This window comes from Gossypium arboreum, chromosome 11 (genome assembly GCF_025698485.1).
Source record: "Gossypium arboreum isolate Shixiya-1 chromosome 11, ASM2569848v2, whole genome shotgun sequence".
Lineage (NCBI taxonomy): Eukaryota > Viridiplantae > Streptophyta > Magnoliopsida > Malvales > Malvaceae > Gossypium > Gossypium arboreum.
This window is the reverse complement of record NC_069080.1, coordinates 94305655-94377743: the sequence shown is the minus strand read 5'-3', so window position 1 is coordinate 94377743 and position 72089 is coordinate 94305655. Positions and strand designations below refer to the sequence as shown.

General features: G+C 35.5%; 1 protein-coding gene across 7 annotated transcripts; it reads right to left on the bottom strand.

Moving 5' to 3' along the window:
* Positions 1–35289: 35289 nt before the first annotated feature.
* LOC108470875 (uncharacterized) lies at positions 35290–51240 on the bottom strand. 7 transcript variants are annotated; one of them, XR_008274769.1, is made up of 6 exons: positions 50963–51234; positions 48942–50224; positions 48719–48854; positions 47906–48141; positions 36432–36515; positions 35290–35650 (listed from the first exon to the last, which is right to left on the bottom strand). XR_008274769.1 is itself a non-coding variant. In XM_053022361.1 (5 exons), the coding sequence occupies exons 1-4, from the start codon at positions 50970–50972 to the stop codon at positions 48119–48121; spliced, it is 1452 nt and encodes a 483-aa protein (XP_052878321.1). In that variant the 5' UTR covers positions 50973–51234; the 3' UTR covers positions 43413–43696; positions 48100–48118. The 7 variants fall into 7 exon arrangements, 4 of the variants coding, with proteins under 4 accessions (XP_052878321.1, XP_052878322.1, XP_017627865.1 ...); XR_008274768.1 differs by lacking the exons at positions 35290–35650; positions 36432–36515 and adding an exon at positions 43413–43696; XR_008274770.1 differs by lacking the exons at positions 35290–35650; positions 36432–36515 and adding an exon at positions 43413–43696 and having other exon boundaries at positions 47984–48141.
* Between the last annotated feature and the right edge of the window lie 20849 nt (positions 51241–72089).

The following is a 72089-nucleotide window of genomic DNA, read 5'->3' as shown; positions in this document are numbered from 1 at the left end:
ATCAAATTTAACATCACATATGTACTTACTTATATGGCCGAATATACAAATTCAAATATAATATCACATTTTTCCGTACCTTCATGGCCGAATATTCAAAATCCAATACAACATCACATATGTACATACCTATGTGGCCGAATATACAAGGTCATTTAGCTCAATTTTACTTGCTCAATTCCCACATCAACTTGAAATCTTATAGGCATAGGCTTGAAAATAAATCACCGGTATAAAACCTGCTAGGCATAAGCCTGAATCACACACCAGCACAAGGCCTGCTAGACTCAAGGTCTGATTTTTTTATTCACCGGCAATAAGCCTGCTAGGCATAAAGCCAGAACAAATTCACCAGCACAAGGCTTGCTAGGATCAAAGCCCAAATATCACTATTATAAAGCTGTCTCATACACAATTCATAAAACAAAAACTCCAGATATTCCATATAGATTATACGTACTTTCAAATGATATAACTCAATCGAATTAAACTCAAATACAATATTTCTATGCTTAAACACATTCGGGTAGCTCTTTTATAAATCTATAGATTCCAAAACAGCATATTAAACCAAGTTACATTCAATATAAATGATGTTTAATTGCTTAAAGACTTACCTCGGATATCGACGAACGTTATAAATCGGCTATTCGACTATTTTTGCTTTTCCCTGATCTAAGTCTGATTTCTTTTGTTCTTGATCTATATAATTTCAAATTAACCCCATTTAAACACAATTTCATTCAATTTAATCCAACAACACATAAATGGGCAAATTACTATTTTACCCCTAATATTTCATACTTTTACAAATTAATCCTAATTGCATAAAACACAAAATACACAAAATCTTCATTCAACATGCTTAGGCCGAATGTTCATCTAACACATATAAATATATACATTTCATTTATTTTTCATTTTAGTCCCTCAATTTATTATTTTTTCAATTTAGTCATAATTAATCAAAAACTTCAATACAAAACATGTTAATCTAAAACATATCTTTAATATTTCATCATCAAACATCACAAAACACAAGTATTCATCAATGGCATAACTCAAAATATTCATCAAAATAAAAAATTCAAGTATGGGTCGGATAGTAGTCGAAGCAATGATCTCAAAAACGTAAAAATTATCAAAAACCGTGCAAAGTCCATACCTTAATCAAGCTTCAATGTTGTCGAATACCTAAGCTTTCTATCTTTCTTTTCTTTTTAATGTTTCGGTCACCAAGAAAATAAAATGAACAATTATGTATATTTTATGTTTTATGATAACATGTATATTATTTATTATTTTACATATTTAAACTTTCAAAACTAATAATAAAACATACTTAACATGGACACATTCGGCAACCACATAATTTAAAGGTTTATTTGCAACTTAAATACTTCAATTTACAAAGCCATTAACAAATTGGTTCTTATAAAATAAACTATCTATTTTTCAACTTATGTATTTAAACCCTTTTATTAAATTGAACATCCAAACAGTAAAATTTTCAAACAAGATTTTCACACACATAAATTCACACATAATAAACACAATCAATAATTTTTAAATATTTTTCTGACTCGGATTCGTGGTCCCGAAACCTCTGTTCTGATTAGGGTCTAAATCAGACTATTACATATCAATACCAAGAGACTGGATGATAAATAGAATAAGCGGTGCTAGTACTTCAAAACCTGTAAGTACTATAGATTATATTTCAAAAATGATGCTATAACAAATACAATTGATAATTTAGTTTTACCCTCAAACACTCAAACAGAAGAAGACGAGGATAATATAAGTACAAGTTCAACACCAATAGGAATGAAAACAGTTCAAATACCTATTTTTCCAACTGAACCTAGTAGAAATTCTAGAAACACTAGAATGGAAGAAATTCAAACCTCAACAATTATTCAACAGATGAAAATTGGAAATAGTAATGTTATTACATTTTCAAATTTTCAACCAAGAAAATATTATACATATATTGAAATTATATTTCCATTTAGAGAATATAAAACATATTCTTTACATGCTTTATTAGACACTGGAGCTACCACCCGTAGTTGTAGAAAAAATGTCATTCTTGTAGAAAAATGAGAACCAATGAAAAATCCAATTAGAGTTATAGGAATAGATGGTAATGAAACCATAATAGGATTTAAGGCTAGAAATATACCAATCTATATAAATAATGTTAGATTTTAATACTAGCACCACTTATTCTATTTATCATCCAATCTCTATATATAGTTTTTTGCATTTGTGATACACGCTTATATATAACATGCTCAGTACATAATTCACATAGCCAATTTCACACAGATAAGGGTCCAAGTAGTGCTTACCGACCCTACAGAAAGTTTACAATCGACTTGGGTGACCCGTGCAACCTTAATAGTCATTTTAGTAAAAATGGGCTCACACACCCGCGAAGTTGCAATTATACAATACCAATTGGAACTCCAACGCCCCCTTAATTGCCTCCTAACCACACATTATAAATCCATTAGACAAAGATTCAACAACGAGATGATAACTATACTTACCAAGCTTACTGATAACACCCAAAGATCCCAGAATAACGAGTCCCGACAATAAGAAAAGGTAGGGAAAATCACAACAAAGAAGGCAGTAAAATGAGAAGAGGAAAACGGCAGAACACAAAAAGAAGGGAGAAAGATGGAGAGAAGAAAAGAACGTATGCTTGGAAAAAGAAATTCAAGAAGATGTCGAACTGACAAAGATTTTCGGCAGGAGAGAAAACGTATAACAAGATAACTCCCAAATCCCCTATTTTTTCTCCCACTAATCCTCTGAACCTCAACTACCCACTACCTCTGAACCTCAACTACCCACTACTCATATTTTCAGTACAACTCAAACTCTCAGCCAACAAACTGAGCAAAATATCCCCCCTACCCACGTAGGGATTAGAACACCAGGGCTCTAGTATATTAATACTCAACCTAACCACCAAACCAGCAAGCCGATTCTGATATCAAACTACAAAAAATTAAATATAAGCCTACCCACCAAGGATCAAGCTTAATTCAGAAAAATACCAAAAATTTCCCAAAGCATGGCTTGAACTTGGGACATTTCCCACATACCCAGAACACTTAGTCACTGAAGCAGATACACATTTATGTCAAAATTCACAATGCCAAAATTAAAAATTTTGGGGCATTACAACTCTACCCTCTAAAAGAAAATTTTGACCTCGAAATTTACCTGGTCAGAATAGATGAGGATACTGCTGACGCATCGAATCCTCAGGTTCGCAAGTGGCCTCCTCCGAGTTATGATTTTGCCATAGAACCTTTACCAGTGGAATGGATTTCTTTCGCAAAACCTTAATGTCACGATCCAGAACTTGAACATGTTCCTCCTCGATGGTCGAGTCTGGCCTAACATCAATCTCCTCAATAGGGACAATATGCAAGGGATCAGAGCGATAGCGCCTCAACAAATAGACATGGAACACATTATGAATACGGTCAAGCTCTGGAGGTAGCTCCAACTGATAAGCGATCGGTCCCACTCGTCTCAAAATCTGGTATAGTCCAATGAACCTAGGGCTCAACTTGTCCTTACGATTGAACCTCAGAACCTTTTTCCATGGTGAGGCCTTAAGAAATATTAAGTCCCTTATAGAATACTCAATCTCACGTCTCTTTAGATTCGCATAAGATTTCTACCTGTCCGATGTCGTTTTTAGTCGATCCTGAATCAATCTAACCTTATCCTCAGTCTCAAAAACCAATTCAAGACCCAGAACACGCCGTTCACCCAACTCAATTAAACAAAGGGGAGTGCGACACTTACGACCATACAGAGCCTCGTAAGGTGCCATCTGAATGCTAGACTAGAAATGTAACACCCTGAATTTGGGCCTAGAAGTTTTGGGCCTTGAGCATGGGAGCGGTTGAAGGCAGCTTATAATATTCTGTTGTGCATGCAAATTTCGTTAATGAAGGCTTGTTTTAGTGGTTAAGTGTGTTGAGAAGTGTTGGAGAAGTTCTGGGTTTAAACCTGGACTCTAACAAAAAATTTGGTTTAAGGTGAATCAAACCCTGGGTGTAGTAGGTAGGCCTTAAGAATATTGTTGGAGAAATTATGACACAAAAAACCTTATGGCTTAGTGGCAAGTGGCGTGTGGAGCATTTGAGGGAGGCATGGGTTGAATCCCATAGCAAGCAAAGAGCATTTATTTTGCTAACAGGGGGCGAGAGTTGGTGTTGAATTTAAACTCGATGTTGGAGGATCCCACATCCTAAGCTAACATAAGAGTGGATGGGAAGTCGGCTTTAAATAGAGAGAACCATGAGGAGAGTAAAGGTACCTTTCTTGGTGATCCTTTCGCTTTATGGCGCTTCGTTTGGGTTGGGCGTCGGCTAAGAGTGCTCGGCGTGGATTAACTCCAGTCTCCAATCGGTGTGTATTTATCACTACTCTTGTTGTTGGATGGCTACTGGACGCGATAAGAAAGGGGCCATGTGGGCCCAATGGGCCTAAGAGCCCAATTGGATAAGTTGTTTGATTGTGTAGTAAATATTGGACTAGGCTAGGTGAATCGAATATCTGTGGCTAGGTTTGGGCTAAAAGGGCCACACGAGCGTGTGGGCCCATTTGGGCCGAGAATAGGCTTTAGGCCCATTCGTATTGTTATCCCTGTTTAGAATACTTTAGTTTACCAAATTACTAAAATGTCCTCAATTTGTAAAATTACCAAAGTACCCTCGATTTACAGAATTACCGTTTCACCCTCGATTTACAAAATTACCATTTTACCCTCGATTTATAGAATTACCATTTTACCCTCGATTTACAGAATTACTGTTTTACCCTCGATTTACAAAATTACCATTTTACCCTCAGTTTACAAAATTACCATTTTACCCTCGATTATGAAATTACTGAAATACCCCCAGTTGTAAAATTACCAAAGTACCCCGGTTTATAAAATTACCCAAATATCCTCGATTTGTAAAATTACCGAAATACCCTCAGATTGCAAAATTACTGAAATACCCTCGATCAATAAAATTACTAAAATACCTCTAGTTTGTAAAATTACCAAAATGCCCTTGGTTTATAAAATTATCGAAATACCCCTGTAGGGTAGAATTATCGAAATACCCCTGTAGGGTAGAATTACCCCTGTAGGGTAGAATTATCGCAATACCCCTGTAGGGTAGAATTACCGAAATACCCCTGTAGGGTAGAATTACCGAAATACCCTTGTAGGGTAGAATTATCGAAATACCCCTGTAGGGTAGAATTATAGCAATACCCCTATAAGGTAGAATTACCGAAATACCCCTATAGGGTAGAATTACCGAAACACCCCTGTAGGGTAGAATTATCGCAATACCCCTGTAGGGTAGAATTACTAAAATACCCCTATAAGGTAGAATTACTAAAATACCCCTGTAGGGTGGAATTACCAAGATACCTTGTGGGGTAAAATTACCATTTTGCCCTTAAGGTGTTAAATGACTGTTTTGCCCTTGTGGCCAAGTGACTAACTTGGACTGTGTGGTTGACGAATTTGATTGTGAATATATGTTGGTATATGAATGACTTGACTGTGATTGTTTGATTCAAATATGGGCATGGCATTCTGCATACATGACATGTTGCATGGGTTGGGATTTTGTACGGAGGAAGATCTGATCTGTTAGGATCGCATGGTTGCTTGACGACTATGGATCCACCGAAGGCTTAAGAGCCGTATATTCGTACTGATTTGATAAGGTCGCACGGGTCTCCCAAGATGATTGTGGACCGATCAATGGCTGGTGCCGATCATATTTACCCGAGGCTGGGTGCCGACTATATTACCGTCGCTGATGGCTATGTGCCTAACATGATACAGCTACCGATGGCTTAAAGCCTTCTGATTATGGCTTTGTGCCAACCTACATATGGCTCTGTGCCAACCTACATATGGCTCTGTGCCAACCTGATTATGGCTGTGTGCCAAATGTATTTGCCTAAGGCTATGTGCCAATATATGGTTATTGACGACTCTGTGTCGATCACATTTACCTAGGGCTATGTGCCGTTATGTTGCTCTAGTTGATGGCTATGTGCCTAACATAATGCAGTTATCGATGGCTTTGTGCCACGTATTCTGTTAAGTGGCTTTGCCACATTATTCGCTTCGTGGCTATGCCACAAATATCTGCTCGTGGCTCGCCACAATATTCAGATCTGGTGACTCTGTCACAATATTCGATAACCGAGCAAAGAATGCTGCAACTGTGGAGTGTAGGATGGGTGGGTTGAGCTATTCCCACATGGAGTGTAGGGTCGGTACGGTGGAGTGTAGCGGTTGGTTATAGGTGGGTTGGGATTGCATTCACATTCGGTTCGGTTACGTCACATAATTCGATTCGATTCGATTACATTACTAATCTGATTTCGATTCGATTCACATCGGTTTCGATTCGATTCCGTCACCTAATTTTGATTTTGATTCGATTTCATTACTAATATTGATTCGATTCGATTCACATCGATTCGATTCGATTCTCATTTTGGTTCCAATTCGATAATGTTTCTTATTCGTAATGGGCTAAGGTCCATCTGGTAATTGTCTGTTGTAATGGGCTAAGACCGATTGGTACTAAAATTGTAAGTAAGGCTGGGGCCAAACTTTTAATTCTTTTAGATGACCTGATTGTTCCTTTTTATAGTAGGGGATTTCACACTGAGTTTTCGTAAACTCACCCGCTTATTAACCTTTCGTAATTTCCACCTTAGATGGATCGGGTTGCTAGGGGCTCGGAGGAAGCCACACACCGGTTATGTTACGCTTTTGATTATTACCTTTAAATTATTTTATGTGGGTTGTAGTAAAGCCGTTGTAATTTTTGGATTTCAAATTTGGAATTTTATTTATTGTTCTTATAATTGCCAAGATTAGAACACGATTTTCCAAAGCAACTCATCGTTATTCAAAACATCACGTAACCGCAATTGTTTTTAAAGTAAGTTTCTGCAACTACCAAGATTTTTACAAAGTTGTTAAGAATGTTATTCAGCTGAGGTTTTCTAACAAGGTTTTAAAAAGGGTATAAGTTTTTAATTATTAAGAAGGGTTTTTAATGGAAACATGGTTTTCGAAAAACACTTCAATGTGACACGCCAAGTTCGAGCCAAACTTCCAGGCCGGGTTTGGGGTGTTACAAGAAACTTTTGTTATAAGAAAACTCTGCTAGTGGCAGATAGTCCTCCCAACTGCCTCAGAAATCAGTAACACAGCTCCTTAACATATCCTCCAGTATTTGAATCACCCTCTCAGACTGACCATCGGTCTGAGGATAGAACACAGTACTAAAGTCCAAGCTTGAACTCAGAGCCTTATACAACTTTCTCCAAAACCAAGATGTGAAACAATGATTCCTATCAGATATGATCGAAATCGGTATCCCATGCAATCTCACTATCTCAGAAATATAAAGCTTCGCTAACTTCTGCAGAGAATAATCAGTACGAACCAATATGAAGTGAGTAGACTTGGTCAATCGATCCACGATGACCCATATTGAATCCTTCTTTATGGGTGTTAGGGGCAACCCACTTATGAAGTCCATCGTTACACGCTCCTACTGTAACACCCCGTACCCGAGACCGTTTCCGGAGTCGAACACGAGGTGTTAACGGACTTAATTCATTAATTAAACAGCTCATACAATTCATTTTAAAATTTCCAGACAAGCTGGCTAACTGCATCACAGTTGCTTTAAAAATCATATCTCGAGTTACGACACTTGAAATCCAATTCCGTAAATTTTTCCTGAAACTAGACTCATATATATATCTACTAATTTTTTTCTAGAATTTTTGGTCAGGCCAATTAGTACAGTTTATTAGTTAAAGTCTCCCCTGTTTCAGGGTTCAACTACTCTGACCTCTGTGTATTACGAATCAGATATCTCCCTATACAGACCTTCAATGACTATGCCGTTTGTCTCTAATAAAACTAGACTCAATAAGGAATCTGTACATATAAAGCGTGACTTCTAATTATCTTTGCAAAATTTATGGTGAATTTCCAAATTCAGAACAGGGGATCCAGAAATCGCTCTAGCCCTGTTTCACAAAAATTTAAACATCTCATAAAATATAGCTCATATACCTGTTTTGCTTATTCCATATGAAAATAGACTCATCAAGATTCGATTCCATAACTTATTCATTATTTAATTCCATTTCTACTATTTTTAGTGATTTTTCAAACTCACGTCACTGCTGCTGTCTGAATCTATTTTATGGTAAATTTTACCTATTTCATGGTTTCCATGGATTAGCTAGCAATTTGACATACATAATACCAATATGATCATGATTAGCCATTCCAATGGCTAATCATTACCAAGCATTTCTATTTCCATACCACTCAATAACCATATCATAAGACCATACATATAAAATGATTATAATGCTATACATGCCATACTCAAAATATACAAGCCATTATGCCAAGATGGTATACGGATAGTGTGAGCGTGCCTCCGACCGCTTCCGATTTCCGAGCTGGCTTGTCAACACTACAAGGAATGAAAAGGAGGAGTAAGCATAAATGCTTAGTAAGCTCACATGCAAATAGCAAGTAACATAACCATATAAGCAAACATAAAACATCATTTGCATAATCATCACCAAGACATTCATATCACCTTTTCATTTATCATCTTACCATATTGTTGTTATATCGAGTTTTCAACCCGAGGGTTAAGTACATACCTGTTCAAAGTATCCATTTCACAACACTTACCAATACGTCCCTTTCATCTTGAGTATTCCTCCATTTCAAGAGAACTTTACCCGTTGAACACATCGAATATAATTCGGATACATGGAAAGTTTGCACATAAGTGCCACATATGTAGCCAAGCTACCATGTAACCCGCCCATAAGTGAACTCGGACTCAACTCAACGAGCTCGGGCGTCGCATCCATAAGTGAACTCGGACTCAACTCAACGAGTTCGGATGCCTAGTTACATCTCACGAACTCTGACTCAACTCAACGAGTTCGGACGTCGCATCCATAAGTGAACTCGGACTCAACTCAACGAGTTCGGATGCTCAACCATCCTAGTGACATGTCACTTGTATCCTAATCTATTCCTAAGGTTCAAATGGGCTTTTTCCTCGATCTCACATCTTTGCCGTCTTCCACGGAATATCGAAATCGATACTTGGTGATAGTTCATACTCATCAAGTAATTCACATAATTAAATATTATCAAACAATTATCACAAGTATAATATTTCATAATAATTATCATATCATTTAAAAACATTAAAACATTTAAAATAATAACTATGTTACCAACATTTACATATGAACTTACCTCGTATGCGAAAATGGCTATTTTTACCATTTCGTCCACAACTTGGTATTTTCCCCATTTTAGCCTGAATTTCAGTTTTCCTTGCTCTATCATTTAAAATATAGTCTAATTAGGACTCACATTATTCAAATTGACCCAAAATCATATTTTGGAAAAATTACAATTTTGCCCCTAAACTTTTACATATTTACACTTTTGCCCCAAAGCTCGTAAATTAAAATTCAGCCTATTTTCTTATGTTTTATGACATGCTGATCATTTTTCCCTTCTATGGCAACATCAAATTCTCACTCTAACATGTACTTATGACTATTAGGTATTTTTACCGATTAAGCCCTTTTGCTCGTTTTCACTTAAAACCGAGTAGCACAAGTTGTCTAACATAATTTAAAACCTCACATTCTATCATAAAACACCAAAATACACAAATTTCACCTATGGGTATTTTTCCAAATATAAACCCTAGGTTAAATTATTGCTAGCATAAGCTAAATCGAGCTAAGGGACTCCAAAAACGTAAAAATCATTAAAAACGAGGCTAGAACGGACTTACAATCGAGCTTGGAAGCTTGAAAAACCCTAGCCATGGTTTCTCCTTGCTATATTCGGCCATGGGGTTGAAGATGAGCAAAATTGGCTTTTAATTTTGTATTTTAATTCATTTTACCCCTAAATGACCAAAATGCCCTTACTACTAAACTTTCCAAAAATTCCTTCCATGTCCTAATTTTTGTCCATAGACTTAGAAATTGGTAAAATTACTCTTTAAGGACCTCTAATTAATAATCTAATTCAATTTTATGCAAAATACTTCTAGAACACAAGTTTTGCAATTTATTCAATTTAGTCCCAAATTTCAAATTAAGCACTTTATGCATAAAATTTCTTCACGAAATTTTCACACAATCATGCAATCATATCATAGACCTTAAAATAATCATAAAATAATTATTTCTATCTCGGATTTTGTGGTCACGAAACCACTATTCCGACTAGGCCCAAAATCAGGATATTACACCTACTTCCAAAGAGGAATCTTAACAAGCTGTAGCAAATCTAAAGGTAACTGATGCTCAGCCTTAACTTTCTAGGACGTCACACATTTAGCCACAAAATTGGTAACTTCATGTTTCAGTCCTGACCACCAGTACAACTCATGGAGGTCTTGGTACATCTTAGTCCCACTAGGATGCATAGCATAAGGGCTACTATGCGCCTTTCTCAATATGAACTACCTCAAATCAGTGTCGTTTGGTACACAAATCGTTCCACGAAAACATAACACACCCTCAGAGTTCAACCCAAAATTTGTAGTGCTACCACTTTCAATCTGTCGGAACCGAGTACCCAAAGACTCATCCTGCAATTGTTTACCCTTAATCTGATCTATCCAAGTCAGTTTAACCTAAAGCTCAGCTAACAGACTACCATCATCAAATAAACTGAGGTGAGCAAACATCGCCCTTAAATCGGTCATAACTCTATAGCTCAGTGCATCAACCACAACATTGGCCTTGCCAGGGTGGTACTCAATGGTGCAGTCATAGTCCTTGAATAGCTCAATCCATCTACACTACCTAAGATTCAACTCTTTTTGAGTAAGGAGATACTTGAGGCTCTTGTGATCAGTGTAGATGATACACTTCTAACTATACAAATAATGCCTCCAGATTTTCATTGCGAAAACTACCTCGACTAACTCCAAGTAATACGTCGGATAATCTACCTCATGATTCTTAAGCTAACGAGACGCATGTGCAACCACCTTACCATCCTGCATTAGCACACATCCCAAACCAACGTGTGACACATCATTATAAATGGTAAACTCCTTTCCAAACTCCTGTTGTATTAGAACAAAGGCTTTAGTCAGTACAGTATTGAGCTTCTCAAAGCTCTCTTGCTGCGTATCAATCTAGTTAAACGACACACCCTTACGTAGCAGCTTAGTCAAAGGTGCTGCAATCAATGAGAAGCCTTCTAAAAATCACCAATAATAACCCGCCAATTCCAGAAAACTGTAGATCTTAGACTCGATCCTAGGTTGCTTCCACTCCAACATAGCCTCAATCTTTCTAGGATCTACTCAAATCTCCTCAGTAGAAACCACATGACATAGAAATGTCACCTCACGTAGCCAGAACTCGCACTTGCTAAACTTAGCATAGAGCTATTTTTCCTTATAAGCTTGCAGAACAACCCTAAGGTGATCCTCATGCTCATCTTTAGTTCTTGAGTAAACCAGTATATCATCTATGAACACTACCACAAACTGATCCAGGTAAAGCTAAGATACTAAGTTTATCAAATCCATGAAGTTGTTGGTGCATTAGTCAGTCCAAATGGCATTACTAGGAACTCGTAGTGACCATAATGAGTCTTAAACATTGTCTTATGTACATCAGCCTCCTTGACTCTCAACTGATGATACCCAGATCGAAGGTCAATCTTAGAGAACACCGAAACTCCTCGAAACTGGTCAAGCAAATCGTTTATCCTCAGTAGGGGGTACTTATTCTTAATAGTCAACTTGTTCAGTTGCCGATAGTTGATACACATCCGTATAGGTCCATCCTTCTTCTTCACAAATAGTACCAGTGCTCTCCACGGAGACACACTAAGGTGGATGAACCCACGATTCAATAACTCCTGAATCTAAGTCTTTAGCTCCACAAGCTCCTTCGTTGCCATTCAATAGTGAGCGATGGACACCGAAGTTGTACCAAATAGGAGCTCAATACCAAACTCCACTTCACTATCCGAAGGTAAACCAGGTAGCTCCTCAGGAAAGACGTCCAAAAAATCCTTTACCATTTTAATGTCCTTAACAGAGAAATCCCCAGAATCTGAAACACTTAAGCCAAGAAAGCCTCACATCCCTTACGTACCAACTTTTTTCGCCACCAGTATAGAAATCACATTAGTTAAATAATTTCGGTGCTCTCCAATCATGACTACCTCGTTATCCTCTTCAATCCTCAATATAACCCTTTTAGTCGTGCAGTCTAAGCTAACACAATGCTTGACCAACCAGTCCATCCCCAGAATTAAATCAAACACCCAAAGGGAAGCTTCATCAGATTAGCTAGAAAGATTTCTCCTTGAACCTCTAAAGGAATGTCTCTAAACAGCTTGTTAACCCTTATAGATTTCCCTAGCGGACTCAGTATAGTAACCTTACTCGTAGTGCTCTCAACCAAGATCCCCAAATTTTCAGACACATTACAGGCTATATAGGAGTGAGTGGATCCTATATCTATCAATGCAGTATATGGTATATCAAAAATAAGAAACATACCCGTGATGACGTCCGGAGCATCTCCATCCTTTCAACAGCAGCATAAACTAGAGCCAGCTGCCTTACCTCAGTCTATCCGTCACCTCTGCCCGATGCTTTCTGCCCACGGCCAATACCATTACCACCTCTGGCTTGACAATGCCCCTCAGTGGCTATTGTATTACCCTCAGTAATTGTACAGTACTCGTACCCAGAGCTTGCCTCTTATCAGCCCTTAGCAGACACTCTCTAATGCGATGCTCCAATGACCCACATCTCAAGCATGCCCCAATCCTCTTCCAACAATCGCCCTGGTGGCATCTACCATAATCAGTACATGGCTGCAGTCCAATAGCAGTAATCAGGGGCCCAACTCTCACCGGCCCATCAACTCTAGCCTTTATCCTAGACTTCTACACCGCACCCAAGGGCTCTGAATCCCTCTTATTCTTACCTCTCTCTATCCCATTTTTGGCGCTTAGCGCGCTTAACCTCATCGACGATCTTCGTCATCTCAACCAAGATAGAAAAATCTCTCTCCCTCTGCAGAGCTATTAAAACCCGCAAGTTATCTCTGAGGCCCTTCTCAAAGCAGACACATCACTCATACTCAAACGCCACCATACCTCACGCATAGCGTCTCAGTCTCAGGAACTCGGCCTCATACTCAGCCATTGATCGATCTCCCTGAGTTAAATTCAAAAACTCCCTCCTACGGGCATCCACATAACTGGCTCTCACATAGTTTCCCTGGAAGGCGGTCTTAAAGAACTCCCAGGTCAATCGTTCGGGCTGAGTGCCCTCCTTAATGGTAAACCACCACTAATATGCCTCATCATGTTGCAACGAGACTACACCCTTTAATTTCTGCTCTGGGGTGCAATCTAGATCATCCATGATCCTCTCTATGGCCTCAATCCAATCCGCAACCACATTAGGGGCAACCCAGTGACACCCCTAAATAACTCAACTCCATTGTACCAGAGTCATTCCGTAACTGACCCTCAGTCCCTAGATCCAGTATTGGGCCTAATGACACTCTCCAAAATCCTGAACATAGCCTAGGATAGTGCGTCATCTCCAACCATGCGATCTTGAGACCAAGTCTCAGTCGCAGGTGAAACCGGCGTCTCACTAGTATCTAAGTTAGGCAGGTTGCCAAAAGATGAGGACCCAGTTCAAGCCCCTCTACGGCCTCTACCACAGCCTCTAGTGCCCCATCCGCGGATACCTCGTGTACTCATATCTAATCAAATTATCTGTATTTAGAAATTTTATGAATCAGTTACAGTTCAATATTTATTAACAAATGTTTTATGTAAAACATGATCAGTAATTCAAAGTTTGTTTTTGCATATCGCAGTTTCACTACAATTTTCAGTATACACTAACCAAAGTGTTTTCAGTACAGTATATCACCTATAGTAGTTTCAGAATATACTATCAATAATAATTTTAGTTTAAAGCAATCCACAGTTCAGAATACTTACAGGATCGGCGCTGAAAACTCGATGTACCACATACTCAATAGAAACATTCCAAATCATTTGAAAATCCATCCTTCAAAAACCAAATTTTAAAACCTATAATCCACAGCCGAGTTTTTCAACCTGGCTCTGACACTAAATGTAACACCCAAAACCCGGCCAAGATATTATGGTCGAATCTAGCAATGTCACATGATAGCGTGTTGAAACAAAGTTGTTACGATAAAACCCGTTTACATTTTTTGATTCCAAAATCACTTACTTATTTAATCAATTGTTTAAAACACAATTCGTTGTAGAAGCTTTAAAAATCATTTAATTTATATAAAAAAATCTGAATTAATTAGGTAAATTCGTCCATCTTAGAAAAACCCCTTTTGTTTTAGAGAAAACCACTTGTTTGTTGAGTTTGTGCAGTTATTAATTCCACGAAAACAGTCTAAAATAAGAAATAAAAGCAAACAACCCAAAAATTCCAATTTACATAAAAAATAACCTAGAAAATAATTAAGAAATAAATACCAAAACTGAAATTAAAATAGTTTAATAATACGTGTGGCCACCGTTAAGTCCTCCGCTGCACCGATCCGTCAAGTCTGGAGATTACCTATGCACATTAAACAATGGGGGACGAGTTTACATAAACTCAGTATGTAATCTTATAGAAAACAAACAACAATAAACATTGTACAGAGTCAAATACAATTTTGGGCCTAAGCCCTGTTAGTGCCAGTAACAGTTTGGGCCTTAGCCCACCTCAGTATAGTATCAAATATGCAGTAAGGCCTTAGCCCATCACAGTATCAGTATGCATTAGGGCCTTAGCCCATCACAGTATCAGTATGCATTAGGGCCTTAGCCCATCACAGTATCAGTAACAAGGTCCTACCCAACCAGCCTTTACACACTATCTCCATCCAACCCTACACTTTATGTGGGGATTAAATCAACCCACCCATCCCTACACTACAGGTAGTACAGAATGCAGCACAAACAGTAATTTGCAGCTGAGCTGCCAACATATTAGGCTTAAGAGCCTTTCAGTACATTTCTTCCAAATAATATTATCCCAACCCCATGCAATGCATCATGCAATAGAATGTCATGCTATCACAGATCTATCAGATATGCATATAGTTCAGTATAGACGCTTATATATAACATGCTCAGTGCATAAATCACATAGCCAATTTCACATAAATAAGGGTCTAAGTAGTGCTTACCGACCCTACGGAAGGTTCAAAGTCGACCTGGGCGACCCGTTCAACCTTAGTCATTTCAATAAAATGGGCTCACACACCCATGTGGCCTACCCGTATGGGCCCACACACTTGTGTGGCCCACAAGGCCCAAATCAGTCCAGCTCGTGTGTCACACACGGCCAGCTTGGCCATCACACAGCCGTGTCATGCACATACAGCCTGGTCTCATCGATCACACACCTGTGTCCACCACACGGCCTACCACACGGGCGACCACACACCCTTGTGGCATCGACAGTGAGGTTTTCGACTTTCATCGAAACCTTATTTTCTATGCCATCGAGTACACACCTGTATCATTTTTTATGCCTAAACACTTTCGAGCACTCCATCACCTAAAATCAACAATCCGAAGTCCAATTTTAGTAACTTAACCAAGACTTAAACGAAATTGCAACGAGACGTTCACCCATTAACTATCAAAAACCTTACCTTTGCTCGACACCCGCGAAGTTGCAATTCTACAATACCAATTAGAATTCCAACGCCCCTTTAATGGCCTTCTAACCACACATTAGAAATCCATTAGACAAATATTCAACAACTAGATGATAACTATACTTACAAAGCTTACCGATAACGCCTAAAGATCCTGGAATAACGAGTCACGACAATAAGAAAAGATAGGGGTAATCACAATGATTATAGTAGCAAAAGTAGAAGAGGAAAACGATAGAACACAAAAGGAAGGGAGAAATATGGAGAGAAGAAAAGAACGTGCGCTTGGAAAAAGAAATTAAAAAAATGTCAAATTGACAGAGATTTTTGGCAGGAGAGAAAACGAATAATGGAATAACTCCCAAATCCCCTATTTTTACTCTTACTAATCCCCTGAACCTAAACTACCCACTACTATGATTTTTAGTACAACTCAAACTCCCAGCCCTCAAACTGAGCAAAAATATTCCCCATTGCCCACGCAGGGATTCAGACACCAGACCTCTAGCATACTAATACTCCACCTAACCACCAAACCAGTAGGCCCATTCTAATATCATACTACAAACAATTAAATATAAGCCTACCCACCAAGGATCAGGCTTACTTTAGAAAAATACCAAAAATTTTCCAAAGCATGGCTTGAACTTGGGACCTCTCCCACATACCCAGAACATTTAGTCACTAAAGCAGATACACATTTATGTCAAAATTCACAAATGCTGAAATTAAAAAATTTAGGGTGTTACAGATTTCATCATCTTCTCGAAACATGGGTTTTCTCGAATTTGAATCAAAAGTTTTATTTTGTCTATATAAGGTAATGTTTCAAATTCTTATGAGTTTTTCATGATATTTAGTCCTTAAAATTGATGTTTTAGCAATTAAATCACAATTTTTTAATAAAACCCAAAAATTGGGACATTAATGGTGGATTTCAATATTTTGAGTAAAAATATAGTTTTGAAGTGTTTTTCAACTTATTTTGTCATGATTAGAAGGTTTCTAAACTTACCTTAAAGTTTCGTTAATGATTTCTTATGTTTTAATGAATTTTTTGAAAATTACCAAAAGATGTCGAAATATTTCTATACCATGAATTGGGTAGTTTTTAGTGGTTTAAGGGTTGAGAATTAGCTGTAAATGACTAATTAGGTGAACGGAATTCATTTTAGGCAAAAAGGTTAAGCGTAAACTGAGTTATAAGCATTCTAAGTTTTTTATGTTAAATTTTGATTATATGATAACTTAGAATCGATTGATGTTTTAGTTGTTTTAAGTGAGTCCTTGGTTACTATCTGATTGCAAATTTTGTAGGGTTATTATGTGTAAAGCCTCGAATTCATTGGAGGCTTCTACAAGTTTTGAGCTTTCGGCTTCTCGACGAAAGCATAGGGGTAAGTGTTTGGAATTACTACTCGTAGACATGAGTCATGTGTTATTTGGGAATTTAATTGTAGCCTAAACCCCTACTCTAAATTTTGAGTGTAAGATTTCTTGTATCTATATTTTCTTTTTGGTTTTGTGCTTATATGATTATGAAATTGTGTATGTGATGAGAAGCTCAAATGTGTGATACGTGGATACAGTAACTGTTGTGAAAGGTGCAAATGTATACATGATATATACGTTATATGACATTGATAGTGTTTTGCGAAAGATGCTAACCTGCAGTGATAGTGCACGGATAATCGGTAAGTGTTATGTGTTTGATTACGAATATTTTGGCCTTGTGATTTTGAAACCATTAGATATAGTTGGCATGCCATAAGATTATGAGCACTCACCTATATGTATAGTGATTTTGGGCATTAAAGCCCTAGGATATGTTGAAGGGATAAGGGAATGTGAGCTAATCTCCATTCAATGGGACATGTGAAGGGAAATAAGGAGAGTGTTAACTTTATGCTTCATTTTTGGGACATGTTTGACTCTATGAGTCTATGTTTAATGTGTTGGAGATCCGTGTATCTGATAAGTGATGATAGAGCTCACCATATGTTTCGTAACTCAAGTGTCAATCTATCATATTATGTGTAACTATGTGGAACATGTTTTATGCTTAATGGAGTATGTGTTATATTTCCAATTTATCGTTATATGTAACTTGTGTGACCTGTGACATATGCTTGATTAAATATGTGTTTTTCATTACATATGTTTGCATGAGCATATAAATGTTGTGTAGATGAACCAATAGATAATGCATGGATAGGTACTCTACAATACTAGACATGGGACTACTTAATTGTACTTATAAATGGTTGCCTTGAGGATGCATGATGACATGTTTGTGAACTGAGCTTGTTAAACTCACTCACTCCCTACTTTACCCATTGTAGATTAGTTAGGTGTCGGTGTGAGTGGTATAGTTTCCAAGAGGTGACCTAAGCCAATTTTGTGTTATTCTGAAGGTGTTTTTTATTTATTTATGTTTTTAGGAAAAGGCAATGTGGTAGACTTGTTATGGACATGTTATTTTCTGGACATTTTGCTGGTTATATCTTTTTTTTATAAGGTTTAAGAGTTACAGTTATGCTTAGGTTATAAAAATTGATGTTGGCATGGTGTTTCTAGCTCGAACATGTTTTTGACATTTTGAACTGTCGAATTTTAGCAGTTGGATAATTACTTGTCTAAGTATATGATGCATGGTATTTAGAAACTAAATAGGAATGGTTTATTTGTTTATGTATGTTGCATTTTTTAGTTCTGAAGCAAGGGTATAGATATTCGTGTTGTAAAATTGATACCTCTTTGCTTTGAAACATACAAGAAGTCGAGTTAGAGATTTGGTATCGATACCTTTTCTCGAGTATCGATACTCGAGGTCAAAATATCGATATTTCATGATAGGTACTGATAATTTTTGAGACTTTGAGATTTTGGTCGAGAAACAAAATGCAAGTTTGGCATCATTTTTCCAAGTGGTATCGATACCACCTAGGGAAAATATCGATACCCAAGTGTCAATATCGATACCTACGGGGAGGTTTTGGAAATCTTGTTAAATGGACCTTACGCATGTTTAAGTATTATTCTACGACTATTTGGTGTATAGTTAGCATGTAACATTGATAACTAACAAATATAATTGACTTAAAACCTATATAAATGATAATATGAAAGATGTTTCTTTCAGAATGGACTTTCACTCGTTGTATATGACATGAGACAGTGGTGTGGCATCCCGTATTCGGGCTTGGCAACCAAGCCTGGTAAAAGGTGTTACAATTAAATAATGTTAAAATTAATTTTTTGAGCTTCCTAGTTTAGTACTAATATTTATATACATGGTTGATCTGTTGGATGCTATTATATGCATATATATCAATGAAACTCATATTTACTTAAGTACATTTAAAGAATATATATTCATTTGATTTAGTCATATTAATTATATAAATTAGTTTTTAATTGATCCTAATCGCTACGACAACGAATGTAACACACTATAGCTTAGACCCGATGATCAAGTCAGGTATAGCATGTTACATGTCTATCAAGCCTAGTTGGAGAAATGCTTCGTCTTAGGCATCGAAACGGATGACTCTCAAAAGATAGAAACATAGATGTGACTGGGTGGACTAGCAATACATCAAACTGGACACAAGAAGAATAGATCTTGAATCCGTTTATGAATTTATTCACTTATGACATTTATAGTGTGGCATACCTAAATCTTGATTGGATGACAGACTATGTATACGCGACTTGTACACTTTGATGTAAGTAAAAGTCTGAGTTTGAATAAATAATGAACCGAAAGTTGATGTATTGGGTGTACGACTTTCACAATATGTAATGTTATTCATAACAGTGGAATTCATAGTCCGAGACAGAGGTAAATGATATCCTCTCATTAGCATTTAATGGTTGATGAAAAGTAAATGTGACCATAAGTCGTTCATCTTTATGATGAATGACTTGATTATTATTTGATAGTAATTGACTTTTCATTAAGGAAGATGTAATAGTTACCATGAAATAAAATAGGATTATATTAGGAGAACAAATATTAACCTAAAGAGATTAAGGATACCCTATGAGGGTAACAAACTTATGACAAGGTCATTGGACGAACACTAATCGAGTTGCTTTCATAATGGTGTGTCATTGAGGAGAGCTCAGTTATGAAACTATAATGGAATGACTTTGTAACTAAATGAGTTTATAATTAATAGGCAAAAAATTATAATTTAATTCTAAATCATTTAAGTCTTAATCACATATGTTCAATCGATCCTTCTACTAGCTCGTTGAAACCAAATATGAATTGCATATCGAATCAAATGAACATAACTGAATAAAAATGGTGAAAGTGGAGAAATGTGATACATTTGAAAAGGATTATGGTATTCTCCAAAATGAAAATGAAAATAGAATCATTTGAAAATGAATGTAGTTTTCTATAAAATGAAAATGAATGACCTAAAAATGAATTTATACTTTTCGAATTAAAGTTCTAAAATAGAAATAAATCATTTGGTCGTAGTGAACCATTGAATGTAGAAAATTTAAATATATTTTTTCATAGATTCTTTTACAATAAAGTCTCTTATTTTAACGAAATTAGAATTGGGCTGAAATGATTATTTAATTGAAAAATATTAAGATGTTTATTTTGAAAAATAGAAAAACAAATATTAGGCTGGATCAAATTATAAATTATTGGATTAAAAGCCCTGAAAGTACTTGTAATTAGACTCGATATGGGAGAGACTCAAAAGCCCCTTATATTAAAGAGGTAGATGGCAAACCCTAGTAATATTAACTAAGGTTGCCGCCGCCTAGACTTCTAGATAAACTAAGAGTTTTTTTTTTTTAGTTGAAATAAAAATCTACAATTCAATAAGCGTTTTACCCCCTTTTTCTTATAAATAGATAGAACCTGTAAGATTATTTACACAACTTTAAGATATTTTTAATCTGCCCAAAAATAAAGAGAATATATTCTCAACTATTAAATCTATTTTCTAAAATAATAATTTTATCAACTTCTATTGAGAAACGATTTTTCATTTTCACACTTAAATAAAGAGAACTATTTGTAACACCCCACACCCGTGCCCCAGGCAGGGTCGGAATATGAGGCATTACCTAACTTAAACTTATGCATATAGACATTTTCATAACACCAAAACATGGTCAAATTAGAAAATTTTCAATTTTATTTATAAACTCCTTAATAAGAGCCTACTAAGCCCAAAACATCCATTAGAACCCATTCAGAAACAATTTGAGTCCTTTAAAGAACTCTAAAAATAACTCTTAACACAGGAGCACACGCCCGTGTGGGAGGGGCAACATGCCCGTGTGACATTTCAACATGGTTCTACTATTGGCCCGTGTGGCTCACACGGCCTAAGCAATACAAGGACACGCCCGTGTCCCATACCTGTGTGAAATTAATTCTAAATGCACACCTACAGGGGTTTTCACACAGCTTAGAACATACCCGTATCTTTGGCCCGTGTCCTTCACAGGCCATGACACGCCCGTGTCTTAGCCCATGTGTAAAAACTTAGACATTCTGTTTCTGACGTCAGTAATTCTTAAGGGCGACACGGCCAAGGCACATGCCCGTGTGTTAGGCCGTGCCCTTCACATCGCTGAGACACACAGTCGTGTCTCTGCCAGTGTATTTACTATCATGCATACTAACTTACAATTCTTACATGTAGAGGACACACGGTCATATCACACGCCCATGTGGGGAACCGTGTGTCACACATGGCCTGGACACAAGCCCGTGTGCCTATCCGTGTGGGTAAAATAAGGCTATTTACCAAGCCTTCTTGTCACCCTTACTTATGTAACTTGCACAAAAATCACTCTATACTAACATAAGGGCACATCACATGGCCAAAATAACCACAATGGACAACATTCCATTTATGGAATCTACTTATCCATGAAAATATTATCTTCTATTCATAAATCAAAATGAGTATTAACCATCATCCATGACCTTATATAAAATGAGTATCATATTCATCATATGAGCCAACATATTATGGCTAACTAACAAAACACTAAACAAAGACTAGAATCCCTATAGCCAAAAAACAAAACAATGAAACTAGTTATACCAAGGTCTTGAGTGATAGTGTGATAGAAGCTTTTGATGTCACTGAATCCCCAATGCTAGCCTGGCGGCACTACAAGGAAAGAAAAGAAAGACAGGTAAGCGTTGGAGCTTAGTAAATACATATATGCAAATAAAGTGTAATTATAAGAAAATTATATTCACCCAACGATAGCTTATCATGCTTAAAAGGTATAAATCACTTAGTCTGTATCTTACTCTTCTTTTCATTCATGTATACTTAATACACCTAGTTCATTACTCAAGTCCTAACCATGAGTTCGGTATACATACCTCATCAAAGTATTTACCAACTAAATCTTCGGGTTACCCATTGAACTCTCGAAATACATATGGAAACACGAGGAATTTGCATCTAAATGCCATATAAGAAATCAGGGCTACCTCATGCTATGAAACGCTCACATTTGAGCTACTCACATGTCTTTTTATCAAGTAGGACCCGGACCCCATAGCTATCATGTAACGTATGCTCATTTAGCCACTCACGGGTCTATGCCCAAAGTCAGTACCCGGACCCACGTTACTTATAGCATTTATCTCATGAAATCAGACTCAACTCATGAGTTCAGACTACATAATTTTCATAACATGCCCCTTTGCATATATGGTATGTCTAAGGTTCAACGGGGCTTCATATCTAATCGAATAGCATCGCCTTTTTCTCACATTGTAATTTACTCGCATAACATGTCATTTAAGCATTAATGGCAACAATTAGAATTTAGATGCATAACAACAATAAGCTAATTACATGTAATGAACCGAAAGTTACGGTATCGAAAATTGAGTCTTGAGTACTGTTTCTGTGAAATTAATTCATGAATATTGATTAGAAATATTTATGAATTATAGTTGAATGGTTATTTAGTGTTTAATTAAGTGAAGTAGCTTGAATTTAGTTTAAAGGACTAAATTGCAGACGGTATAAAAGTTTAATTATAGATTAAAGATTAGTAAAGGGACTAATCTAGCAATTAGACCCTAAGTGCCATGTGTGTGAATGTATGATATAACATGTGTAATAGTTGGTAAAGATATTAAATGTGTTAAAGTAGTTTTTCTTATAGATTAAGTTATTTTATTAGAATAATATGATATTATTAATATTATTATATTGAATATAGATTTCTAAGTAAGTTAAAAAAAGAAAGAAAGAAAGAAAGATAGAAAGAGTTACAGAGAGTAAACGTAAGAAAGAAAGAAAGAAATAGAAAAAGGGAAATTTGAGGATTAAGGCCCTAAAGCTTGATTGGTAAGATGTTTTAGCTTATTTTCTTATAATTTTTATGTTTATGGATGCCTAATTCAAAGTTCTACATGTATGAGGTTAAAATGAAGAAAATAGAAAATTTTAGATATTGATTTAGTTGAATAAATTGAGGTTTTATGGGTTAAATTGATAGAAATTGAAGTTAGAAGTGAAAATTGAGTGATTTATTAAAAGAATTCTAAGTTAGGTTTAAATAGGGATTAAGTTGAATAGAGCTCAAAATTTATGTTTTATAATGAATTTTATGAGTTAGAAATTGTTAATGAGTTGATTAAAAGAGAATATGAAGCCTAAGTTAAAGAAAAAGATTAGTAACGAAAAAAGGACGAAATTGGAATTTTGTAAAAATTTGATAGAAAGTGAAAATGTGTTTTATGAATTAGTATATTGATGATTTTAATTGTATGATTGTTAGTAGCAAACGTAAGTATCGGATACGTCATCAAAGAAGGAAAAGAGAAAGTGAACGAAGATATCGATTAAATTCGATAAATAGTGATTTGTATTTCTATAAACCGAGCTTAATCGTTATTGCTATATTTGATATTTCTATTGTATGAAAATGTGAATGAGGTAAGTATTTTTACCATATTGAAATGAATGTGATTTTGAATACCCTATTAACAGTGTCGGGCTAGTCGGATATAGTTGATATGTCATAGGAATTGGAAGTATTGGGATATTCCGACATTGAGTCGATGAGACACTATGTGTCGACTCTTCGTTAAAGTTCGGATTTGTTCCGATGAAGTACTTTGTGTACTATAATGTTAAAGTTCCGAATTTGTTCCGATGAAGCACTATGTGCTTATCCCGGAGTGTGGGCTGGATCCGTGTATCCGTTAGTGTCCGAGTTATGTTAATAAGGGTAAATAAAGTAAAGATTATTAAAGTACTGATTGATATTGAATAATAGCAATAATGTGTTTGAATTACCATGTTTTAAAGTTGATTAAGCTATTGTTTATAGAAATACCACTAAGAGTATTCTCAGCGCACGGTTTGTTTCGTGCATGCAGTTAGCTAAATCTGAAAGTATAAGGACTCAAATATAAGCCGATCCCGAACTCAAATTGGTGAAGTTTCTATTTTTTGGAAAATGGCATTGTACCTAGGATGTCTTTTGGTCATTTTGAAAGTATCTAAGTTGTTAAGTGATATTTTGGTATGTTTTGTACATGTTACTAAAACCTTAAGTATGGTATGTTTTGATATGTTAGTGAAAAGTAATAAGAGGAAGTGTTGGTAAATATTGTAGAGAGAAGAAATGAAGATGTTATAAACTTAGTTATCAACATTTTATACTAAAATGATTTGGACAAGAAGAAGAGTCCAACTTTGAAAATATACCAAAAATAGTATAAAGTGAATTAGATGATGAATAAAATATGTTTGAAGCTTAATGAATCTATTTTTATATGGAAGAAACAAAATAGGTAAAAGAGTTGTATTTTATGAGATATTTACGTTTTGGTGAAACAGGGTTAGAGCAATTTCTGGATTCCCTGTTTTGACTTTAGAAATTCACCATAAATTGTGTATTAAGAATTAGGACTCAAAATTTATATGTATAGATTCCTTATTGAATCTATTTTTAATTGAAACAAATGGTATAGTCATTGGATTTCTGTACTGGAAGAAATTTGATTTGTAGTGCACAAGGGTCAGAGTAGCCGAACCCTGAAACAAGGGAGACTTTTTCTAATAAACTGTACTAATTGGCCTGACCAAAAATTCTAGAAACAAATTGTAAGTAGATATATGAGTCTAGTTTCAGGGAAAATTTACGGAATTGGATTTCGAGTTTCGTAACTCGAGATATGATTTTTTTAGTGACCGTGACGCAGATGGATAGTTTACTACGAAAACTGTTTAAGTGCTAAGATAAGTTTTGTAATGTCTCCTGCTTGACTTCGGCAACGGTCTCGGGTAGGGGGACGTTACATTACATTTGTATATTATTAAAATATACCAAAGTAAGCTTCAATAACACATTATTTACATATTTACTTACCTCGATACAAAATGATAAAGATGTGTTTAATCCTCATAAACTTTGTTCTTACCCCGATTAAGACATGAATCACATTTCTCTTGATCTAAATTAATAAAATTCACTTATCTCATCAGCATATCAATTTAGACACCCGAAAGTTCATAATTGGACAAAATGACTATTTTACCTCTAGACTTTCACAAAATGACCATTTTACCCCTATGCTCGAAAATCATTTTTTATCGAATTTCTTCATATTATAAGCCTTGCTGATTACTTTTTATACTAGAAGCAAATCCAAAATTTCCATTACTTCTCACATTTATCAAAAAAATTTTAACTTATGCAAAATAGTCCCTATTAGGGTTTTCATGAAAAATCCCTTCATAAAAGTTGTTTATTACACATCTAATACTCATATTCTTCCATAAAATTTCAGAAAATTACACATATGCTTTTATGGAAAAACCCTAATCTCTCAACCATTTTACAAAATAATTCCCTTCATAAAAAGCTTATGTTACAAGGAATCCAAAAATACAAAAATCATTAAGAATAACCTTATAAATGATTTACTTGTAAGAGATGTTAATGGCTGATATTTTGAGTTCTCAAAAACCCCCTTTTAAAGATAAAAATCGGTTGAAAAAGAAGAAATAAAAAGATGAAGCCTTTTTTTTGTTTTATTTTATTTAAAACTAGTCAAAATTAATGACCAAAACACCACCTAATTTTGACTTTCTCATCAATTTGTCCCCCCAATGGCCGGCCACCCTATTCTCTAAGGGTCTAATTGCTCTTTAAGGCCCCCAATTTAGGTTCTTTAGCAAATTGACACTCTTATCTAACAAAATAGAACTTTTGTACTTTAAGCGATTTAGTCTTTTTTCACAATTAGGCAAAAAATCGCTAAAATTAATTCACCAAATTTTTCATATACTTATCTAATCATGTACAATACATAAAATGATATTTAAAATAATTTCCTCCACCTCAATTTAGTGATTCCTAAATCATTATTCTGACTAGCCACAAAATTGGGCTATTACACTATTCCTGAATCTATATTTGATATGAATCGTTCGAGCCCACAGTCGAACCAGTTCATGGTACAAGAATAATAGATAAAGCCGTTCGATTGAAAGCTAGAAATGACAAGGATCTGTCTAATCGAAAACACAAGTGTGAATTCAATAATTGGTTTATTGCTATAAACATCACAAACCCGCGCGATTTTTAAAATTTTATTTTTTCGATGTGTAGGAAAACTATTTTCAAACTGAATTTTTTTTCCAACATTTTGATGTTAAATTACTGAGGCCTTCATTTAAGGTCATGAATTATAATTCTTCTATGCAAATACTGTGGAATGATTCTTATACAGAAGATTTCAAGCCTTCGAAGGGTATTAGGCTAAGAGATCTTTTGTCCCCATTTCTTTTTGTGTTGGGATAAAGAGGCCTGAGCAAAGTATTAAGGATTCTGTTCTATGGGGTGCATAAAAACCTATCCAATTATCTCATAATGGCCCTTACATCTTACATTTGTTTTTTAATGATTACTTAGTGCTTTTTTGCAAGGTGTTTGAAGCAAGTAATGATTATTAACAATATCCTCTAACAATTTTGCACTTTTTTGGTTTACAAGGTTTGTGCCCAAAAACCTGAAATTTTCTTTTCAAAGAATGTGTCCATTTTGACAACAAATTTGATATGTAACCTTTTGAGTTTTCAAAAAGTTATGGTTTTGGGAAGTTATTCAGGGGTGCCTCTCTTCATCCAAAAGGTTACAAATACCACATTCTAGTCATTATTAACATGATGTGGTCAATTCTAAGTAGTTATAATCAATGTTTTTTCTTTTAAATTGGATAGGTGATCAGACTAGTCAAGCCATCGATTTGCTAATCCAATTGGTTCAACCAGTTCCTTTACAATTATTAAAAAATTAAAAATAATAATAAATTTGGTTCAACTGCGTCAATCGCCCAATTCAACTAGTTTTTTGCATGTCTACTAGTTTAAAGCCCGTCTCTAGATTGGTACCCAACCAGTTTTCAATCCAATTGGTTTGATCTACTGGATTGATTCAAACAACATTAGTTATATGCTAAATTACTATGGATGGTGAGTCGAGTTACTTTTGCCAACTCTATTTTGTTAGCTATTCCAAATTATTCCATGCAAATTGTTAAGTTTTAATTTGATAAATGTTCTGATAAAACAAATATAATGTTTTTGAGTAAAGCTTAATAAATTTCAAAGTAATGTGTCAAGATATTTCTAAGAGAGAAACTTTTAAATCTACTCTTCAAACACTTTGAAAATATTTTGAACAAGTTCAAAATGATTAACAAAATTTTCAAACAATTTGAACAAGTGAAAATTGCTCCTTAACCCCAAGGGCGAAGCCAGAATAATTTTTTAATGGGCTGAATGAAATTTTAATATTTTATAGTCTATATATTTATAAGTTTTAAAGTAGTAAATTGAATTTTTATAATTTTATGAGGGCCAAATTACAATTTTACCTTTACTAATTTAAAATTTAAAAAAAAAATTAAAGAGCCTAAATGGTAATTTTTCATTTTAGGGGGGCCAGAGCCCATGCTAGCCCCCTTGGAATCGCCTCTGCCTAACCCAAATTATTGATACTCATACCTAATATCGAAACAACTTTGGGCTTCAAAGTTCAAAAATATTTAGCAAAAAACAAAAGTATCGATACATTTAACAAAGTATCGGTATTTTCCCTAATTTATCGATACTTTTAACAAAGTATAGATACCTTCCCTATTTTATTAATACCCTTGCCTGGCATAGATACTAATTTAAGCTTTGATGTTCAAGAAAATGAAGAAGAAATAAAAAGTATTGATACCCTAAAGAAAATATGGATACCTTTCAAATTTTATCGATACCCTGTCTCGTATCAATACCATTTGGAGGTTCAATATTTTGTAATTTTAAGAAAAATTGCCCGAGTATCAATACTCTCCCTAAGGTATCGATACCTCATAACAAGTATTGATACTCCCTATTGTATTGATACTATAGAATTGAACGATCACTAAATTGAGACATTAAATGCCCAAAGTATCGATACCTTTTTGTTGCAAAAGACATTAATGCTCTAGTTTTTAAACACATCCTCCAAAACTTCTACAAGAAAGATTACAAAAGATCAAGAGCTATCAAGAAAGATAAACAACTCTTTTATCAACATTTTATGTTTCAATTATTCATTTTTTTCTTGCAAAAACATGAAAGCATTCATTTTATTCTATTAGCTGAAGTGTTTTTATTGTGTGTGTGTTTAATTGACAAACATTCTGATCTTGTAAAGATTTGTTTCTTTGTTTGCTCATTTTTTCACTTTTTTAAGAAGATTTAAGTCTTTAAGCTTTCAATAGATATCTTTAAGGAATTGTAAGGTTAAATCTTATCCTTAAAGGTTGATCAAATTAATAAATTTGGAAAAATCTTAATAGTGGAGTACTAAGATAGTGCAGTAAGCAACAAGGGCTAAACCTGTAACAACCCACGCCCGACTTGATCGTCGAATCCGAGTATGGAGAGTCACAGGTCAACCCGTTCACAAGTCAACCTGTTGGAGACATAAACTATCTCCTATTAAAACAAATATCCATTTTGGCGAGTAATCTTTTTTTTTTCCTTTTTTCCATCGAAGTATTTTGTTAGTTTAATACTACATTCACTTGTAAGCAAATTTAAAATACAAGAAATAACCTCTAGCGACTTCTTTAACACCATTTATAAATCACAATTAATATTAAGCCCTCTAGGTTATTGATCAACATTCGAAACATTCAAAATAATGGTTCAAGTACAAATTAATAATTTTAAAATGATGGTATCTAACAGTTGTCCTAGTACCCCAGCAATTACATGTTACGAAAATAAAAAGGCTCACAAATGGCCACAAATCTGACTGTATCCCTTCAATCACCACACTCAACCTAAGAACCTAAAAGTAAAAAGAATTTGGATATGTTCATGAGAACTTAGTGAATTCTTGGGAAGATAAACCCACCAAATTTCCTATAAGACAATAAATAATGGAACCTAAGCTGATAGATAAGTTCTCCATACTTGGCATATGTTGGAATTCCTTAAATTAAGCAGATTTTCTACATTAGTGCTAGGAATTTCCTTATACTATTAGCCATAATCAAATTACTAATTTTTAGGGATAGGCTAATTTCTATAGATTATTTCCTTTTTTATTTTTCCTGCTATTCTTTAAAAGGTTGTATTCAGATTAGAAGTAATAAGAGAGAATCATTCTTCTTCCTAAAACTTGTTCATGGTATCAAGAGCATCAGGAATCCATTTGATCCTGCTCTTTCTTCTCTTCTCTTATTCTGTTTTTCTCTATTAGAAACCCTACTCCCACGGGTGACACCGAAAATTTCTCTGAGACTGAGATCTCACAAATAACTCAAAATCACAGTTAAGGAATCCCACAAGGTGACCTTAACTCTTCTCTTATAATCACAAATCATCGATTAGATGGAAAAAAATTTCTGCAATGATCATAATCTGTCCTTATGGTTCTTCGAGGCTAAGGAAAAATTGGGTACATTAATAGACAAATTCCTCGACCAGCATCAACAGACTCTGGTTATGCAACTTGGAAGCTTAACAACTCAATGGTTATGGTGTAACACCCCTTACCCGTTACCGTCGCCGGAACAGGATACAAGGTATTACCAGAATATAACACATACCATTAAACATAACCGAGATATAAATATGTCATCCAATTTGATAGTGCATCGTATAACATATGTCTTGAACAATATTAGCCAACTTTAATGGCTTGTACAAAGTAGCTGGTCGAGTACTGTAACTAATATTTTAAACCTAGACAAATATGACACGTAACAAAATAATTAAGCCTACTATACATGCCATAATTCAAAACGTTTAGTTCAAATACCCTAAAGTATGATAGTGCGGGTAGATCTTCACGATCCTTAACTCCTGAGCAAGTCGAAGGACACTATAAGACAAAAGAGAGAAACAAAGTAAGCTTATAGCTTAGTAAGTAAGTATGTAAATACTAATTAAAGAATCTAACATGTTTACACAACAATTCAAGTATATCTACTTTAACTTCACTATTCATTCCACTTTGATTAAGCTGTCTCTGCTGCGTCATATTCACTAAATAAATCATAACTCGAGTTAAAAAACTCAAAATTTAAATCCGTAAAATTTCCCTGAATCTAAACTCATAAAGCTTTTTGATAATTTTTTTCTATAATTTTTGGTTCAGCCGATTAGTACAGTTTATTAGTTAAAGTTTCCCCTGTTACACAGCTCGACTGATCTGACCTCTGTTCACTACGAATTGAATTTCTCTTAGTACACAATTCAAACAAACCTGAAGTCTATTTCATTTAAAACTACTCTCAATAAAGAATTTAGGCATGTAAACTATATTTCTTAATTTGCTTTGTACAATTTTTAATGATTTTTCAAAGTTAGAACAGGGGATCACGTATTCATCCTGAGCAAGTCACATACAATTGTAAATATCTCAAAATATAGAATTCCTTTGCTTGCTCTGTTTCTTTTATATGAAAGTAGACTCATTAAACTTTAATTTCACATCTCATTCAACCTCTAATTATATTCCTCCTATTTTTGGTGATTTTTCAAAATCACGTCACTGCTACCATCTAAAAACAGTTTTAATGCTAATTTCACTCTTTCACACATTCTTTATGCTAACCTCATTTTATCTTATATATGTATATACCACAAATCATTTTCACCACATTTCATTCACCATAAGTGTAGGTCCAAACCATAATATCACCACAAAACCATCCCGTTGAACAATTCGGATCAATCCTCGATATTTAATGGTTTCAAAGACACAAATTTCACCATCATACTTCGTTTAGTTCAGCTCTCTTGTACACATGGTGAACACTTAGTACCACTCATGCGACCTAACCGATTTGTCTCGTAGCTCTCTTGTCTACATGGTGTCCTTCACTTGGAATCACGCATGCGACCTAGCTACATTTATCTTTCACGCAGCTCTCTTGTCTACATGGTGTCCTTCACTTGGAATCACGCATGCACCTAGCTACATTTATCTTTCACGTAGCTCTCTTGTCTACATGGGATACATCTCGTATCACACATGTGACCTAGCTACTACAGGGTGTCTCGTAGCTTTCTTGTACACATGATGTGCACTCAGCATCATACATGTGACCTAGCTACGCCCTCTATTTCATTTGATCTCTCCAATGTTCAACCGGATCTCTCTCTATATTTATTTCCATTCTTCCAATAGTCGATTTATATTTTAACATCAGCTAGTATATTTATATAATAGGCTGAAATATAAGAATGTACATGAAATTATTGTAATATTTACATACAAACTTACCTTGGTACAAAATGTGGAAATTTTGCAATTTAGTCCAAAACTTTTCCTTCCCTGCTCAAGATCAATTCGCGTCTTTCTTGATTATGGAGCTTGAAAATTGAAGAAACCCTAGCTATGGAGAGAGGGAGAATTCGGCAGCAACTAAGGAGGATGATGATCAATTTTGTGTTATTTTTCCCATTTTATTTCATTTAATATCCAAATGACCAAAATGCCCTCCTTCTTGAACTTTCAAAAATTCCTTCCATGTCCTAATTTTGTCCATGAACTTAAAATTGGTCAAATTGCTATTTAAGACCTCCTAATTAATATTCCAAAACAATTTCATACTAAAAACTTCCGGGATGCAAATTTTGCAACTTATTCGATTTAGTCCCTACTTTCAATTTAAGCACTTTAGGCATAGAATTTCATCACGAAATTTTCACACAATCATGCAATCATATCATAAACCCCAAAATAATTATAAAACAATTATTTCTATCTCGGATTTGTGGTCACGAAACCACTATTCTGATTAGGCCCTAATTCGGGTTGTCACTATGGCTTGGCTTATAAATTCGATGGAAGGTCATGTAAGCCGAACATATCTTTTTTTCAAAACTGCCAAAGAAATGTGAGATGCAATCAAGGAGAATTACTCAGATCTTGGAAATACTTCCCCAAGTATTCGAGATCAAATTAAAGTTGAAAGATATTCAACAAGGAACACTTGAAGTTACTCAATATTACAACTTAAAGATCTTATGGCAGGAGTTAGACATGTATTATGAAGTTGATTGGGGCGAGGGCTTGGAACACACCAAGTTCATGGATCATCTTAAAAAAGAACGTCTCTATGAGTTCCTAGCAGGACTAAATCGTGATCTTGATGAGGTCCGAGGATCGAATACTAGGCGTAACCACACCGCCAACCATAGGAGAAGCATTTGTCAAGTAAGGAGGAAAGAGAAGCGGTGTCTTATTATGTTGGGAGACGCAAGAGAATTAAAACCATTGACCGTAGTGGTTATCATCCTTCCGAGAACTCGCTCTTATTTCAAGAGGCCCTCAATCGCAAAGGTTCAAAGATGGAATTGATTCGGTTCAAAAGGGCCATGGTGTAGCCATCAGAATCGGGTTGGGCATACCAAGGAGAAATGCTTCAAACTCCATGGCTATCCTCAAGAAAAAAAAAGAAAGAAAACAAGGCAACAATGATATCTACTACTGAAGAAGATGCTCAAAATGTTAGGCTAACCAAAACTCAACTTGAGGCTCTTCATAAACTACTCAAGACTCCTACAGCCAGTGGGTCACTAGCTATTCAAGGTACTACTTTAAATACTACACACGAACCTATCACAACTTCCTGGATACTAGACTCAGGTGCATCCGACCACATGACAGATAATCTAAGTTTGTTTCACCTATTTACCTTGTCATGATCACTCTCAAATTCGCATAGCTGATGGATCTTACTCACCGGTGGCTGGAATGGGGACAGTGAGACTTACTGAAAATTTTTCCTTTGATAAAGTTTTACATGTTCCAAATCTTTCTTGTAATTTACTCTCAATTAGCAAGCTTACCAAGGATGAAAAAGTACTTGCTGAATTTTCTACTTTTGGTTGTGTGGTTCAGGAACAAGAATCGAAGAAGATGATTGGCACTGCTATAGTTAATGATGGCTTATATGTTTGGAAAAAAAACAGTTCACAAGAAGGGATGGCCTTATCTACATCAAAAGACGATTCTATCATGCTATGGCATCATAGACTAGGACACCCGAATTTCATGTACTTGAAGAAATTGTTTCCTCTACTATTTCTAAATAAGAAAATTAGTTCATTGAACTGTGAAGTTTGCCAACTGTCTAAACACACTCGTGTCCCTTATCCTTTGAAACCTTATGTTCAATCTCAACCTTTCTTTTTAATCCACAGCGATCTATGGGGAGCCACTCGAGTAAAAATCATCACAGGGGCTAGGTGGTTCATAACTTTCATTGATGACCACACTAGAGTTTGTTGGGTCTATCTCCTTAAAGAAAAATCCGAAGTCTCTAAAGTCTTCAAAAATTTTCATTCAATGATTCGAACTCAGTTCAATTCAAATATTCACACCTTTAGAACTGATAATGGGAGACAGTACTTTAATTCTATCTTAAGTCCTTATCTTTCTGAGCAAGAAATCATACATCAAAGTTCTTGTCCTAACACCCTTCAACAAAACGAGGTTTTCGAAAGGAAAAACAGACACCTTGTAGCCGTGGCTCATGCCCTTATGTTTACTATAGGTGTACCAAAGTATTTATAGGGAGAAGCTGTCCTCACTGCTTGTTATCTTATAAACCGACTCCCATCAAAGGTATTAAACTTTCAAACACCTTTACATACTTTTAAAAAAAAATTCCCTTGTTTCGTGTTCCTAATCTCCCAACCAAAACATTTGGTTGCAAAGCATTTATCCACGACCATCAACCTAACCAATCTAAACTTGATCCTAGAGCTCACACTTGTGTCTTTATTGGTTACTCACCTGCACAAAAAGGGTACAAGTGCTACTCTCCAACCTCACACCAGATGTTTGTGTCCCTTGATGTTACTTTTATCGAAAACGAGCCATATTTTTCAGCCTCTCATATTCAGGGGGAGATACTTAGTGAAGATGAGACCTTGAGCAATCTTCTCATTATACCTCAAGACTCTATCAGCCCTACCACCACTACAAAACCTGCTAAAAATCCTACAGCCACTGTTATTCCTATTTTGGAACCTGTTTTTCCTATCTCCACTATTCAGCAACAAGAAACAAGGGTGATTAATTATACTAATGAAGAAAAACAACCCACTCATTCTGAAAAACAAGAAGTAAAAACTCAAGGACTTCGTGTATACTCTCGGAAACATCACCGCTCGAGACCAAAACAAAGAAGGTTTATGCCATCTTTACCCAAGGACTGTCCTGAGGAAGAAGTTTCACCTCCTTCATCTTCCATCCATCTTCCATCTAACACCCCCAACCCGAGACCATCGCCGGTGTCGGACACGAGGGGTTAACAAGCCAAATCCACATATTGCACCCACCAATTTGACATTTCCAGACAGGTTGGAAATCTGCGTCACTGTCGCCTTAAAAATCATATCTCGAGTTTCAAAACTCGAAAACTGATTCCGTAAATTTTTCCTGAATTTAGACTCATATATCCATCCATGGATTTATTTTTAGAATTTTTGGTCGGGCCAATTGGTACAATTTATTAGTAAAAGTCACCCATGTTACAGGGATCGACTGCTCTGACCTTCGCGCGTTACAACTTGAATATCTCCCTGTACAGGGCTTTAATACTGGTGCCGTTTGTTTCTAATAAAACTAGACTCAAAATGGAATCTGCACATATAAGGCATGACTTCTAATTCTTTCTGGATAATTTATAGTAAATTTTTAAAGTCGCGACAGGGGACCCAGAAACCGTTCTGGCCCTGTCTCACAATAGCTTTAATATCTCTTAACATGTAACTCCTATGACCGTTTCGTTTCTTCCATATGAAAGTAGACTCATCAAGGTTCATTTACATAACTTATTCACTATTTAATACCATTTCTACAAATTTTGGTGATTTTTTTCAAAACCACACCACTGCTGCTGCCAGCATCTGTTTTCAAGGTAACCATTACCTATTTCATGATTTCCACGATTCAATTGGCCCTTTTTGCATACATAGCACAAAGTGTGATCACGATTAACCATTCCAATGGCTAATCTTTTCAAACAATTCCATACCCCATAATGATCATCATACAAACGATTATAGAATCATACTAAAAACGTATATAAGCCATTTTCGCATGGCTATCCAAGCTTACACAAAACCGAAAGGTACATGACCTTCAACAATAGGGTAGTCCTATACATGCCATTTCAAAGTTCAACCAAAATTATACCAAAATGGAGGCTTTGATAGTGTAGATGACTTCGACTTTAATGATCTCGAATCCGATCGCTAACGAGCAAAATCTATAAAACAGAGAGCCAAAGCAACGGGGTAAGCATTTTTTTATGCTTAGTAAGTCTCAAGCAATAAAATCAGCTTTAACTAAAGCATTACATTCACATAACCAAATGAATCATTTCATTAATACACACATTCACATAATCATACTTACTTCACACTTCATCATTATACACTTTCACAAGATATCAACCAATTCAATAGCTGAAAACTCGTTAGTCGATTGAGCGAATGTTACTCAAACATATCGACTTTTCCAATGCACATATAAACATACCTTATTCTTTAGGCTTTTCGAGCGTACTAATTAAATTTATTACAGCAACCAACGCTCACCTCCAGCCCAAGCTTCTTCGGAATACAACCGGATATAACCACATGCACGAATGCCTTTGGGTCTTAACCCGGATAGAACGACTTGCACAAATGCCTTCGAGTATTAGCCCGGATTTAACAACTTGCACGAATGCCTTCAGGTCTTAGCCCGGATGTAGTCGCTAGCACAATTGCCTTCAGGTCTTAACCCGGATATAATTACTAGCATAAATGTCTTGGGACTTAGCCGGATATCATTCAATTGCTCATGCACACATATACATCAATAATCATTACACATCCATATTTCATTTTCGTTACTAAGGCTCAAACACAAACATATCACTAGCATAATCGCCTTCGGACTTAGCCCGTATCATTCAAATACTCATACACACATAAATCAATAATCATTACACATCCATATTTCATTTCACATAATTCGAGTAGGGTCATTTCTTGAGGACTTACCTCGGATGTCGTCGGACGGCTTCAACGGCTATTCGACCACTTTTTCCTTCCCTTTATCGGATTTAGCTCCCCTTTGCTCTTGAGCTTAACGAATACAAGTAGAAGTATTCAATATTTTTATCAATAATGTTTACTTGTCAATCACATTCGGCATCTCATATCATCTCGCTTTATTATAATTTATCATTCAACCTCTAAACCAAAACGCCATTATATGACCACATATACATACATCCATATATTTAAGCTCAAGAATTTTAATATAACATCAAGTGCTCAAATTACTCATGTGGCTGATTATACATGGTCATAATACACAAAATCAAAAATAAATTCCAAGACTTTCACATCATATATGTACTAAGCGAATCGTTGGCCAAGTTCACATACATTCTTCAACAATTCCTTCTTTAAACAAACACATCTAAGCCTTCCTTTCATATTATCAACTCCAACCATATACATTATTCAAGTATAACATTTTCATATTCGCAATAGTATTACACATAATAGCCGATTCTTCTTACTTTGTATTTATGCATCTACTTGATCATTCGTTTAGTTCAAGCACCCATACACCAAGATTCATCAAGTTTAGCATGAAACATAACCTTAATCCTCAATAACCATTATGGCCGAAAGTTCTAGTCACCCCAAAATCACAATTTCTAACATGGGTCACCTAAAAAAAATACTTGGTAACTAGCTCAATTTCATCTAAAATTTCAAGGATTCATATGAATTTCTCACCTTATTTATGGCTTAGAAACCAAATGGTTGCTCTCTTTTCTCCCTTAGAATCGGCCAAGAAGAATCAAGAACAAAGACTTGTTTCTTTCACCCATTTCTAATTATTCCTTAAATCATAAAGGCAACAACCATTTCCCTAAACATCTTCCATGGTGAACACTTGTATTACTACCACCTTCAAAATTTTTGACATGAGCAAGTAAAGGACTTAGTAACTAGCTTCATATATGCAAAGATTTCAAAGACTAACATGGATTCCATACCTTAGTTCAAGCTCAAGTGACCGAATGCTAACTCTTCCCTTTTCTTCTTGAAGGATCGACTAAGCTAGGAGGAAGATGAACCAAACTTTTTTTTCTTTGCTCAATACACGGCAATGGGGAGGGGCAACCACACATACCCATTTTTTTTCTTTTCTTCCTACTAACACCAATATAATAACCATTCTAACATCAACCATTAGCAAAACATGTTGGAAACATGTTCCTTTGCCCATAATTTGTCATGGCCGCCACTAACCTTAGGAAATGGGATAATTGACATGCTACTCCATTTATTTCACTTCATGCATTATTAGGCCACTTAAAAATTCACCTATCACATTTTCAAGTCCTAACACATGGGTCCTTTCTTATAAATTAGCACCTAATTAATAAAAATCAAGACACGAAATATTTACGCATACAAATTCCACATACAATAAGCACAGAATATAACACCTAATTATTCTTGTGACTCGATTTTGTGGTCTCGAAACCACTCTCCGACTAGGGTCACATTAGGGGTGTCACAACTCTCCCCCACTTAAGAGATTTTTGTCCCCGAAAATCTTACCGGTAAAGAGGTTTGGGTATCGTTCTTTCATAGAGTTCTCGGGTTCCCAAGTAGCTTCTTCTATCCCGTGTTTGAGCCATAACACTTTTACTAACGGAACCCTTTTGTTTCGCAACTCCTTCACTTCACGAGCTAGGATACGAATCGGTTCTTCTTCATAACTCATATCGGCTTGAATTTCAACCTCGATGGACTAATCACGCGATGGATCGATCTATAGCGTCAAGCATCGAAACATGAAAGACATCGTGAATCTTTTCGAGTTCGGGGCAAAATCGACGATATGCCACCGGACCGACTCGTTCGGATATCTCATATGGCCCAATGAACCTCGGGCTCAACTTGCCCTTACTACCGAATCGAGTATCTTTTCCAAGGTGAAACCTTGAGAAACACTTTATCTCCCACCGATGCTCGATGTCTTTACGCTTCAGATCCGCTGCACGACTTCGACGATCGGAAGCTATCTTCGACTTTCACGGATTACTTTCACTTCTCATTCAAGATCTCTAATCAAATCCACCGAAAATTTTTCTTTCACCGAGCTCGGTCCAAAACAATGGTGTACGGCATTTACTTAATCGTACAAAGCCTCGTAGGTGCCATCTTAATACTTGATTGAAAGTTGTTGTTGTAAGCGAATTCAATCAACGGCAAATACCGTTCCCATGAACCATCGAACTCGAGGATGCAACATCTCAACATATCCTCAAGTATCTAAATTATCCGCTCGGATTGACCATCGGTTTGGGGTGAAAGGCGGTGCTGAAATGCAACTTGGTACCCAAAGCTTCTTGCAACATTTTCCAAAATCGCGAGGTAAATCTCGGATCTCTATCCGACACGATGGAAATAGGCACCCCGTGCAATCTCACAATCGAGAACGTCATTCGGCTAGTTTGTCCATTGAAAAGTCCGTACGACGGGACAAAGTGAGCCGACTTAGTCAATCTATCTACAACGACCCAAATCGCATCCTTCTTACTCACCGACAATGGCAGTCCGGATACGAAGTCCATTGTGACTCGATCCCATTTCCACTCGGGTATCGTGATCGGTTGAAGTAATCCTGAAGGCACTTGATGTTCCGCTTTCACTTGTTGACATATTAAACACCTCGAAACAAAGTCAGAGATGTCTCGTTTCATACCATGCCACCAAAACTGACGTTTCAAATCGTTGTACATCTTCGTACTCCTCGGGTGGATCGCCATTCGGCTACAATGGGCTTCGTTCAGTATTATCGAAATAAGTTCCGAATTCTTTGGAACACACAGACGACTCCTGAACCTCAAACAATCGTCATCATCGATCTAAAACTCCGATTCCTTGTTCGGAACACACTTGGCCCGTTTTGCAACCAACTCATCGTCGACCTTCTGAGCTTCACAAATTTGATGCATCAATAATGGTTTGGCTTTCAATTCAGCTACTAACACGTTGTCGGATCGAACGGACATGTGCACATTCATCGCTCATAAAGCGAATAATGATTTACGACTCAAGGCATCCGCAACCACATTCGCCTTTCCCGGGTGATAGTCAATGACCAGCTCATAATCCTTTAACAACTCGAGCCAACGTCTTTGTCGCAGATTCAAGTCTCTTTGGGTCATCAAATATTTGAGACTTTTGTGATCCGAATACACATGGCACTTCTCACCAAATAAGTAATGTCGCCATATCTTTAAGGCGAATACAATGGAAGCCAATTCGAGATCATGGGTTAGATAATTTTTCTCATGTGGCTTTAATTGTCTCGACGCATAGGCCACAACTCGCCCTTCTTGCATCAATACGCAACCCAACCCAAGTAAGGATGCGTCACTATAAATGACAAACTCTTTGCCCGATTCGGGTTGCACTAGAATTGGGGCTTCAGTCAAATAAGTTTTCAGTTGATCGAAACCTTTTTGACATTTCTCCGTCCATTCGAACTTAACATCCTTTTGGAGTAGCTTCGTCATTGGCGTGGCTATCGTTGAGAAACCTTTTACAAATCGTCGGTAATAACCGACAAGCCCCAAAAAGCTTCGAACCTCAGTAATATTTCTCGGAGGCTTCCAATTAAGTATGGCTGAAATTTTGTTCGGGTTGACTCGAATACCCGATGCAGATACCACATGCCCCAAGAAGCTAACCTCTCTTATCCGAACTCACACTTTGAACTTAGCATATAACCGCTTATCCGTAAAATTTGCAAGACTAACCTCAAGTGTTCAAGATGTTCGGTCTCATTTCTTGAATAGACCAAGATGTCATCAATGAATACGACTACGAACCGATCCAAATATGGTGCAAGATCCGATTCATCAAATCCATAAATACCGCAGGGCATTAGTAAGCCCAAACGGCATCACTAGGAACTCGTAGTGACCATAACTCGTTCTGAAGGCAGTCTTGGGTACGTCCGAATCTCGAATTCGCAATTGATAATAGCCCGATCTCAAATCTATTTTCGAGAACACTGAGGCTCCCTTCAGTTGATCGAACAAATCGTCGATACGCGGTAACGGATATTTGTTCTTTATCGTCGCTTTATTAAGTTGACAATAGTCGATGCAACCTCATGGTTCCATCCTTCTTTTCACAAACAACACCGGCGCACCCAAGGCGAAAAACTCGGGCGAGCAAAACCTCATCCACCAATTCTTGCAATCGAGCTTTCAACTCCTTTAATTCGTTGGTGCCATACGATACGGAGCTATCGAAATTGAGTGGTATCGGTACCAATTCGATGCCAAACTCTATTTCCGAACAGTGGTAAACCCGACTTCTTCGTGGAAAACATCCGGGTATTCACAAACCACTAGCATCGATTCGGGTTTCTTTTCGACTCCTTGTCATCGAGCACATACGCAAGGTACGCTTTGCACCCTTTTCTTACATATTTCCGCCAACATTGCGATATTACGGTGGCAACCCTTTAAGTCCGTAAACTCAACCCGAATTATCTCGTTATTCGCGCACCTCAAATCGATAGTCTTGCTTTTGCAATTTACAACCGCATCGTGCATGGTCAACCAATCCAAACCAAGAATAACGTCGAATTCATCGAACGGCAAAAGCATCAAGTCCGGAAAACAAGAACCTCGAAATACTAGGGGACTTTTATTGCACACTTTGTTGACAAGCACGTAATGACCCAAGGGTTTGACACCGAATTACAAACTCGAGAGACTCAATAGGCAAAGTCTTACTGGATGCTAAGGTTTCACATATATAAGAATGAGTAGAACCAGGGTCAATCAAAGCAATCACATTAGTATCGAAAAGAGTGAAAGTACCGATAATAACATTTGGTGAGGCAGCATCCTCGCATGCGCGTATGGCATAAGTCCTAGCAGGAGCACGAGCCTCAGATCTGATGATAGCATCTCTAGATCCTCTCTGACCGCCACTAACATTCCCCATATTTCTAGGTGGCCTACTTCGAGCAGTGGTAGCACCCGGGTTTCCACTTTGACTTACATTTTGTTCGAGCAACCTCGGGCAATCCTTGATAAAGTGGTCGGCCGATCCACACTTATAGCAGGAGCGATCACGGAACCTACAACTCCCCGAATGCCATTTGCCACAATGCAGACACTCCGCTCTCTCTCGGCGATCATTTCCACCATGGCGATCAAGTGACTCGTGTGGTCATAGGGGTCGATCGCGATCTCGTCTAGAAAAGCCCGAAGCGCCTCTAGACCGGCTCACATCATCTCGAAATCTCTTCGATGCCTGTTGAAGAGACTTTCCCGAGGACCTTTTTCGAAATTCTCCAGTTCCCACATCAACTTTTTGTTTCTCCTTTCTAAGCTCTTGACTTTACAAGCTCGCTCAACAAGTACTACTGAACTCGATTTCGAGAATGCCAACGAACATCCTTATATTATCATTCACCCCATCCTCAAGCGTTTACATAATAGCCGGACGAAATGCATTCTCGCTGCATCGACTAAGCTTCACAAATTTTCGTCAGTAGTCGATGAATCGACATAGAGCCTTGCTTAAGATCAAGAAATTCCTTCGCTTTTGGTCGATGAATCTCGATCGATATACTTTTTTCGGAACTCGGTTTGAAAAAATTCCCAAGTCACTTGCTCTCTAGGCACCACAGAAGTCAGAGTACTCCACCAATAGTAGGCGGAATCGCGTAGCAAGGAGATGGTACACTTTAAGCACTCATCGGGTGTACAAGATAGCTCATCAAGCACCCGGATAGTGTTGTCCAACCAAAATTCAGCTTGCTCGGCATCGTCGCTATCCGTAGCCTTGGCCCCATGTTTACGAATTCTGTCGACTGGGGGCTTACTTGACCTTATTTGGTCAGTTACCGGAGGTATTGTAGGTGCGGGGGTTACATTAGTTGGGAATGGAGGTTGTGGAACAGCCGTGTTAGTTCGAATGTATTGGTTGAACCAATCATTTATTACACTATAAAAGGCTTGCCTAGCCTCATCATTCAGATTCTTGGCCATAGGTTGAGAGTCCGTATTGTCCCTTGCGCGGAGCAGCGCCACACTCTCCACATCATCAACTATTGCTCGGTTGGGATCGGGATCCATTGCTATAAACAAACACAAATTGATTGTCGAAATCACCACACTATCAATTTATCACTATATGGCATGTATAGCTAGACCCCAAACATATCACGGTAGTCCTAGAATCGACTAAACCGTACCTCGATACCAATAAAATTGTAACACCCGAACTCGAGACCATCGCCGGTGCCGGACACGAGGGGTTAACAAGCCAAATCCACATATTGCACCCACCAATTTGACATTTCCAGACAGTGAAAATCTGCGCCATCGTCGCTTTAAAATCATATCTCGAGTTTCAAAACTCGAAACTAATTCCATAAATTTTCCCTGAATTTAGACTCATATATCCATCCATGGATTTATTTTAGAATTTTGGTCGGGCCAATTGGTACAGTTTATTAGTAAAAGTCACCCATGTTACAGGATCGATCTGCTCGACCTTCGCGTTACAACTTGAATATCTCCCTCACAGGGCTTTAATATGGTGCCGTTTGTTTCTAATGAAACTAGACTCAAAATGGAATCTGCACATAGAAGGCATGACTTCTAATTCTTTCTGGATAATTTATAGTAAATTTTAAAGTCGCGACAGGGGACCTAGAAACCGTTCTGGCCCTGTCTCACAATAGCTTTAATATCTCTTAACATGTAACTCCTATGACCGTTTCGTTTCTTCCATATGAAAGTAGACTCATCAAGGTTCATTTACATAACTTATTCACTATTTAATACCATTCCTACAAATTTTGGTGATTTTCAAAACCACACCACTGCTGCCAAAGATCTGCTTTTCAAGGTAACCATTACCTATTTCATGATTTCCACGATTCAATTGGCCCTTTTGCATACATAGTACAAAGTGTGATCACGATTAACCATTCCAATGGCTAATCTTTTCAAACAATTCCATACCCCATAATGATCATCATACAAACGATTATAGAATCATACTAAAAACGTATATAAGCCATTTTCGCATGACTATCCAAGCTTACACAAAACCAAAAGGTACATGACCTTCAACAATAGGGTAGTCCTATACATGCCATTTCAAAGTTCAACCAAAATTATACCAAAATGGAGGCTTTGATAGTGTAGATGACTTCGACTTTAATGATCCCGAATCCGATCGCTAACGAGCAAAATCTATAAAACAGATAGCCAAAGCAACGGGTAAGCATTTTTTATGCTTAGTAAGTCTCAAGCAATAAAATCACTTTAACTAAAGCATTACATTCACATAGCCAAATGAATCATTTCATTAATACACATTCACATAATCATACTTACTTCACACTTCATCATTATACACTTTCACAAGATATCAACCAATTCAATAGTGAAAACTCGTTAGTCGATTAAGCGAATGTTACTCAAACATATCGACTTTTCCAATGCACATATAAACATACCTTATTCTTTGGGCTTTTCGAGCGTACTAATTAAATTTATTACAAGAACCAACGCCACCTCCAGCCCAAGCTTCTTGAATACAACCGGATATAACCACATGCACGAATGCCTTGAGTCTTAGCCCGGATAGAACGACTTGCACAAAACCTTCGGTATTAGCCCGGATTTAACAACTTGCACGAATGCCTTCGGTCTTAGCAGGATGTAGTCGCTAGCACAATTGCCTTGGTCTTAACCCGGATATAATTACTAGCATAAATGTCTTTGGGACTTAGCCGAATATCATTCAATTGCTCATGCACACATATACATCAATAATCATTACACATCCATATTTCATTTTCGTTACTAAGGCTCAAACACAAACATATCACTAGCATAATCGCCTTCGGGACTTAGCCCGGGTATCATTCAAATACTCATACACACATAAATCAATAATCATTACACATCCATATTTCATTTCACATAATTCGAGTAAGGTCATTTCTTGAGGACTTACCTCGGATGTCGTCGGACGGCTTCAACGGCTATTCGACCACTTTTTCCTTCCCTTTATCGGATTTAGCTCCCTTTGCTCTTGAGCTTAACGAATACAAGTAGAAGTATTCAATATTTTATCAATAATGTTTACTTGTCAATCACATCCCAGCATCTCATATCATCTCGCTTTATTATAATTTATCATTCAACCTTTAAACCAAAACGCCATTATATGACCACATATACATACATCCATATATTTAAGCTCAAGAATTTTAATATAACATCAAGTGCTCAAATTACTCATGTGGCCGATTATACATGGTCATAATACACAAAAATCAAAAATAAATTCCAAGACTTCCACATCATATATGTACTAAGTCGAATACGTTGGCCAAGTTCACATACATTCTTCAACAATTCCTTCTTTAAACAAACACATCTAAGCCTTCCTTTCATATTATCAACTCCAACCATATACATTATTCAAGTATAACATTTTCATATTCGCAATAGTATTACACATAATAGCCGATTCTTCTTACTTTGTATTTATGCATCTACTTGATCATTCGTTTAGTTCAAGCACCCATACACCAAGATTCATCAAGTTTAGCATGAAACATAACCTTAATCCTCAATAACCATTATGGCCGAAAGTTCTAGTCACCCCAAAATCACAATTTCTAACATGGGTCACCTAAAAAATACTTGGTAACTAGCTCAATTTCATCTAAAATTTCAAGGATTCATATGAATTTCTCACCTTATTTATGGCTTAGAAACCAAATGGTTGCTCTCTTTTCTCCCTTAGAATCGGCCAAGAAGAATCAAGAACAAAGACTTGTTTCTTTCACCCATTTCTAATTATTCCTTAAATCATAAAGGCAACAACCATTTCCCTAAACATCTTCCATGGTGAACACTTGTATTACTACCACATTCAAAATTTTTGACATGGGCAAGTAAAGGACTTAGTAACTAGCTTCATATATGCAAAGATTTCAAAGACTAACATGGATTCCATACCTTAGTTCAAGCTCAAGTGACCGAATGCTAACTCTTCCCTTTTCTTCTTGAAGGATCGGCTAAGCTAGGAGGAAGATGAACCAAACTTTTTTTTTCTTTGCTCAATACACGGCAATGGGGAGGGGGCAACCACACATACCCATTTTTTTTTCTTTTCTTCCTACTAACACCAATATAATAACCATTCTAACATCAACCATTAGCAAAACATGTTGGAAACATGTTCCTTTGCCCATAATTTGTCATGGCGGCCACTAACCTTAAGAAATGGGATAATTGACATGCAACTCCATTTATTTCACTTCATGCATTATTAGGCCACTTAAAATTCACCTATCACATTTTCAAGTCCTAACACATGGGTCCTTTCTTATAAATTAACACCTAATTAATAAAAATCAAGACACGAAATATTTACGCATACAAATTCCACATACAATAAGCACAGAATATAACACCTAATTATTCTTGTGACTCGGTTTTGTGGTCCCGAAACCACTCTCCGACTAGGGTCACATTAGGCGTGTCACATTCCAATTGCAGTAAGAAAAGGCACTAGGAGCTACACTCAACATCCCATTTCTCGGTTTGTATCCTATGAAAACTTGTTTAAATCCTACAATGCCTTTGTTTCTAATGTTGACTCTGTAGAAACTCCAAAGAACATAGACAAGACTCTTATGGAACCCAACCTTAAATTAAGAACTAATAAGGATGTAGAAGTAGACAGGAAGAGATATCAACAGAAGAAATATTTGGAAGCTGCCTACAGGATATTGAGATACTTAAAAGGGACTCCTGGTAAAGGGTTGTATTTCAAGAAAAATGTTCGAAGAAATTATGGGCAAGCTGGGTTTGATTCACATCTACACTCCAGCTTGAAGGGGAGTGTTGGAATTCCTTAAATTAAGCAAATTTTCTACATTAGTGCTAGGAATTTCCTTGTACTATTAGCCATAATCAAATTACTAATTTTTAGGGATAAGCTAATTTCTAGAGATTATTTCCTTTTTTATTTTTCCTGCTATTCTTTAAAAGGCTATATTCAGCTTAGAAGTAATAAGAGAGAATCATTATTCTTCCTAAAACTTGTTCAGCATATACATCCCTTTGATCCGTAAATCAACTAGCAAATACTACCAATATCAAACTCAGCCTATTGACGGACAACGTTGATTTCTAAACTCATGATTGATGGTCACAAGCATAACTACTCCGCAAATACACCACTTTCGTGGAGTACCATTTAATTACTGACAAGCTTACTCTTTACTCTTTCATGCAATATGTACTACCACATGCACCCTTTTTCTCACATACTCTCTTCCTTGTGCCAACTTTTAATCCCGATTCCAAGAACCATTTTTTACTGTACCTTTATATCCGCTCATCAGAGCTATTTACAAAAATCTCCTCTGAATCCTCCTAACTCCCCTCCTTATTTAAACACATAGGTGTTCCCCTACAAGGTCGAGTTTTCACCAATCATGATTTGTAATAATGTCATACCAGAGACAACATTTTATCTCTCCTTTACAATTATACATAACATCCCTTCATAGCCTCCTTACACCCGTCTGGATACAGAGTTTATGCACCAAAGGAGTGCTCATACCACATATATACCAAGTTTTCTGGGTCTATTTGATTATATATAACCTTGCATGCACTAATTCTTTGAATATGCTTCTTTATACATGAACACCAGAGACAAATGACAGAGCCACCCACTTAGTTTTACAATGATTAAGAGTAAACGAATTAACGCAGATACCAGACACATGGTACAGAGAAACTCACTAGAATACTTTAAACAGAACGTGCCTGCTCTACTGGTTCCTTCACTTTAATATTGCGATCTTCTCCCGTTACTTTAGTAAAACAGTAAAACAACTTCTTTAAACATAAAAAATGACCAAAACTTTACGATTTAACAAGAATATGTAGACAGCCACTATCACTATCACTCTATCCTATTTATAGATAACTCATGTCCAAATCTCAATCATGTTTATTTCTAATAATGACTCATTCTTGCACAGTTCCACTAATTAATCACATCCTATGAGGCTCTTCAAAAGTGTCCTAACTACTAACACGTTACCTCCACTAAGATGCTAGGTGTCTTAAACATGTCTCACAAGCTATTATACTTATTTTAATGACGACACTAAAAACACATGTGGCAATCCTATTAGTGGGAATCTGCAGATTATAAAGACCCAAAGAGAGAGAAAATCAGACTTCATGTAGAGACAAAATAAAGATTTTGGGATTTTAAATCTTTGTATAAGGTTTTGGGTTCAAATGCAAGGAGGAAGAAGAGAACAAAGGAGAACATGCACGAAAATAGTGGTGGACGATAGTTGCCACAGTGGCCGGTATCTAATTAATCTAGAATTCATGGCTGCTTTGCCTTGTAATTACCACAAACATTGCAGCGTCTGTACTGTACCAAATAACGTTCACAAAATCAGGTTGTTCAAACATGTAAACAGCATGTACCAATGTCAAATTCAGTCCACCAAAAACAGCATATTCAAATTTCAAATTCGGTTCAGCTAGTTTGAACATAAATGGCGGCATGACAGGCTGCATAAAGATCGTAAAAAAGGCTCAACTCATTGGTGGATCTAACTGTTAACCATTCTCTGTCTTTTTTCCTGTGTTACAAAAAAAAAAAAAGAAGGAAAAACCATTGGTTTAAAGTGTATTACGCATGGAAATAAATCAAGATAATTGAAATTTGTTCCCACCAACAGTTGTTTGGTTGTTATAATTCACACTGGTCTGGTTCCACTCAAAATAACCATGGTTGTAAAAACAGAGCTAGACTGATCGGTTCAACCAATTAAACCAGAAACATACAAGCTAATTTGGAGAATTAGAGAACCAAGCAATATCAGTTTAAAATACAAAACGGTTAAAAACAGACAGTTTTTTTGTTAACACAATAATTGGGCATTTTTCTTTTTGGTTCATGTTGATCCTAGGTTTTTTAGTAAATATACTTATTTCCTAATTTTTATGATTGTTTTATTAGCAATGTATTTTTTCTTAACTATTATTAGTTTATATTTTTTATTTTTCTAAATGATTGAACTGAAAACAGAATAGTTCAATTTTTACAACCACGGAAATAACCAATTGATTAAGTTCTCCTGCCTATATGGTTGCAATTAATATACACAACAAAAATGAAGGAATAAAGTTGGAGAGGAGAAGTGTTGGAAATCATACTTGCATTCAATCCCGAAGCGCTTTGAGGCCGAGCTTTTTTCACTTTTACCATCCTTTCAGAAGAAGATTGATCATCATTTGTAGATGTGGTTGCAGGAGCAGTTGATGTAGAAGCCTTCCTTTTATTTGAAACATTCTAAACAAAAAAATACGTTAAAGGCTATTTCAGTTTCAACATAAATAACACGAGAAAAGTGTGAATATAGACAAATAGAAATTATACCTTCAAGTTTACGTAATTTGATGATTGTGCATCTGGCATCATGGGGCATTTGGTTCTGATGTGGCCTTCTTTGTGGCAAATGCTACACTTCATTATTCTTCCAACCCTGGACATTTTCACCTTCTTTGTCCCCTCTAAGCCTTTTCTCCCCCACCCCTTTTGTGGCATCACATTGGATGTCACTCGTTTCTTGTGAGTGGTAGGCAAGCAGGAATGTTGAGAGAAATATGTCTTAACCCTAAATGAATTGTCGTTGCCATGCTGAGAGGCTAATATCTCCCACTGACAACCATTTGTGGCACATTTTGCTCTCACCCGAACTTTTTCAGTCTTTTTGTAGCAATATGAAAACTGATTTTTCAAAGAATGGTCATTAAGAGCCATCTTAAACTGTGCAGCATCTCTGAATATCTGGCCAAGAAAAAACCCTTGATCGCCAACACCAGGATTGTAAGACAATCCCCCCGAAGGTACCCTTTGGGCATCTTCAGCATCCAATCCATCAGATGTGGTTACATAACTACCTGGATCATCCAAATCAATGTAATCACTCTTGGGTCCATCATCACCAGAACTGTGTACAACATCTTGGCCATCACCACCAACTCTGGATTGTACTGCATAATTATCAGTCATACAATGTGTTCCAGATGACCTTGCACCACAATGGTCCACACCATGTGGTTCAGATGGGCCTGCACCCACATCCTTAGTACCCCCTTTTCCAATTAGGCCTAAACTACCTACGTCCTCTGTGCCGAACCTATTCAAATCTTTTAGTTGAGTTAGAGTTAACTCATCGTCCCCCTCATCACTAGACCAATTTATACCATCTATATTGAGATCATCTTCTACATTCTCATTAATACCCTTCTTACCATCTTCATCAAACGACTTGTCAACCGGCTTAAAGAAAGCTATAGGTAAAGGAATGTCACTAGATTTCTCATTTCCATCACCGATGTGGTCAACATAAATAGAAATTTCACCAAATTTATTTAAATGATTTGACAACTCAAGCACACTATTGTCGTCAAACAACAACTTCAAACCATCCTCTACAGTTTTTCCTGGCTCTAAGAAATACAACCGTTTAACCTCATTGAAGGCATAGTCGAGTTGATGCACCATCGACAACAAACTCCAATAACATATCTCTTCGACATCATAATGCTCCATAAGTTCTACTTTCCCATTCAGATATGATGATTTTGGGTTCCCCTCAAAAGTTCCACCGTGATAGAATCTTATTTTAACATTTTTCTGAGACGATCCGGCTCCACCTAAAACATTTCAAAAAGACATATTTTAGAAAATATATATCATATTGTTTATATAACAACACGATACCATCCATAAAAGTTTCCATAAAGTCCAGGTAAACACAACTTTCATTACAGTTTACATAAAACTATATAGCAACCTAGATCAAAAGTCTGAATTAACACTTTATAACCCTTTAAGACGAAACTGTTTGAATAGCACTTCATAACCCTAAACCAAAACTCCAATCTCAAATAGTTTATAACAACTTAGCAAATAACAGTTCAAAGACCATAACACAAATTTCAGCCTATATTTTAAGAAACGCAATGCACCAAACATATAGCAAAACAACATGTGGGGTTTCTGGGACATGGGATTTATAAGCGAACATAACAAATGCATGTTGCACGTGTTCATTTTTTTGTCTTTTCTTTACAACAAAATAACAAGATCAATGCTTCAAAAAGAAAAAATAAGAAGAAGAAGATCAAGCAGCCCTGCCCAAGTTGCCAGAAAATTTTAACAATTTTCTATTTCGAAAGAAGTACGAACACGTAAAAGATAGGCTGAACTAAAATGTACGAACGTGTGCAACATGTACTGAGCAGTTCCTAAACCTTGAAAAGTAACGCCGCTGGCCTCAAAATGAAACAAGTACAACGGCAAATACCTCAGATAAAGAAATCCTACGTTAACTCTAGTCAAGACTGTTGGGGAGAAAAATGCAGAATCAAGGGGAAAAAAACCAAAAATACCGGTGGCCATTCTTCGAAGCCCTGCAAAATAGTCGACTGATGATTTTGGTTTGATTTGGTGAATTCCGATTTCAGTGGGTTTTAGGTGTTTCCCTTTTGTTTTTTTGGTTCAAGTTTTTAGGTCAAAAACGATTCTTGGGAGGGAAGAATAATCAAACGGTTCGGGGTTTGGGGTCTGAAGATCAATAGTTACGGGTCGGTTCAACTATTATTATGGAAATGATCTGTCCAGTTATTATGCGTTTAAGAAGTCGTGTTTGTTACAGATAAATGTAAATGTAAAACCTCTCATTCGTTATGCAAGTTATTTAATGTATTGATGAGTTTTATTTATTGTATTGTATTAAATTTTAATTTATTTATAACTAGAACTCTTTCGTAAATAAAAAAGAGATACGAGAAAATTATCTGTTTACTTTAAGTATTATTTTATTTGATTATTTTATAACAAGTTATCAACACGAGCTTTTACAAGTTCATAGTAAAGTTTACGTCATTTCGACTTTATATAATTTGCCAGTATAACTCTCGTTAAACTATATACGGTATACATATTTTCATAATTCTTTTATTTTATTTTCTAAATAAAATATTTGCTTTGGATAATATTTTTATATTTATTTTTACAACTAAAATCTAATAATGGTAATTATATGTACATGTTTTTTTTATTAAAAGAAATTTCAGTTAATGTAATTTATGTTAAGTTATTATTATGACTATTCCTCTTTATACCAATATTTGACATACATATTATTATTTAGCAAATTTAATATATATAATTGAATTATTTTACAATTGAGAATGCTTATTAATTTACTAATTTTTTATTTTGATTCAAGTGATTATAATGTCAAATCTTACCGAACTTGAATTCACGGCCTTAGACATCTCAAGCAAGAATTATTTGTCATGGGTGTTAGATGCTGAAATTCACCTAGATGCTAAAGGTTTAGGAAATAATATATTAGCAGATAAAAAAGCATCTAATCAAGATAAGGCAAAAGCAATTATTTTCATCCGCCATCATCTACATGAAAGATTAAAAGTGGAATATCTCACTGTGAAAGACCCTCTTGAGTTGTGGAAAAATTTGAAAGAATGATTTGACCATCAGAAAGCAGTGATACTCCCTAAAGCTCGTTATGATGGGATGCACTTATGTTTGCAAGATTTTAAGACTGTAAGTGAATACAATTCAAAACTTTTCAAAATTAGTTCTCAACTAAATTTATGTGGAGAAAACATAACTGATGAGGAATTGTTAGAGAAAACATTTTCAACCTTTCATGCTACTAATGTGCTCTTGTAGCAGCAATACAGTGAAAAAGGTTTAAAAGGTATTTTGAATTGATTTCATGCTTTTTGGTGGCTGAACAAAATAATGAGCTATTGATGAAAAATCATGGAATTCGTTCCACTAGTTCTTCACCATTCCTTGAAGTGAATGTAGCAGTACACAATAATTATGAAAATAGAAAATATAAAGGTCGCGGTTGTGGTCGTGGACGTATTGGGGGACGTGGTCGAGGACGTATTAGTAATCGTTATCATGGTGGTCGTAACACTGATACTTCTAACTACTAGAAAAAGAATAACAATGAAAGACAAGAAAGAAGTGGTCAAAATAATCCTTCAAAGATTGTTGAGAATATATGCTACCGATGTGGTATGAAAGGGCATGAATCACATACTTATTGTACGTCTGAGCATTTAGTGAAACTTTATCAAGCATCCATTAAAAAAGAAGGGAAAGCATATGTGTGACAACCCGAATTAGGGCCTAATCGGAATAGTGGTTTCGTGACCACAAATCCGAGATAGAAATAATCGTTTTATAATTATTTTGGGGTTTATGATATGATTTCATGATTTCATGAAAATTTTGTGATGAAATTCTGTGCATTTCGCGCTTAAGTTGAGATTAGGGACTAAATCGAATAAATTGTAAAACTCGTGTTTTAGAAGTTTTTAGTATGAAATTGCTTTGGGATATTAACTAGGAGGTCTTAAATAGCAATTCGACCCATTCTTAAGTTATGGACAAAAGTTGGACATGGAGGGAATTTTTTTGAAAGTTTAGTAGTAAGGGCATTTTGGTCATTTGTATATTAAATGAAATAAAATGGGAAAAATAACACAAAATTGGTTATCATCTTCATTAGTTGCTGCCGAAAATTGCTCTCCTCCATAGCTAGGGTTTCTTCAACTTTCAAGCTTCGTAGTAAGTGAATTCAAGCCCGCTTTTAATGTTCTTCACATTTTGAAATCCTCGTAGTTCGGTTTACTTATTTCTACCATTAGTTCGAGTTAGGGTTTATGTTTAAAATTTACCCATGAATGATAGGCATGTATTTTGTTGTTTGATGGTAGAATATGAATGTTTGAAGTTAAGGAACGATCTTTTCTAAGCGATTTTAACGAAAACGAGCAAAACAAGCATAATCGATAAAAATACCTATTGTTCATAACTATGTGTTAGAGTGAGAATTTTATGTTGCCATAGAAGAGAAAAATGATCAGTAGGTCATTAAACATAAGAATAAGGGCTGAAATTAAATTTCCGAGCCTTGGGGAAAAATCATAATTTTATAAAAGTTAGGGGGCAAAAATGTAATTTTTGTATAATGTGATTTTTGGATTAAAATAAATAGTTTGAGTGTTAAATGAGCTAAATATGTTGTTATAGATCAAGAAAGGCGTGAAATCAATCTCGAACGGGGAAAGGAGAAAGTTTTGGACTAAATTGCAAAATTCTCATATTTTGCACCAAGAAAGGCGTGAAATCAATCTCGAACGGGGAAAGGAGAAAGTTTTGGACTAAATTGCAAAATTCTCATATTTTGCACCGAGGTATGTTTGTATGTAAATAATACATTAATTTCATTTACATTTTTATATTTCAGCCTACTATATATATATTAGCTGATGTTGAAGCATAAATCGACTATTGAAAGAATGGAAATAAGTAATAGAGAGAGAGATTCCGGTTGAACATTCGAAAAATCGAATAAAATAGAGGAAGCGTAGCTAGGTCACATGTATGGTGCCGAGTGCACATCATGTGTACAAGAAGGCTACGAGATACTATATAGCAGCTAGGTCACATGTGTGATACGGGATGTATCCCATGTAGACAAGAGAGCTACGTGAGAGATAAATATAGCTAGGTCGCATGCGTGATTCCAAGTGAAGGACACCATGTAGACAAGAGAGCTACGAGACAAATCGGCTAGGTCGCATGAGTGGTACTAAGTGTTCACCATGTGTACAAGAGAGCCGAATAAATGAAATATGATGGTGGGGTTGTGGTGCTGAAACCATCAAGTATCGAGGATTAATCCGAATTGTTCAACGGGATGGTTTTGTGGTGACATTGTAGTCATGGACCTACACTTGTGATGTATGAAATGTGGTAAAAATGATTTGTGGTATATATATATGTAAGTTAAAATGAGGTTAGTATAAAGAATGTGTGAAAGAATGAAATTAGCATTAAAACTGTTTTGGATAGTAGCAGTGACATGATTTTGAAAATTCACCAAAAATAGAAGGAATTTAATTAGAGGTTGAATGAGATATTAAATTAAAGCTTAATGAGTATATTTTCATATAAAAGAAACAGAGCAAGCAAAGGAATTCTATATTTTGAGATATTTACAATTGTGTGAGACTTGCTCAGGATGACTATGTAATCCCCTATTTCAATTTTGAAAAATCATTAAAAATTGTACAAAACGAATTAAGAAATATAGTTTATATGCCTAAATTCCTTATTGAGTCTAGTTTTAAATGAAACAGGTTTCATGGTTATTTGAATTTTTTACTGGGAGAAATTCAATTCGTAATGAACAGAGGTCAGATCAGTTGAGCTGTGTAACAGGGGAAACTTTAACTAACAAACTGTATTAATTGGCTTAACCAAAAATTCTAGAAAAAAATTAGTAAGACGTTTTATGAGTCTAGATTCAGGGAAATTTTACGGATTTGAATTTCGAGTTTCGTAACTCGAGTTATGATTTATTTAGTGATCATGACGCAGGAGGGACAGCTTGATCAAATTGGAGTAAACAATAAAATTAAAAATATGATATAATTGAGTTATGTTGTAAACATATTAGACTTCTTATTTGTTATTTATATACTTACTTACTAAGCTATAAGCTTACTTTCTTTTCTCTCCTTTGTCTTATAGTGTCATCCATTAGCACGGAGTCGAGATCGTAGAAGATCCGCCCGCACTATCAATACTCTTGGTATCTGAACTCAACATTTTGAAATATGGCATGTATAGCAGACTTAGTTATTTTGTTACGTGTTATAATTGTCTAGGTTCAAATTACTACTTATAGTATCAAACTAACCATTTTGTACGAAGCCTTTGAAGTTGGTTTGTATTGTTAATGGCATATGTTATAATGATCAAATTGCACGCCATATTTTTGTTGGGTTTTGTTTAATAGTATATACTATAATTTGTTAATACCTCGTACTCTGTTCTGGCAACGGATACGGGTAAGGGGTGTTACAATATGGAGACAAATTTTATATTCCAAAATGATGAAATGGAGGCAAAAGATGAATATATTCACTATAATACTAAAACTGACCATGCCTACGAGGGTGATAAATTTAATGACCTTAATAATATAACTCACCTAGATGTAGCATATTTCTTTGAGAATCATTAGAAAATTTGATGTTATTTTGACATTTTTATATTGTTTTAAGTATGTTTTATTTTCTTGTATAAAGAATAATTTATGTATTTAATAAATATTTGCAATGTTTCTCATATTATATTTTGTTTGTTTTTATGAAGAATATGAATATTTAACAAAATCTCGATGGACCCAAAATCAATGGAGACATGTGTCTTGCAGATAGTGCTACAACACATACGATACTCAAAGATAAAAAATATTTTTCTCATTTGACAATGAGTAATGCCCATGTTAATACAATATCGGGTAGTTCAAAACTTACTGAAGGCTTTGGAAGAACTATTATATTATTATCTAAAGGTACAAAATTTGTCATTGATGATACTTTATATCCCACTAAGTCTCAAAGAAATTTATTAAGTTTTAAAGATATTCGTCTTAATAGATATCATATTGAGACTATGAATGAGAAAAATATTGAATATCTATATATTACAAATGTTGAATGCGGAAAGAAATATGTTTTGGAAAGGCTACTTGCTTTTTCATCAGGTTTATATTATACACATAATAGTGCAATTGAGTCACATGTTACTACAAACCAGAAGTTTGTAGAACTTCATACTTTTACTATTTGGCATGATTGATTAGGCCATCCCGGATCTATTATGATACGAAGAATCATTGAGAATTAAATTAGACACCCATTAAAGAACCAAAAGATTCTTAAATTTAAGGATTTATCTTGTGTCGCTTGTTCTCAAGGAAAATTGATTATTAGACCATTACCAACTAAAGTTGGGATTGAATCTCCTGCATTTCTAGAACGTATTCAAGGTGATATATGTGGGCCCATTCATCCACCATGTAGACCATTCAGATATTTTATGGTATTAATAGATGCATTTAGTAGGTGGTCATATGTGTCTTTATTATCGACTCGCAACCTGGCATTTGCGAGACTACTTGCTCAAATAATTTGATTAAGAGCACAATTTCCAGATTATGCAATCAAAACTATTTGTCTTGATAATGCCGGTGAGCTTACATCCCAAGCTTTTAATGATTATTGTATGTCAATTGCGATAAAAGTTGAACATCTTGTAGCTCATGTTCACACACAAAATAGTTTAGCTTAATCATTTATCAAACGCCTCCAACTAATAGCTCGACCATTGCTTATGAGAACAAAACTCCCTGTTACAGCTTGTGGATATGCTATTTTGCATGCAGCAGCCCTCGTGCACTTAAGGCCAACAAGTTATAATAAGTACTCCCCATTACAATTGGCTTTTGGTCAAAAGCCAAATATTTTCCATCTTAGAATTTTTGGATGTGCAGTATATGTTCCAATTGTTCCACCACAACGCATAAAGATGGGTCCTCAAAGGAGGTTGAGAATATATGTTGGTTATGAATCTCCTTCTATAATTAAATATGTTGAACCATTAACTGGAGATTTATTTATTGCACAATTTATTGATTGTCATTTTGATGAAACAACATTCCTAACATTAGGGGGAGAGAAAATACAACTAGTAAAAGAAATTACATGGAATGAATCATCATTATCTCAATTAGATCCTTGCACAAGTTAATGTGAACAAGAAGTTCAAAGGATCATACATTTGCAAAACATCGCCAATCAACTACCAGATTCATTTACTGACCTAAAAAGAATTAAAAATCTCACATACTAGCAGAAAATGCTCCAATACGAACCGATATTCCAATAGGGTAAATTGTTAGTGCAAAAGAAAGTAATCCACACCTGAAGCGTGGAAGGCCAATCGGTTCCAAAGATAAAAATCCTCGTAAAAGGAAAGGAGCAATTATTCAAGATGATAATATTGTGGAGGCAAGTACCCAAGAAAAGACCAAAGATATAACTAATCAAAAAACCCAAGAAGAGGTTCAGGTGCCTGAAAATGGTGATAACGAATAAATCTCAATAAGTTATGTTACTTTAGGAAAAAGATGGAACCGAAAAAATATAGTTGTCGACAATAATTTTGCTTATAATATTGCTATTGAAATATCAAAAGAAAATGAGGATCCTGAGCCTAAATCTATTGAGGAAAGTAGAAATAGAAAAGATCGGCCAAAATGGAAAGATGCAATTCAAGCAGAATTAAATTCACTCTCTAAACATGAGGTTTTTGGACCTATAGTCCAAACATCTAAATATGTAAAGCCGGTAGGATATAAATGGATATTTGTGCAAAAATGAAATGAGAAAAATGAAGTCATAACATATAAAGCACGACTTGTAGCACAAGGATTTTCGCAAAGGCCCGGCATTGATTATGAAGAGACATATTCTCCTATGGTGGATGCAATCACGTTTATGTACCTTATTAGTCTAGTAGGACGTGAAAAACTTGACATGCGTCTAATGGATGTTGTTACAGCCTATTTGTATGGTACACTTGATAATGAAATTTATATGAAAATTCCAGAAGGATTTAAAATCCTTGAAGGATATAGATTTTCCTGGGAAAACTGCTCAATCAGATTAAAGAAAAGTTTATATGGATTAAAACAATCTGGACGTATGTGGTACAATCGCCTTAGTGAATATTTGTTAAAGGAAGGTTATAAAAATGATCCAATCTGCCCATGTGTTTTTATAAAAAGGTCTGAATCAAACTTTATGATAATTGCTATTTATGTTGATGATCTAAATATTATTGGAACTCTTGAAGAGCTTCAAAATGTAATAAATTATTTAAAGAAAGAATTTGAGATGAAAGATCTTGGAAAAACAAAGTTTTGTCTTGGCCTGCAGATCGAGCATTTAAAAGATGGAATTCATGTCCATCAAATCAACTTATACGAAAAAGATCTTAAAGAAATTTTATATGAATAAAGCACATCCATTGAGCACGCCGATGGTTATACGATTGTTAGATGTGAATAAAGATCAATTTCATCTTAATGAGAATGATGAAGAGTTTCTTAGTCTTGAATTACCATATTTAAGTGACATGGAGCATTGATGTATCTTGCAAATAACACAAGACTTAATATAACTTTTGTTGTAAACTTGTTAGCAAGATTTAGTTCTTCTCCAACATGTAGATATTAGAATATAATTAAACATGTATTTAGATTTCTTAGAGGGACCATTAATATGGGGTTATTTTATTCAAGTAATTCAAAATCCCTATTAGTTGGTTATGCTGATACTGGATATTTATCGGATCCACATAAAGGTCGATCTTAAACGGGATATTTATTTACATGTGGAGGTATTGCCATATCATGGCATTTGACAAAGCAGACATTAACTACTGCATCTTCAAATCGCGCTGAAATAATTGCAATGCATGAGGCAAGCTGAGAGTGTGTTTGGCTAAGGTTATCCAGAAGATATGTAATTTGCCTTTACAAGAAAATATGCCAACTACCTTATACAAAGATAATGCAATATGTATAGCTCAATTAAAGGGTGGTTATATCAAAGGTGACAGAACGAAACATTTTTCACCAAAATTATTATTTACTCATGATCTTGAGAAGAAAGGTGACATAGAAGTTCAACAAATTCGTTCTAGTGATAATTTAGCATATCTTTTTACCAAGGCATTGCCAACTTCAACATTTGAAATACTACGAAACAAGATTGGAATGCATCGACTCAAAGATATAATGTGATGTTGCCATTAGGGGGAGTCTAAAACACGTTATACTCTTTTCCTTTAACCAAGGTTTTGTCCCACTAGGTTTTCTTGGTAAAGGTTTTTAACGAGGCAACTTGTAATAGGAGATTGTGTACTCTTTTTCCTTCATTAGGTTTTTATCCCACAGAGTTTTTCTTAATAAAGGTTTTGATGAGGCACAGTTTTCTCTAATGGGCATCCAAGGGGGAGTGTTACAAATAAATATGAATGTCCATATTCTAACCCCATCATTTATAAGGTAAAACCTTTCATTCATTATGCAAGTTGTTTAATGTGTTAATGAATCACTTAAATAAGCTTCATTTATTGTATTGCATTGAATTTCAATTTACTTATAAATAGAACTCTTTCAGAATGAAAAGAGATACTAGAAAAGTATCATTTACTTTAAGTATTCTTTTATTTGATTATTTTATAATAGTGTTTAGATTTTTTTATAGATAACGATTCGTTTTAGGCATGTTGATTTATTTTGTCATCTATAAAAATATTTAATTATTATTCAATTTTTGTTTTTAGTTCATAAATTTACTTTTTTGTCAAACAATTCCAAAATAAATAAAAGTTAACAATTTTTTACTTTATGAGATTGTCAATTTGATGAGATGTAAGTATTTAATTAATTTTTAAAATTTTAAATTTTAAAATATATAAGAATTATTTTAAAAATTTTAAATTGATTAAAAATATAAAAATATTGTTAATATTTTTAAAAATTTTAAAATTAGTTAAATGTCGACATGTCATCCACGTGTATACCGCATTAATAAAGTTAAAAAGTTAACTTTTTCATCTATTTTGAGATTATTTGACAAAAAATGTAAATTCAAAAATTAAAAAGCCAAAAATAAATTGAGGGCTAAAATGACATTTTTTGATAAAATTAGAAGGCCAAATAAATCATTGTGCTTTCATTTTACTGTATATAATTTTTTTTCGGATTTCTCTTAATAATATCATCTTCAAGTCTAAAGTTCAAATTCGAGTTCTCTCTTTAAAAATACAATGTGTCTTTTCATTACCCAAGCACTCGTCTTGTAATTTTAAGGAATTCTAATTCGTAAGTGTATTTGTTTAATAGAGTATAATTATATTCTAATTCTCTAAATCATATTTGGTAATAGAAATTATAATTACATAATTGCATAATTTTAAATTGATAAATTATAAAAGTTATCAATAATACTTAAAAGAAAAAAATCTATTCAATTATCAATAATACTCTAAATAAGTATCAAAATTTAAAGTCAAATCATCGTATATAATATGTTAATAAAAAATATGCAACAATACAATTACCAATAAAATTGATAAGAAAAATAAACATTTTATGTAATTTTATTTAATTATTCTAGTATTTTATAGTTATTGGGTTTCTCTATCTAGCATTAAACATATACTCCTTGCTACTATAGATTAATTCTTGACTAAGTATCAATAATTAATAAAAGTAATTTGTAATTTAATTAAATTTAGTATAACTTATTTATAATAAATACTATAAAATTTAATCAATTATTTAATAGGTCAAAATGTATAGTAAATTAATTTTCATTGACAAAATTTTTAGATTAGGTAAACAAAATTACTGAATATTTAATATATAATTCAATAATTAATTGAACTTTCAATTAAAAATATCATTTAATTGAGCTTTTATCAAATTTAAGCAATCAATTAAGTCTTTGAATCCAATTTTCCTTTTATGTCATTAACTTCGTCATGTGAACGTTAAGATTGTGCCACGTGATGAAATTCGATAATTTATGGTATATTTGTTTAAAAATCATAAAATTCAAAAAATAAAATTTTAAAATTTTAAAAATTAAAATGATTAAAAATAATATAATTAATAGAAAATAATTTAAAAATAGAAAAAATATACTTTCTAAAAATATATAAAAATTTTAGAATTTTCAAAAATTAAAAAATGGAAAACAAATATTAAAATTTATTAAATATAATATAAAAATTATAAAAATTATTAAAATTTCAAAAAAGAGAATTCAAATAATTTTTAGGCACACTAGTACTCAAATATATTGTATCAAATAATTGCGATTTTATCGAGGATGTTTTTACTTGTTCTGTTTTGATGATTAGTATTTTGATCTTCGTTTAGGTGGATGAAAGAGCTGTGCTGAAACATTTCGAGTGGCCGGAACAAAAGGCCGATGCATTGCGCGTGGTTGCGTTTTAAGAAATAACGGTATTTATATGTTTAATTACAAAATTTATATTGTATTTAAGTAATTAAAGAGTATATACTTTTAAATCAAATTTAATAAATTTTATAATTTTTTCCATTTATGAAAATTCTGAATATTTTTTAAATGATTTTTTATTTTTATAATTTTTAGAAAAATACTAGAATTCTAAATTCTTTTAAACATTTTAGAATCTTTTATGATTTTTAAACAAATATAGTAGAAATTATCATGCCAAAATTAGCTGTCAAAGAAAAGTTAAGATTCAAAGATTAATTGATTGCTTAAATTCATCCATTTTTGAATGAGGGTTCAATGATGGAGTTTATATATATATATATATATATATATATATATATGCAATGAGCCTTTCCCAACAAAAAGAAATTAGTTTCCACTCTTTCGACTTACTTCTCGTGGCTATTGTTAGTGTCGTCGTCCTCGATTGAGAAAGCTATCGGTTGGCTTGTCATTCTCTCCTTTTTTTCAAATCTCTAGCTTGGGTCTTTCAGTGAACCTCGAAACCAAAATAGAATCTTTTCTTATCTAGTTCTGCTGTGGTTGTTAGTTTTTAGTATGTTTCTCCCCTTTTCTTCTCACTATTTAGATCTCTGAATGGTGAACCAAAGACCTCACTTTGAAACAAAGATAATTCTTTTGGTATGTGTATGCTATGGTTTGTTTGCAATTAATGGATTCTGGTTAGGGCTTACTTAGTTTAGGTAGGGTTGTTGGTTCTGAGATGACTGAGTTTAGGAGTGGTTATTTGAAGATGATATTGGTGTTTGGTGAGGGAGACAGTGGCACTGGGTAGCCATCGTGTTTGGTGGCTCATTGGGCAATGAAGAACTTGGAATAATGGATTGAAGACGGGGTAATGGCTCGAAAAGGGCCCTTAAAAGATATGTTCAAGAGTTCTTTGTCTACAGGGAAAGGGAAAACAATGGGGTAAGCATATTGAATGCTTAGTAAGTTCATAGGCATTAAATCATAACTTACCTCAATTAAAATTTAATATGAAAGCTACTAGCTTGTCAAGTTTGCCTAAACATGACTACCACAAATCAACAAGGTGTAACACCCCTTACCCGTGTCTGACGCCGGGACAAGATACGGGGCATTACCGGACTTAAACATACACATATATGTAAAACCGGGCCATAAAATTTCCTTTAAATAAAAAACTATACATACACATGCAACTCATCCCTTATACGGGCCTACGAGGCCCAAAACATATATAAGGGGTGGTTCGAGACTAAACTGAGAACTTCTAAAAATTTTACAACACTTAGAGAAATTTTCCATGTTTAGAGAGTCACACGCCTGTGTGGGTTAGGCCGTGTGGTCACACACGCCTCTGTGGCTTGGGACACACCCGTGTCTTCAGCTTGTGTAACTCTCTGTTTATGACGTCAAGTACGAAATAGGGTCATACGGCTAAGTCACACGCCCGTGTGGTCAACACTTAGGCTATTTTCCAAGCCTTGGTCAACCATAAACCCTCATACATTTATACAACATCAAGGACATATAACATGGCATCCATTTAATGATTAAACATCTTCAATTAGGCCACAAACATAGCATTTGCATGTCATGATACATTTGTTTTACATACTCATTTTATACTAAGACACACCAATTCACACTCATTTGGCCTTGTCTATTATGTTGTCACTTATACTTTTATACCATGGTTACCATCATACCAAAAGATTTCAACTTAGTCATCAAACATTAATATTCAAGGCTAACTCATGACTTTATAAAATACCAACATATTGTACATGCGTAGAATAACATGCTTGTCTAAGACATTGCACACCATATCAAGTTACATACTCACATCACATGAAACTTTTAAGCTTGTGCATGCACATATAATAGGGTTACAACCTAATAATCAATATAAGCCACATCTCATGACTATATACAAGTGAATCACTATAAGCCAATACATTTGGCCAAATCATAAAACACATATCACAAGAATTAAGTCTCTATACATGCCACTCACTTGAAAACACTTAAGGTTTATTAATACCCCAAATTGATAATTTGATAGTGTGATGCTGCCTCCGACGATCTCCAGCCCGAGCTAACCTGAAAACACTAAAGAAATGGAAAGGAGGGAGTAAGCTTTATAGCTTAGTAAGTCCATATGAAAATAATAAGCAATTTATTAACGTGCTTTTGCCAAATTCTTACAACATGTTCTCATGGTAACACAATCAAAATTGCACAAAATTCCACTATTTGCTCATATTCCAGTCAAGCTGTCTACTCGAGTCATAGTCACTGAATTATTTATAAATTGAGCTACAGGATTCTAAATTTAGATCTGTTAAAAGAATTTGAAACTATACTTATATATCTTTCTACTATGAAATTTTTAGAATTTATGGATTGGCCAATAAGTACAGTTTATTCTTCAAAGTTACCCTTGTTTTGCTATTTGATAGCTTCGACCTTTCTTCACTAAAATTTATTTATCTCTCAGTACGGGATCCAAATGATGTTCCCGTATATTTATCTTGAAAATAGACTCATTAAGAACTTAGTCATATCAGTTCTAACCTATAATTATTCTTGTACAATTTTTAGTGATTTTCCAAAGTTAAGATAGGAGAGCCCGAAGTCACTCTTACCCTGTCTCACAAAAATTCAAATATATAATAATATGAAATTCTTTTGCTTACATCATTTCCTATATGTGAAACTAGACTCAATAAGCTTTAATTTCATATCTTATTCAGTCTCTAATTCGATTTACACAATTTTTGGTGGATTTTCGAAATCGAACTACTACTGTTGTCCAAAACTGTTTTAGTGCAATATGATGATAACTATTATAAGTTCATTTTCAACTAATCATGAACACAACATTTCATGGATTCCATGTTCAATTACACAATGTAAGTTAGCATGATATTGCAACAAAATTCATAATCATAATTCATACATCTGAGCTCACCGAGGTCTCGACATTTCAAAGTCTCAATAACCATAAGCTTAGTGTACATACCTGTACCCTTTCAACACATTTCACATATTACTCCACTTCTTAACCATAACCTTGAATGACCCATTGGACCACCCGGAATGCTGAAGGAAATTCAGGATTATCATACACCAAATAGAGTGCCAAAGCCATGTCCTAGACATGGTCTTACATAGGTCCGCATATCGATGCCATATCCCAGATATGGTCTTATATGAAGTCTCATAACGGTGCCGATGTCATATCCTAGACATGGTCTTAAACGGGACCTCATATCGATGCCATGTCCCAGAAATGGTCTTATACGAAATCACTTAATGATGCCGAAGCCATATCCCTGATATGGTCTTATACGGGATCACATATTGGTGCTGATGCCATGTCCCAGACATAGTCTTACATTGGCTCTCATCTTGGATGCCGATGCCATTTCCCAGACATGGTCTTACATGAGATCTCATTAACCATGGTGTCATGATATCCGAATCCTAAGAATTCCTCAGGATCCCCTAGGATTTCCGAGATACAAGGCTATCATCAAGATTCCATTGAATCATCACAAACTAATTTCATTAGGGCATACATACATATATCATATGATATCAAATGTTAAACACATAATAATGGAATTGTTGAATTACTTACACACAAACTTACAATTCATGTAATATCAAGCATTAACATTCAAGTATAAGATTGCATTATTATTATCACACGAACTTACCTCGATACCAAAAATGGTGAAAAAGGACTTAACCGTCAATTTCTCGTTTTTCCGCCGTTCTAGGTCTGAACCTCGTTTTCTTTGATCTATAATATCACATTTAGTCTATTTATTAGTCACATTAGTCAATGTGATCCAAAAATCATACTATGACAAAATTACATTTTTTCCCTTAAACTTTGTCATATTTACACTTTTGCCCATTAGCTCGTAAAATGATTTTCATTCAATTTCTTTGTACTTTAAGCCTAGCCGAATCATTTTCATAACTATAGAAGCTCACAACTTCCACTAAATCACACTTTTATGACACTTTTATATTTTTTTACAAAATGGTCCTTTTAGACATTTTCACTGAAAATTACTTAGTAAAAGTCGTTTATTTAACACCCAACATTCATTTTCTACCATTAGACATCAAAAAACATGCATATCACTCATGGGTAAATTTTTAAACATGAACCCTAACTCAAAATAATGGTAGAAATAGGTAAATCGAGTTACGAGGACTTCAAAAATGTAAAGAACATTAAAAACGGGGCTAGGATACACTTACTATGGAGCTTAGAAGCTTGAACCAAACCCTATCCATGGATTCCATGGTAGATTCGGCTGGAACAAGAAGAAGATGAACAATTTGGCTTATTTTGGCTTTTTAATTCTTTTAATTATTAGATTACCAAAGTGCCCCTAACTTAAAAATATTCTATTTCACCTATTTCATGCCCATTTTTGTCCAAAAAATTAACCAATGGTCTAATTACCATATAAGGACCTCCTATTTAAAATTTCATAACAATTGGACACCTCTAGCATGTAGAACTCAACTTTTGCACTTTTTACAATTTAGTCCTTTTGACTAAATTGAGTGCCCAAATGTCAAAATTTTCGAACGAAATTTTCACGAAATCATTCCGTGAAATTGTAGACCATAAAAATATAATAATAAATTGAATTTTCTTACATCAAATTTGTGGTCTCAAAACCACTATTCCGACTAGGCCCAAAATCGGGCTGTTACACAAGGTTAGTTCAACATATATCATATCTTATAGAAATTCAAACATATAATATTCCAGACAACTTATAATCAACATTTCAATGTCATTCACATAATCAATCAACATTTAATTAATTCAATATCAAATTCATATCATTTCATCTATTTATAAAAAATACATCCAATGTCAATTTAATGTTAATCACTATTTTGTTCATTATTCAAATTTCGAATCAAATTCATTAACTCGTTACATTTCCATATCGACCCTCTAAACTCATATAATAGGTTCACATGATCTTTCACATGCTATATATATATTCATATATCGCAATATATTTTTGTATCATCAAATCTTGATATCAATTTAATTCAAATATCATTTATCAAATTTACATTTTATATTCCTATTAACCTGACTCAGACTCAAACATATGCATGGATCCGACCAACATTTAACACCCCCTTACCCGTATCCGTCCCCGGAACAGGATTACGGGGCATTACCAGTTAGTACAGTTCAACTACAGTCATTAATTAAAATAAATGCTTACATTTATCATAGATTAACCATATTGTCCCTCAAATGGACCCTCGAGGTCCAATATGAACAGTAAAATCAATCTGGGACTAATTTAAAATCACTACGAATTTTTCTCAAAATTTTAGATTTTTTCTTTATGCACAGTGCCCACACGCCCGTGTGGATTGCCCGTGTCTCTGCTCTGTGCTCTATTCGAAGCTAACATTCAAGATCCAGGGGACACACAGCCTAACTACGCGCTCGTGTATAAGCCGTATGTCTCACACGATCTGGCTACACGCCGTGTGTCAAGCCGTGTAGACCCAAAATGAACCTTAAATATCCAGTTTACCAACCCTCCAATTTAAGATATCAACAATCCAAGAACCATGCACTCAATCACTTTGAATCACATTTAAACCTTCCCAAAACATGTCTAATTAGATATCTTATATGCCTATCCATTGGTCCTTTTTAAAGTATTTACTTACATTATCAAATACCTTAAATTCATACCAATTAAGTCAATTCCTACTAAACACCATTACTAACCTTAATTTACTTATTTAATCTGTAACACCCCGAACCCGAGACCATTGCCGGTGTCGGACACGAGGGATTAACAAGCCAAGTTCACATGGTTTGCCCACCAATTTGACATTTCCAGTCAGGCTGGAAGACTGCATCACCGTCGCCTTAAAAATCATATCTCGAGTTTCAAAACTCGGAAACTGGTTTCGTAAATTTTCCCTGAATTTAGACTCATATATCCAACCATGGATTTATTTCTAGAATTTTTGGATGGGCCAATTGGTACAGTTTATTAGTTAAAGTCACCCATGTTACAGGGATCGACTGCTCTGACCTTCGCGCGGTATAACTTGAATATCTCTCTGTACAGGGCTTTAATACTGGTGTCGTTTGTTTCTAATGAAACTAGACTCAAAATTGAATCTGTACATATAAGGTATGTCGCCTAATTCTTTCTGGATAATTTATAGTAAATTTTAAAGTTGCGACAGGGAACCCAGAAACCGTTCTGGCCCTGTCTCACAATAGCATTAATATCTCTTAACATGTAACTCCTATGACCATTTCGTTTCTTCCATATGAAAATAGACTCATCAAGGTTCATTTACATAGCTTATTCACTATTTAATTCCATTTCTACTAATTTTGGTGATTTTTCACATTCACGTCACTGCAGCTGGCAGCATCTGTTTTAAGGTAGGTCTTACCTATTTGGTAGTCTCCATGAACCAACTAGTCTTTGCCATACATAGGTTCATATATGATCATTTTAACCATGCCAATGGCTGATCATATGACCAACATTCCCATTTCCAAGCCATAGCCACATCATGACACCAAATATATACATACAAACCACAATTATTCTAAGTTCATGTTCCTTTTCGAGCCATTTTCGCATGGCCGTACATACTACATCACCACATATTTAACAAACAAGGGTAGTCCTATACATGCCATTTCAAGTTCAACCAAGAATTTATACCAAAATGGGGGCTTGATAGTGTGGATGACTTGACTTCAACGATCCCGAATCCGATTGCTATCGAGCGAAATCTAGAAAAGCGAGAGCCAAAGCGGAGTAAGCATTTTTATGCTTAGTAAGTCTCAAGGAATATAATCAACTCTAATTACAGCAATACATTCACATAGTTAAATGCATCATTTCATTAATGCGCATTCACATAATCATACTTACTTTACCATCCCAACTCTTATGTTCATACACAAATAACGGCTTCATTAAGGCCGATAACTCGCTCCATCATAGGAGCGGATATTCATACGCTCTTACTCCTAGCGCGCAAAGCACACACCGCACTTACCTTATCATTGGGAAATTTCACAAGTGCATTAGCTGAAATTTTCCAGCAAGCTCATAATTTTCAAATCACATACCTTCGGAGTTTATCCGGATGTCGGTACTCGTTCAATCGCCGGGACATAGCCGGTTATGGTAACCCGCACCAAGGCCTCACGGACTTAACCCGGATATCACGATTTGCACAAATGCCTCCGGGTCTTAGCCCGGATTTAACAACTTGCACGAATGCCTTCGGGTCTTAGCCCGGATATAGCTACTAGCACAATTGCCTTCGGGTCTTAACCCGGATATAATTTTCAGCATAATTGTCTTGGGCTTAGCCGGATATCATTCAATTTCTCATGCACACATACATCAATAATCATTGGACATACATATTTCATTTTCCTTACTAAGGCTCAAACACAATTATAATCATTAGCATATTCGCCTTGGGACTTAGCCGGGTGGAATTCAAATACTCATACACACATAATCAATAATCATACACATCCATATTTCATCTCACATAATTCAAGTAAGGTCACTTCTTGAGGACTTACCTCGGATGTTGTCGAACGGCTTTTTCGGCTATTCGATCACCTTTTCCTTCCCTTGTCCAATTGTGGCCCTCTTAGCTCTTGAGCTAATTCAAACAAATTCAATTTATTAAAACCTCATTGTGCTTGCTTATGGCGAATATGACAAGGATTTTAAATGGTCATATGGCCACTCTTTAGCTTGAATACACAATGGTCATGCACATTTTATACTACATCAAGCAATTCAATACAATTTATTTGAGCATCAAGGAAATGCTAAGGCCTTCAATAGGCTACCCAAGGCGAATATTCATGTACATGTTGAGGCCAATTATGCACTTAATACCTCACAAAACAGCATGCATTTTACTAGTTAATGCTTTGCATATTGTGGCTCAAAACTTATAATATAGCATCAAGCACTTATATGTGTGCTAGGCGAATTGTGCTTGAAATTTCACAATTATTCTTCAACATCTTCTTCTTTAAACCAACTTATTCATCACTTACTTCATAGCCAAAACATCATGTGCAAACATATATATACAATATGAGCATGGCGAATTTTCAAGGTGTCCATAGCCATCCAAAAATACAAATTTTAACTAACATGCAAGAAGCATGAACCATGCTCATGAATGGCCGAATATGACAATCATGCTCCTTTTCAACTTCAATCATGATAAATCAAAAAGAAGGCTCAAAATCTTGCTCAAGAGTAGACAATCCATCATTGCATGCATCATCATCAAGCTTCACACTTAGCATGCAATGGCTTTATCACCATAACAACTTTGGCCAAATACCATTTCCATGGCTTAACAAAGATTTGAGCCATGGCTAACATGCACATCAAGTTAGCAACCAAAACATGCATGAAACTCCTAACACAACCTCATACATACCTTAATCTTGATGCAAACTTGGCCAAATCTCCTTCTAGATCTCTTCCAAACCAAGCATGAAGCAAAAATCCTCCTTCTTCCTTAGTTTTGGCTCAAAGAAAGGATGAACAAAATTTTTTCTTTCCTTCTCTACAACTCACGGCAATGGGGGATTACCACACTCACACACATTTTTTTTTCATTTTTTATCACCCATACACCTTTGTTTATTATTTCACCCTAATGCACCAACAAAACATGTTTCATGACATGTTTAGCCCATCCTCCTTGTCATGGCCGCCACCACCTATAAAGGGGAATTTGACATGCAAGTCCATTATTTTGCATGCATGCTTTAATTAGTCATCACACATTTCCTATCATACTTTCAAAGTTCATTACTAAGTCCTTTCTTGTGGAATTCACCCTTATAACACTAAATCAATCATCATAAAATGTCATACATGAGCACACACATGTTATAGGCATCAAAATAAATTTTAATTATTTTTATGCCTCGGTTTTGTGGTCCCGAGACCACCTTCCGACTAGGGTCAATTTTGGGCTGTCACAACTCTCCCCACTTAAGAAATTTTCGTCCCGAAAATCTTACCGTAAATAGGTTTGGATATCGCTCTTTCATAGAGTTCTCGGTCTCCCAAGTAGCTTCTTCTATCCCGTGCTTGAGCCATAACACTTTTACTAGCGGAACCCGCTTGTTTCACAACTCTTTCACTTCGTGATAGGATACGAATCGGTTCTTCCTCATAACTCATATTAGCTTGAATTTCAATTTCGATGGACTAATCACGTGCGATGGATCGGATCTATAGCGTCAAGCATCGAAACGTGAAAGACATCGTGAACCTTTTCGAGTTCGGGGCAAAGTCAAACGATATGCCACTTGGATCGACTCGCTCGGATATCTCATATGGCCCAACGAACCTCGGGCTCAACTTGCCCTTACGGCCGAATCGAGTATCTTTTTCCAAGGCGATACCTTGAGGAACACTTTATCACCCACGATACTCGATATCCTTACGCTTCAGATCCGCGTACGGCTTCTAACGATCGGAGGTTATCTTGAGACTTTCACGGATTACTTTCACTTCTGTTCAGCATCCCTAATCAAATCCACCGAAAATCTTGCTTTCACCGAGCTCGGTCCAAAACAATGGTGTACGGCATTTACGATCGTACAAGGCCTCGTAGGGTGCCATCTTAATACTTGATTGAAAGCTGTTGTTGTAAGCGAATTCAATCAAAGGCAAATACCGTTCCCATAAACCACTAAACTCGAGGACGCAACATCTTAACATATCCTCAAGTATCTGAATTATCCGCTCGGATTGACCATCGGTTTAGGGGTGAAAGCGGCGGCTGAAATGCAACTTGGTACCCAAAGCTTCTTGCAACTTTTTCCAAAATCGCGAGGTAAATCTCGGATCTCTATCCGACACGATGGAAATAGGCACCCCGTGTAATCTCACAATCTGAGAAACGTACAATTCAGCTAATTTGTCAATTGAAAAATCCGTACGTACGGGGACAAAGTGGGCCGACTTAGTCAATCGATCTACCACGACCCAAACCGCATCCTTCTTACTTGCGACAATGGCAGTCCGGATACAAAGTCCATTGTGACTCGATCCCATTTCCACTCGGGTATCGTGATTGGTCAAGTAATCTCAAGACACCGATGTTCCGCTTTCACTTGTTGACATATTAAACATCTCAAACAAAGTCGAGATGTCTCGCTTCATACCATGCCACCAAAACCGACGTTTCAAATCATTGTACATCTTCGTACTCCCGGGTGGATTGCCATTCGGCTACAATGGGCTTCATTGAATTATCGAAATGAGTTCGAATTCTTTGGAACACACAGACGACTTTTGAACCTCAAACAATCGTCATCATCGATTTGAAACTCGAATCCTTGTTCGAACACACTCGGCCGTTTTGCGCCAACTCGTCGTCGACTTTTCGAGCTTCTCGAATTTGATGTATCAATAGTGGTTTGGCTTTCAATTCAGCTACTAACACACTATCGGATCGAGCA

Coding starts and splice junctions, on each gene's coding strand:
- LOC108470875 (XM_053022361.1), bottom strand. Junction 48,855..48,941: donor CAAATTACGTAAACTTGAAG/GTATAATTTCTA, acceptor TTTTTTGTTTAG/AATGTTTCAAATAAAAGGAA. Junction 48,142..48,718: donor CGCTTCGGGATTGAATGCAA/GTATGATTTCCA, acceptor TTTGTAACACAG/GAAAAAAGACAGAGAATGGT.